Here is a 72,089-nt window from a genome sequence, read left to right as displayed (position 1 = left end):
ACATTCGAGGCCTCCGCTATAAATTCTCTCATCATTCCCTTCTCTATCAACCTCTGGACCAACCATTTCAATGCATAACAATCATTAGTTTCATGATTGCATACCTGGTGGTACACACAATACGGCTTGTTCGACATCTCGGCAGGGACGGTTCGCAGTCCCTCGTACCCCTGCATGTTATTGATCAATGACAATATCTCACTCAGCGGCCTATTTAAAGGTGTATGTTCTAGCTCGCGGTATGGCTTCCTTTCCCTCTGTTCTCTTCGCGGTATCTCTCTACTCCTTTCCGGATACGATGGCTGTCCGCGATATCGTTCATTACCTCTATCCGCCGACTCTGTCTTTCTGCGATCCCCTTCTTTCTCTACCGATGACACTGCCATTGCTACCCTCTTAGAATCCTTATGCATTATGTCCTCGTATCTAATATACTTCTCTACCCGCAGATATAACTCGTGCAAGGTCGCAATCTCATTCTTTGCGACGGACTGATGGACCCCTATTCCAAGCTGCAGACCTCTTTAAAATGTTATCACTGCCGTCCTTTCGTCCAAATTCTCTACCTTCAAGGTCTCGGCCTTGAAGCAACACATATACTCCCTGACAGATTTCGCAGACCTCTGTCTAACATTGAACAAGGCTGCGATGTCCACAACCCGCCTCTTCTGATGTATAAAATTATCTATAAACGCCTGCTCCAACTCTTGGAAATTGGTTATACTCTTCGAAGGCAACTGATAATTAATACCAGTCCGAAGCTCCCCATTTCAAGCTGGCCGGGAACATCATACACCACAACCCATCATACCGCGACTCTTGCCAGAGTGGCATCTGTTGCCTAAAATGATGAATGTGTTCTGCTGGGTCTCCTGTTCCATCATATCTTTCAAACCTTGGTTGATTGAACCATTTCGGCACCTCTGAAGTCCATATCGCATCCGCCAGCGGGTTACGGTTCAACCCAGCCACCACCTGATTGGCCGCGACCCGTTTGATTCTTCGTCTGTTGAAGATTCGCCTCCCGGTCATTGTTTATCATTTCTTGGACTTGCTCCATTGTTAATCCAACTACTGGGTTTTCCACAAGATTCGGTCCGGGCTCCTCCTCGTCCTCAGATCTCTCATTCTCAGACCCCTTACTTAGCTCTTCCCCGACCTCTTCCTCCGCCCTCTCTCTTTCTCTTCTCAGCTCCTCGTTCTCCTATCTCAGCCTTTCAATCTCTTCTCACATCAGTCATGTTTCTTCCGCTGCTCGCCCCTCTTCTCGTTCTTCCCCTTCCTCAATCACTGCTTTCGGCATCGGTTCCTAAACCCTCACCTTCTTTGGTCTACCCACTGCTCTCTTTGGTGCCATTTCTACGCTACTTGTATCTGTCCCCATAGACGATGCCAAATGTTGTATCCCAATTACTATTACAAACACTATTCACTAGATCTTCAGCAATATTACAACCTCCAGCACTATTTCCTCACTTCTCTTCTCTTACAGTCGCTCTCTTTTCTCTAGGTCTTGACTCACTTCGCGAAAATGAATCCCCCCCTCTTAGCCCTCCATCTGTCCCCCCATCTTGCAACCCTCTTCATTCCACGCATTTATTCTGATCTTGTGCACCGCGGCTATGTACCATAAGATGACATGGGCGCATCCGCCCGCTGATATCCTTGGTCCCCTATCCTACCACCACAGTACCAAATTTCAAAAAAATTAGGAAGTAGTACCACTTCTATCAGTTGACCGAAGTCAAACTGTTTCAATCTATTCAGATTTTCATAATGTCCATAATACCCCCAGGGTTTTTTAGACTTTAGTACCACTTTGTAGACCGATATTAGGAAATAGTACTAAATTTCAAAAAAATTAGGAAATAGTACCACTTCTGTCAGTTGACCGAGTTGACCGAAGTCACAGCAGTTCTGAGTCAATGGAATATCCTTCCTCACAGCAATTTTCACATCTCATTAATTTGGTGAGGCAAAACCAACAATCTAGCCCCGTCTCTGCCTTTGGGCCAGAGGCCCAAGTAGTTGATGGAGATACATCTAGCAGGGTGTTGCAGCCGACAAGTTTACGCACCACACCTAATGGATCTAGAAGATGGTGGAGGCCTATGTCTGATAATGAAAGCGAGGGTTTTGATAACTTGGATTCTGTGTTTGGGGAGAGTGAATCCATTGCTAGGTTTGGTGGATATGGGGCCTTTCATGGTGAGGGTGATGTTGTTTCTTATAGTGTTTATGGCGGTGAGTCAGATGTTTCTGTTGATGTTCATAGCTTTCTGGACGGGGAAGTGTTCATCCAACCGCACGATAGAAGCGATTTTGGCGGTGATACCGATATTGATCAAATGCATGCGGGCCTTGACCGGTGGAACTCTCAAGACCAAGATGAGGAAGACGAAGATTGGGGAGAAAGCAATGCTGAAGATAGTACAGTTGGAAATATTGAAGGAGAGCATTGAATTCAACGTGTTCTATCTAGGAGGCCCAAATGAAAATAGTGGGTCTCCCAATTGGTTGTATGGGTTGCAGTCTCCTGAAAATGAGAGTATTGTACACGAGAGTTCGAGAAATTAGACTCCCTAACATCTTTGCTACCCTACAGGAATCGAAGGTACCGTCTATGTTGAAAACCCTGATGACTATCTTGATGCTGTAGGCTTTGAAGTACTGCTTGAGCAACTTGCAAAGGCTGACGACACTAGACGAGGGGCACCACCGGCAGCTGCATCTTTCGTAGATAATCTTCCTTGTGTAATCATTGATGAGACACATATGAAGCATGGTGATTTGATTTGGCAGTTTGTAAGGATTCTCTATCGATTGGGACTGCAGGGAACCAGCTACCATGCATGCATCTCTATCAGCCTTCTTGTATTTTGCCCTGGTTAAGTGCAAGGAACTCATGCCCTCTTTGTCGATATGAGCTAGCTTCCATCTGATGATAAAGAATATGAAGAAGGGAAAAGGAACTCGGAAATCAGAAATGAGATTCAGGAGATCCAACAGAGTGAACCAAGCAGGAATAGTTCAGATGACATATCTGATGCTGAGGCAGATTAAGTTTGTGAATTGACCAATGAGGGAACAGGGCAAGGAGAGTTGGTCACTGTGGATTGTGACACTAATCAGGGCCGGCTCTGAGATTGTTGGGGCCCAAGGCGAATTCTTAAAAAGTGGCTTAAGTAATATGCTACAAAAGTATTTTAAATGCCTAATAAGCATCCAAAATTAATTAGTGTAGTTGGTTGTTATTCTAATTTCTCTGCAATTACCCCAGGTTTGACTCTCTTTATGAACATTTTTGTATCCAGATCATTTGATAATAGTAGACAAACTCCAGACCCAAACATTGAATGGGGGCCTTATTATTGGGCTTTGACTCGAGGCCTTAGGCGGCCGCCTAGTTGGCCTTGCCCCAAAGCCGGCCCTGACACTAATACCACTGACAGAGAGCGTACACATGGAGGGTGGCTTTTTCTTGCAGCTACTCCAATTGTTAGTCTTGTTGGCATTGTTCTAGTGTTTTGTTTCTGTAACCATCTTGCTAATACGCTAGGGACAATTGGACAGTGTGGCATTCAATTACAGGGTCAGCAACATGTTCGTATGTCACCTGGAAATTTAAGAAATGGCCAGGGAGAAACAGGAACAGGAGATGGTGGTCCTTCTGAGTGGAACTTGTTTAGTTTTGAACTTGTTTGGTTTTGAACAATTTAAGAAATTTGAACTTGTTTGTAACAAAGCTAGCAGGCCAGCGACTGTCTTTCAATCTGTTCAGGTTTCATGGTTTTGTGAACTATGAGACTTCGGTCAACTCGGTCAACTGACAGAAGTGGTACTATTTCCTAATCTTTTTGAAATTTGGTACTATTTCTTAATATCGGTCTAAAAATTGGTACCAAAGTCTAAAAAACCATGAAGGTATTGTTGACATTATGAAAATCTGAACAGATTGAAACAGTATCATATATTTAAAGTATAGATATAGGAACAAGGTCTGCATCTAACATACACTTCCAAAGATTTTGCATAGCCAGCTGGTGGTTAGCCCAACCAGCTAACTAATGTGCATCCGCATTATAAAGTCTGCTAATCCATTTAAAACTACTAAAAGCAAAAGCATTAAGCTGGTTCATTACAGTCGTATCTAATAAAGGTGCAAGTGACCAAGTACTTCCAGATCCACTGAGGGACTTAATCACACTGCCACTGTCACCTTCAAATATAAAGCTCCTCCCTCCTCAGGTTGCGTGCCATCAAAACTGCCACCTCTGCTGCCGTCTTGGGAATATGTAAAGCAAGTGGTCCTTTGTTACCAAAAAGATTCATCTGGGTTCGTTAGATTATCTGAACTATTTTGTCATAATGTGCAGTATTTGTGTAACTCTATTATAATACGAAACACTGGAACAGACACATGCTAAATACTTGTCAAGTGTATCAACTAACAAGAACATAAACAATGGCTTGTTTGGAGTGGTAATTGTTGGCGGAGATGTGGGATAGGACAGGCAATAACATACTAATTTTTTGGTTAATGCTTAAGTACTTATTTGCGTGGTTCCACTTATTATATAAATTTCTTTTGAGTATTATATAGATTGCCCTTAGCTATTATGTTGTCTCTATAGTTAGCACTTCCGAGAAAGTAATGTATGTGGTAGATATTGTAAGGGGGATTTCTCGTCAATAACTAATTGACACGTGGGCGGGAAATAACCTAAAGCTATAAATACCTAGAATGAGACGAGGACCATCGGATTAGTTCTGGGAATAAGTAATCTCATGTTTATCATGAGTGTTTCATAAACATGTGCTATTCACGTGACAAACTGCTTCTGAACATAACAGTTCTCCAAGTCGTTAGGAACTGATATAGACAGTTCCTGAACATAAGGAAACTGAAGAGGGCGGCCTTGATGATAAGGAAGGAATCATAACGACATATCTTTAAGAGTTACCTTTTGAGCCTAATCTTCCTATATTCGATGGGATATTATAATCTAAAAAGAAACTTACCTCTGATAAGATTTTGTCCAAATTCAGACTTCCAAATAGAGAGGATTCCTAATATGAAGGCAGAGTCCAAAGATGGAAGGGAACTCACAAGCGGTAAGGTTAACCCTAACCCTAGGACTCCCGAATCCCCTCCTATATAAGCAATAGGAATTCGCTCTTAGGAACTACGTGAATAGGGTTTGATTCTTCTAAACAGACAAGAAGATACGTAGGCAGCCGCATAGCGGTTCAACCTTGAGAATTAAATCATCTCATCCCTTCTCCATCATCATCCTAAAAAGTTCATAACACAAGGGACAGAGAAGGATCGGAGGATACTCAGAAAATCCCCTACATCTTTTGGCGCGGTATGTGGGGAGGCCAAGCAAGTAACATTCGGTCGGTCGACCAAGTTAATTTAAAGGCTTCTAATGTTATGATAGTAGGAACTAAGAAAGGAAAAGGTGGCGCTACCACTCGCAGCATCGATGTCAGAGAAGAGGAACACGAGATACCAAATCAAGGAGAGAATATCGAGCATTACGATGCGAATATTCCCCTTCAAGGCGCTGACAATGACGCTCAAGGAGAGCGTCAGAATGGTGAGAATGCTACTCTTATAAACCCAGGGTCTGTTCAGGCAAGCTAGGCGGTACAGACTCTGGAACAGCAAGGATGAAACCTTGAGCAAGAAGTACAGTTGCTAAGGTAGTTGTATCAATCCGACCTAGGGAAGGAGCCGCACATCAATCTCGATGGTGACGGCCTTCTGGAAGACAGTTGAGTCTGGAACCCAACGAAAGGATCTAGTTCGGCGTGAGCCATCAGAATCAGAGTACAGTAGTTTGGATGAACACTCCGACTTGGCTGAAGACTCAGAGTCAACTGATCAGGAGCACGACGTCAACCCTCAACACCGAAAAAGAACTCAGAACAAAAGAGTTTCTAGCAAAGAAAGCGCATGGGAAACTGAGAAAAATGACCTGATCTGTCAGATGCATAGGATGACAGGTAAAGGAAGAAAAATGCAAGACTCCCTTGTTCAATCCGCTATAATGGGGGAAGGCCGATGTCCTTTCTCATCACAAGTAATGAGAAAACCCTATCCCCACGGTTATAGATAACCAAAGTTTAGTATCTTCAATGGCAAATCAGATCTAATGGATCATGTGTTCAGATATAGAGCCACCATGGGACAATTGAAAGGTATGACCACGTCATGTGTCAAGAGTTCAAAGCTTCCCTGTCGAGATCCACACTCTAGTGGTACCATAGGCTACCAGAGCGACAAATTAGGTCCTCAGAGGAACTGTTTAGAACCTTCATCGATAGATACTCGTCCAATAAGCACCAACCAAAACGGATCAATTCCCTATTCAACATTAAGAAAAAGGATGGTGAGACATTGAGATCCTATATGCAACGCTTTATGGAAATTTTGATACAGATAGAGTCCTGTGATGAACAGGCTGCTATAATAGCTTTCAAACAAGGGTTGGATGAAAACAACGCCTTATTCGAGTCCCTCTCCAGAAAACTACCTCGCGATTTGGAGGAACTCCTTGACAGAGTCGAAACTCATGCAAGGTGGGAGGATGATGTCCTGAATAGGTGTAAAAAAGCAAAGAAGACCAATCGAACAACCCCCTCAGTCCCACGAGAGGGGCAAGGAAACTCCTCGCCTCCAAAACATAAGAGATAACTCCATCAGGGTCGTTAGAGGTCAGATTCCCCATCAAAAAGGTGAATGCCAAGAGGGTAGTACCAGAATTTAGCCAGCAATAAAGATGGAAAACCACAGAAGAAGCCACGGGTGGAAGGAGTTGAAGAAACTCTTCCCTTGATGGACATAATCTTTGCTCCACTGAACAAAATGTCGAACGAAATCCTGGACTCAATCAAGAACCAGAGCTACCTCAAATGGCCACCCCCACTCAGGCCAGGTTCTTTAGGTACCAGAGATCAATTAACCTACTGCAAGTTCCACAAGAGTAAGGGCCACAACACCAGAGCCTGTAAGACCCTAAAAAATAAACTCCAGGATCTAACTGAAAGGGGGTACTTGAAACAATTCATAGCACATGAGTAGGCGAATGCAGTGCAACCCGAGGAGATCAGCACATTCGTCCAGGATCCCCTAAAAATTGGACCACTCAATGGTTGTGTTCAGATCAACATGATCTCAAGAAATGCAAGAAAGTGAAGTGGACAGGTCACAGAGAAAGGTGTGAGATACCAAATGCGCGTATCAAAGTAAATGAGAATCATGAACAGTGAATTGACTGTGGATTGCAAGCAGGTTAACATGTGCCCCACAAAGATCCACCCATCCTATTCACTTAAGCTTACTGTCTTAGCATCCAGAGTCAACATAAGGATGCATTGGTTCTTACACTCCCTTTTGGTGATTACGATCTACATCGCATATTGGTCGATCCAGGAAGTTCGGCAGATGTCTTATACTATGACGCATTCAAGAAATTGCAAATCCCTGACTCAGAAATGGTCGCCACTCACTCCAACTTGTATGGGTTCAGCAGAGACAAAGCCTTAACAGTTGGAGAGGTCCAACTACCCGTACCTACCGGTCCAGTAACTCTCATCATAAATTTTGTTGTGGTAAAAGCTAACACACCTTATCACATTATCATGGGCAGGACTTAGCTCCATAGACTCCACGCTGTTCCCAACACCTATCACCAATGTCTTAAATTCCCATATAATGGAAAAATCAAGAAAATTAAAGGAGATCTAGTGGATTCCAAAACATGCTACGCCCTTGCGACAAAACATTCCCCACTCCCTTTCGAGCCAATGGATGTGGGACAACTTGCCAAATAGCAATTACAGTTGGATCCCCCTCTCCTGGACCTAGTCCCAAGAGATAGGGAGGATCCTTAGAGGAAGTGGAAATTGTGAGAGGAAGCATGCCTAGAACCACTTTCATTAGCACCTTGTTGAGTTTAGAAGAGCACCATCTCTAATACACTTCCTCCAAGAACACAAGGATGTATTTGCATGGTTAATTGATGAAATGCCAGGAATTGACCCCATGTGGCATGCCACAAACTGAATGTCCGCAGCGACACAGTAGTAACCAAGCAGAAGCCAAGGAAAATAGGTGCTGACAGATCCAAAGCAGTGAAAGCTGAGGTCCAAAAGTTGAAGGCAACTAATTTTATCAAGGAAATCAACTTCCCCACCTGGATTTCTAACATTGTCCCCATACGGAAGAAAAATGGGTCATAGAGGATCTGTATTGACTTTACAAACCTGAACCGTGCATATCCAAAAGACAGTTACCCTCTGCCACGAATTGGCAAATTGGTAGATGCAACAGCTGGGCATAAGTTGTTATCTTTCACAGATGGGCCATCCGGCTACAACCAAATCCCATTGTATGAAGAAGACCACAAGCATACTAGTTTCACAACCGAGGATGACCTGTTCTGTTATCAAGTCATGTTATTCGGTCTGAAAAATGCGGGTGCCACATACCAACGTTTGGTGAACAAGATGTTTGTAGGACTAATAGGTGACATTGTGGAGGTGTATGTCGATGACCTCTTAATCAATAGTTTAAGAGGTGGAGACCATCTCTCCCTCCTTAAACGAGCATTTAAGGTTCTGCGAGAGTATCGTATGAAACTAAACCCAGTGAAATGTCCTTTTGTTGTCTCATCAGGGAAATTTTTAGGTTGTCTAGTTACTAAGAGAGGAATAGAAGCAAACCCAGATCAGATCCGGTGCTTATAGAAATGCATTCATCTAAAAACATGAAAGAGGTCCAAAAACTTACAAGCAGGTTACCAGCTTTGAACAGGTTTATTTCCAAGAGTTCAGATAAGTGCAGGCCTATGTTCCAATTACTGCGAAAGAACATCACGTTTTCTTGGACGGAAGACTGCCAAAAAGAATTCGACCAACTCAAAACGTACCTGGGGTCACCACCAATCCTTTCCAAGCCAGCAGATGGAGAGATTATGGGTCTTTATCTCTTCGTCTGACCATAGAATCAATTCTGTATTGATATGCATGGATGAAAAGAAGGTTGAAAAACATGTCTATTTCTTGAGCCGAACGCTCCTACCAGCAGAAATAACGTATCCTAAACTCGAAAGAGTTGCGTTAGCTCTCGTTTTTGCGATAGAGAAACTACGACCATATTTCCAGTCTCATACTATCAGAATGATCTTAGAATACCAGCTACAGTCAGTTCTGGAAAGACCAAACAAGTTAGGAAGGTTAGCTAAATGGTCTGTGCAATTGTCAGAGTATGATATAATCTACGACCCACGAATCTCGGAGAAGGGTCAGGCTCTGGCAGAATTCTTGGGAGACTTCCCAATGATTTACACTGGGTACAATTCAATACTCCTGAGTTCAGATGATAGTACCCTGTCGGAATCCCGAGTTGAGCTCCCAGACCTTTGGGAGCCATGCTCCGGATGTCGACTGTTTGTGGATGGATCTTCAAATGACAGAGGCATAAGAATTGGAGCTATTTTAGTTACTCCTGACAACATGTGACTGGAGAAATCCATTCGGCTAGGTTGGAATGCCTCTAACAACGAAGCAGAGTATGAGGCGACCCTAGCAGGCCTCTCAATGACTCTCGACCTTGGTATAACACACCTAATAGTTTTTAGTGACTCCCAGCTGGTTGTGTTTCAAGTTGATGGAGGCTATGAGGCCAGAGATGAACGGTTGGGAAAATACCTAGAACTGATAAGGGGTTTTCAGAGTAAGTTCGACAATATTCAATTTTATCAGCTACCCTACTTCGACAATCAACACATAGATGCGTTGGCATAAGTTGCCTCAATGTTGGGCAACAGCGAGTCTCGCTCCATACCTATAGATTTCCAGGACCGACCAAGTATCCATGCACCCAGTGATAGCACAGTTTATGTTATTCCGGCCACCATACCAAACTGGATGGATAAGTATAGGTCTTACCTTAAGGACGGGGCACTTCCAGATGATAAGAATGCGGCAAGGCGCTTGCTGGCAAAGGTGCCAAGATTCACCCTTATTGGGGATGATCTCTTTAAGAAGTCATTCTTGGGGCCTCATCTACGTTGCCTCTCTCCCGACCTTGCTAAACAAGTTATGCGAGAGGTACACGAAGGAGTTTGTGGCAACCACACTGGGGGCAGAACACTCACTTTCAAGATTCTAAGGCAGGGTACTTTTGGCCATATATGCAAAAGGATGCCCCAGTTTTTGCCCACAAATGGGATAAGTGTCATCGACATGCTTTGCTCATTCATGCTCCCACAACAGAACTACACACATTGGCTAGCCCATGGCCATTTGCGCAATAGGGAACTGACATTGTAGGACCCTTGCCACCCGCCCCTGGTGTAGGGGGGATTTCCCGTCACTAACTAAATGACACGTGGGAGGGAAATGACCTAGGACTATAGATGTCTAGAATGAGACGAGAGCCATCGGATCAACTCTGTGAATAAGTAATCTCGTATTTATCACGAGTGTTTAGTAAGCATGTGCCAGACACGTGACTAACCGCCTCTAAGCATAACAGTTTTCCAGGTCGTTAGGAATTGATATGGACAGTTCCTGAACATAAAGAAATTGAAGAGGGCGGCTCCTAATGATAAGGAAGGAATCAGATTGACATATCTTTGAGAGTTACCTTTTAGGCCTAATCTTCCTATGTAAGATGGGTTACTATGACCTAAAAGGAAACATATCCTTGACATGTAGGGAGGATTCCTAATAGGAAGGCAGAGTCCAAAAATGGAAAAGAACTCACAAGCTGTGAGGTTAACCCTAACCCTAAGACTCCCAAGGCTCTTCCTATATAAGTGATAGGAATTCGCTCTTAGGAACTACGCAAAATAGGGTTTGATTCTTCTAAATAAACAAGGAGATACGTAGGTAGCCGCCAGGCAGTTCAACCCTGAATGCTAAATCATCTAATCCTATCTCTGCAGCGACAGATAACCAAAGGTCAGTATCTTTAATGGCAAGTCAGATCCGGTGGATCACGTATTCAGATATCGTGCCATTATGGGACAGTATGAAAGGTATGACCACATCATGCACCAAGAGTTCAAAGCTTCCCTGTCAGGATCCACACTCCAGTGGTACCACAGGCTACCTGAGTGGTAGATTAGGTCCTCAGAAGAGCTGTTTCGGACTTTCATAGACAGGTACTCGTGTAACAAGCACCAACCAAAACGGATCGATGCACTGCTAAACATCAAGAAAAAGGACGGAGCAGCATTGAGGTCCTACATGCAACGGTTTATGAAAATTTCAATCCAGATAGTCATGTGACGAACAGACTGCTAAAATAGCTTCCAAACAAGGGTTTGGACAAAAACAACACCTTATTCGGGTCACTCTCTAGAAAACCACCCCATGATTTGGAAGAACTCATAGACAGGGTTGAAACTCATGCAGGATGGGAGGAGGATGTCCTGAACAAATGTCAGGAAGCAAAGAAGACTAATCGGATAACCCCTGTGGTCCCACGAGAGGGGAACAGGAACTCTCCACCTCAAAAGCCAAAGAGAGACCATCATCGGGGTCGCCAAAGGTCTGAATCCTCATCAAAGGGATGAATGCATAGAGGGCAGTACCAAAATATAGCAAGCAATGGAGATGTAAAACCACGAAAGAAGCCACAGATGGAAGGAGCTGAAGAAGTTCTTCCCTCGATGGACAGAAACTTCGCCCTTCTGAACAAATGCTAGACGAGGTCCTAGACTTGATCAAGAACCAGAGCTACCTCAAATGGCCAGCTCTACTCAAGCCAGGCTCCCTGGGTAGCAGAGACCAGAGGCCTACTGCAAGTTCCACAAGAGTAAGGGTCACAATACGAGGGCCTGTAGGACCCTGAAAAATGAACTACAAGATCTAATTGAAAGGGAGTATTTGAAGCAGTTCATAGCACATGAGCAGGCGAACGCAGTATAACCTAAAGAGATCGGCACGTCAGTTCAGGATCCCCCAGGTACTGGACCACTCAATGGTCGGGTCTAGATAAACATGATTGCAGGAAAGGCAAGAAAGCGAAGTGGGCAAGTCATAGAAAAGGGTGCGCAATACCAAATGTGCATCACCAAGCAAATAAGGATCATGAACAGCAAATTGACTGTGGATTGTGCTCAAGTCAACGCATTAGAGGCCGACTGTCTTAGCATCTAGAGTCCACATGAGGATGCACTGGTTCTTACACTTCCTTTTGGAGACTACAATTTCCATCGCATATTAGTTGATCCATGAAGTTCAGCAGATGTGTTATACTATGACGCATACAAAAAACTGTAGATTCCTAACTCTGAGATGGTCGCCACCAACTCTAACATATGGATTCAGCGGAGATAAAGCTCTAATAGTTGGGGAGGTGCAGCTACCCATAGCTACTGGTCCGGTAACCCTCATCATAAATTTTATTGTGGTAAAAGCTAACACACCCTATCATATGATCTTGGGCAGGACCTGGCTACACAGACTCTACACTGTTCCCAGCACCTATCACCAATGTCTAAAATTCCCACATAATGGGAAAATTGAGACAATCAGAAGGGATCAGGTGGCTGCCAAAACATGCTATGCTCTGGCGATAAAGCATTCTTCACTCCCTTTTGAACCAATGGAGGTGGGGCAACCCACTAAATTGCAATTACAATTAGATCCCCCTCTCCCAGACCTGGTCCCAAGAGAGAGGGAGGATCCCCCTCACTGGATCCGTTAGAGGAAGTGGAAATTATGGGCGGAAGCCCGCCCAAAACCACTTTCATTGGCACCTTATTGAGTTCTAAAGAGCGCCAAGCTCTAATACCCTTCCTCCGAGAACACAAAGACATTTTCTTGGTCATTCAAAGAAATGCCATGAATTGACCCCCATGTGGCATGCCACCAGCTCAATGTCCGCAGTGATGCAGTAGTAGTCAAATAGAAACCGAGAAAAATAGGTACTGACAGATCCAAAGCAGTGAAAGCCGAAGTTGAAAAGCTGAAAGCAGCTAATTTTTTCAGGGAAATCAATTTCCCCACCTGGATTTCTAACATTGTCCTAATACTTAAGAAGAATGGGTCATGGAGAATCTATATTGACTTTACAGATCTGAACCGCGTGTGTCCAAAAGACTGTTACCTTCTGCTATGGATTAACATGAATAGTTATCCTTCACAGATGGGTTGTCTGGCTACAGCCAGATCTCATTGCATGAGGAAGACCACAAGCATGCTAGTTTCACAATCGAGGATGGCCTGTACTATTATCAGGTCATGCCATTCGAACTGAAAAATACGGGAGCCACGTACCAGCGTTTGGTAAACAAAATGTTCGAGGGATTGATAGGCGACATTGTAGTGGTGTATGTAGACGATCTCTTGATCAAAATCCTAAGACGTGGAGATCACCTCTCCCACCTGAAACGTGTATTTTACATTCTCCGAGAGTATCACATGAAACTTAACTCAGCGAAATGTACTTTCACTGTCTCATCAGGGAAATTTTAGGGTATCTGGTTACTAAGCAAGGAATCGAGGCAAACCCAGATCAGATCCAGGCACTATTAGAAATGCTTTCACCTAAAAACATGAAAGAGGTTCAAAAAGTCACAGGTAGGTTAGCAGCTCTGAACAGGTTCATCTCCAAGAGTTCAGATAAGTGCAAACCTCTGTTTCAATTACTGCGAAAAAAATACTTCATTTGCGTGGACAGAAAATGGCCAAAAAGCATTCGATCAACTCAAAACATACCTAGGGGCACCACCGATCCTTTCCAAACCAGTTGAGGGAGAAGTTCTGGGTCTTTACCTCTCTTCATCTGACTACGGTATCAGTTTTCTACTGATACGTGTGGACGAAAAGAAGGTTAAAAAACATATCTATTTCTTCCGTCGAACGCTCTTACCGGCAAAAACAAGGTACCCTAAACTCGAAAGAGTCACTTTAGCCCTTGCTTTTAAGGCAGAGAAATTACGACCATACTTCCAGTCCCACACTATCAGAGTAATCACAAAATACCAATTACAATCAATTCTAGAAAGACCGAACAGGTCAAGAAGGTTAGCTAAATGGTCCGTGCAACTGTCAGAGTATGATATAATCTATGTCCCACGAATCTCAAAGAGGAACTAGCAGAATTCTTGGGAGATTTCCCAATGACATACACTGGGTACGACTCAAGAATCCCCAGTTCAGATGATAGCATCCTGCCTGAATCTCCAAATACGCATCCAAACCCTTAGGAGCCACGCTCCGAATGGCAACTGTTTATGGATGGATCTTCAAATGATAGAGGCACAGGAGTTGGAGCTGTGTTAGTTACTCTTGACAACATGTAACTGGAGAAATCCATCCGGTTAGGTTGTAATGCCTCTAACAATAAAGCAGAGTATGAAGCGATACTTGTTGGCCTCACAATAGATCTCAACCTGGGCTTAACACACCTCACAATTTTTAGTGAATCACAACTGGTTGTGTTTCAAGTTGATAGAGGTTACAAGGACAGAGATGAACGAATGGCTAAATACCTGGAACTGGTAAGGGGTCTTTAGAGCAAGTTCAAGAATGTTCAGTTTTATCAGCTGCCTCAATCAGAAAATCGACACGCAGATGCTTTGGCATATTTTTTCTCAATGTTGCGTAACAGCGGGTCTCGCTCCATCCCTATAGAGATCCAGGACAAACCTAGCATCCAGGCACCCACTATTACAATAGTTTGTGTTATTCCATCAACCACACCAAACTGGATGGATTCATACAAGTCTTACCTCAAGGATGGGACACTCCCAGAGGATAAGAACACAGCAAGGCATCTACTTGCAAAGGTACCAAGATTCACCCTCATTGGAGATGATCTTTACAAGAAGTCCTTCCTGGGACCTCACCTCCAATGTCTCTCCCCAGACCTTGCTGAACAGGTAATGCGAAAGGTTCATGAAGGAATTTGTGGCAACCACGCTGGGGGTAGAACACTCGCTTTGAAGATCCTAAGGCAAGGATACTTTTGGCCTTACATGCAAAAGGATGCATAAGTTTTTGCCTGCAAATGTGAAAAGTGTTAGCGACATGCTCTGCTTATCTATGCTCCCGCAACAGAGTTTCACCCATTAGCAAGCACATAGTTATTTGCACAATGGGAACTGACATTGTAGGACCCTTGCCACTTGCCCCCGGCAATCTCAGATTCTTACTGGTTGTGATGGATTACTTCACCAAGTGGATAGAGGTAGTTCCTCTTGTCTTTATTCGAGAACAAGACGTCAGAGTGTTCATTTGGAACAACATTGTCTGTAGGTTTGGCATACCCAAGGTCATCATCTTAGATAATGGGTAACAGTTTGCTAGCGGATTAGTAGTTGAACTCTGTGAAGAACACATCACCCAAGGTATCCACAAGGCAATGGTCAGGCTGAGGCCTTCAATAAGGTTATTTTTTATAACATGAAGTACAAACTAGATGACGCAAAGGGTTTATGGGTCGAGGAACTACCTAAGGTCCTATGGGTATACCGAACTACACACAGACGATCGACTGGTGAGTCTCCATTTTCACTGACCTACGAAACTGAAGCTATCATACCTCCCGAACAGGTAGCTCCCACTCAGAAGTCGGATGTCGTGCACACACTAGACAATGAGGAATTGATATGCAAAGAAATGGATCTCCTGGATGAAAAGCGGGAAGGCGCCGCCTTGTGCTTGGCTGCCAACTAGTAGATTCTGAAAAAATCATACGACAAGATATTCTGAATTTGAGCTTTCAAATCTGGCGATCTCGTTCTGCGTGAGATCCCAGAGCACAACGGCAAGCTTGGGCACAACTGGGAGGGACGAAACAACATCGACAAGGTCGGCCAAACTGGTTTTTACTACATACGTACTATTAAAGGGGACGTTCTTGTCAAACCATGAAACAAAGAGCACCTCCGCAAATACTATCAGTAAATTGTTATTTCATGCTTCTTTATACATTGTTTATTCTCTCCAGTTATCAATAAAGCTCCTCACCTTGCAGTCGAATTTATTCCTTGTGTCAGCTCTTTATTTATTATCCACATGAATGGACTAAGCCTTTCGGGAATTAACTTCTCACTATCTGTTCAAGAATATTATATGCCAATTTGCTTTGGAACCGGGGATTGAGTTTGGGAAAGCTGAACTGTATGCCAGTTCCTTTCTCATCCCTGATCATCCACCTGAGAAATGTACCTAGTAGTCTCAATAGCCTCCTTAAACTTAACTTGTTTGGCTGCATTGAAGGAGTCTTCAAAAACATCAAGTACTCTTAAGGCAAAATGAATAGCATTATCAGAAGACCTTCTCTTCACCTCTTTCACCACCTTGGAATAAAACTCAGAGGTCTCTTCCAAGAGATCATCAACATTCTTTACAGAATGAAGGCGCTTCTCTCGGAGATCCCTCCCATAACCAGTCATAACCTCATTAACATGAGTAATGGCCTAGCCAAGTGTCCTCATCCCGGCATTCCTACGGTTAAGCTCGCCCTGGACTTGGTCACATTTTGCTTGCAGTGTGGTAAATTAGGAGCGCATCTCCAAGAACTTCACTTTCCAAGCGGCAGCTTCAGCAGCTCCTTTTTGGGCTTTATCTAGAGAGTTTTGGAGGTGGGAGATCGTATCTATCATGTTCCTGAAACCAGCATCAAATTTCTTCTCTTTTGACAAAAGCTGGTCAACCTGGGTCTACAACTTCTCAGCAGCTTCTTTTGGCCCAGTTCAGCTCAGCAGTAGCCATGTCATCAATGGTTATATTGGCTGAGGCCGCAAAGATTGGTTCTCTTATGGCCAAAAAGTTATTCACTAACTGAAAAGGAATATAGAACGTGTAAGCAACATAATGAGATAAACAGGACATTATTCTTTCCTAGGCTAGATAAACAGTAGATCCATGTTTCTTTGACCAAACACCCAACGATACAGAACGAATCCATGTTTCTTTGCTATGGCAGAGTACATGACATTTCTATAGAACAAGGGCGCTGCTTGACCAAGAGCAAGATTGAAGTGGATCAGACATTCTCTCAACAGTGGGTGGAGGGGAAAGGTGAGTCTAGCCCTAAGTTGACCGATTGTGATGAGCGCTACTTCCTTGTAGGCCAACTCATCAGACAATCTCCCCCACTCAAGACCAATATCAGCAGGGATGTGAAATTTCTCTCAGATCAGTTCCAGGGAAGAGAGATCCCCTAAGTTTATAAGTGACCAATTGGGATTCATGATCAGAAAAGAGAGAAAGTTTGAAGTTTTAGTTAAACCCTAACGGGAGATCAAAGGGTTTAGTATGCAGGGAAAAGATAGCAAAAGAGATAATAGGGGATCTCTCACCAGATCCTTTATATACAAATAAGATGGACGGTTATGATTATTCCTAGCATTGCGTCTTTTCAGGATGGAACTACCATCATTACCTTTTTCGGGAAACGGCGTGTCTGTTCGAGCCGTCTTTTCATAAGCCTTAATTAGTTGAGCCCTTAAGCACTTCCGACAATTGTTTAAGAAAAAGATTCTTGTGCCAAAAACAGTGTCGCTCCAAGCGCCCACGTGCTAGATGGCACAAGAGGGGAATCTGTAGGGGGATTTCCCGTCACTAACTAAATGACACGTGGGAGGGAAATGACCCAGGACTATAGATGTCCAGAATGAGACGAGAGCCATCAGATCATTTTTGTGAATAAGTAATCTCGTGTTTATCACGAGGGTTTAGTAAGCATGTGCCAGACACGTGACTAACCGCCTCTAAGCATAACAGTTCTCCAAGTCGTTAGGAACTGATATGGACAATTCCTGAACAGAAAGCAACTGAAGAGGGCGGCTCCTGATGATAAGGAAGAAATCAAATTGACATATCTTTGAGAGTTACCTTTTAGGCATAATCTTCCTATGTGCGATGGGTTATTATGACCTAAAAGGAAACGTATCCCTAACAAGATATGGTCCAGATTCAGACTTCCATGTATGGAGGATTCCTAATAGGAAGGCAGAGTCCAAAGATGGAAAGGAACTCACAAGCGGTAAGGTTAACCCTAACCTTATGACTCCCAAGGCTCTTCTTTTATAAGTGATAGGAATTCGCTCTTAGGAACTATGCAAAATAGGGTTTGATTCTTCTAAATAAACAAGGAGATACGTAGACAACTGCCAGGTGGTTTAACCCTGAACACTAAATCATCTCATCCCTTCTCTATCAAGAAAAAGATTCTGAATCACAAGGCATAAAGGAGGATCAGGGGATACTCAAAAAATCCCTTACACCTGGCAATGTCATATTCCTACTAGTCGCGATAGACTACTTCACCAAGTGGATAGAAGCAGTTTCCCTCGTCTTTATTTGAGAGCAGGACCTCAGAAAGTTCATTTGGAACAACATTGTATGCAGGTTTGGCATACCCAAGGTCATAGTCTCAGATAATGGGCAGCAGTTCGCTGGAGGATTGGTAGCCGAGCTCTATGAAGAGTTATACATCACCCATCTTTTTCCACCCCAAGGTATCTGCAAGGCAATGGCCAAGCTAATGCCTCAAATAGGGTTTTCCTAGATAACCAGAAGCGCAAGCTAGATGATGCAAAGGGGTTGTGGGTCGAAGAATTACCTAAGGTCTTGTGGGCGTACCGAACTACACCCAGGCGATCCACTGGTGAGTCTCCATTTTCACTGACTTACGGAACTGAGGCTGTCATACCTCCCAAACTAGTAGCTCCCACCCAGAAGTCGGACGTGGTGCACACACTAGACAATGAGGAGTTGTTATGCAAAGAAATGGATCTCCTAGATGAAAAGTGGAAAGGAGTCGCATTGCGTTTGGCTGCTAACCAGCAGACTCTGAAAAGATCATACGATAAGAAAGTTCGAGTTCGGGTGTTCAAATCTGGAGACCTAGTCTTTCGTGAGATCCCAAAGCATAACGGCAAGCTTGGCCCCAACTGGGAAGGACCCTACATCGTCGATAAGGTTGGGTGAACTAGTTTTTACTATTTATGCTCTATGACGGAGAAGTTTTTGTCAAACCATGGAACGCATAACACCTCCTCAAGTATTATCAGTAAATTGTGATTTCATGATTTATTATGATTAGTTATTTCCTTCCAGTTATCAATAAAATTCCTCTCCTTGCAATCGATTCTTTTCCTTGCATAGTTCTTTATTTTAAATCCACAATGGACTTAACCTTTGGGCAATTCAACAATCATTATATATTCAAGTACATTGTATGCCAATTTGACTTGGAACCAGAGATACTATATTTAGGGACGCCAAACTGTATGCCAGTTCTATTTCGTTCCTAAGAAGCCTGAACTATACATCGGTTCTTTAAGGCTTTATAATCTCACCACTGAGATCATCCTCAATAGGTTAAGCCTTTAGGGAATATGACCACACTATATGTTCAGTAAACTGTATGCCAGTTTGACTTGGAACTAGAGATAGTGTTCTTAGGAACCTGAACTGTATGCCAATTCCTTACGTTAAGTTCCCATGACATCACTACCGAGGTTGCTGGGAAGATTTGGGTTGGATCCAGATCCTAACACACAGTCACTAGCCTAGAATTATGTCAGCATGATTGCACTGAGGAAGACTCCCTCACTGTGGTTCTAACGATAACCTATTTATTTTCTAAATAAATAGGACTTATCGTTATTGAATACAGTGTCGTGCTTAAGGCACCAAGTTACTTTCGCATAAGACATTCAGCTCACCTGGGATGTTGTTTCTCTACTAAGATTGTCCTCTGTTACGGTTAAATATGAGTGGTTCCCATGATATCCTGATTAGATTCTGGTTATACCTCTGTTTAACCTGTTTAGCCTATTAAGGCCACCTATTGTTGTTCCAAATGAACTTTGGGGGCATCAAGGGTAGAATATGCATAGTAGTTTATGTCATGATATGTTATAGAATGTTTTAATTGCATGCATAAGTTAGACGAGCTGTAGAGCTTAGTTCATGACATGATATGATGTATAACACAGAGTGTTTTAAATGCATGCGTAAATTAGAAGAGCTGCCAAGCTCAATAAGTAAATAGTATATGAGCAACATAGCTCAATATTACAGACCCATTGAAATATTGTTTCAAAATAAACATTTTCTAATCATGAACTGAATAGCTAAGTCTTTACTTAGCTTGTTGAGTAGGGGTAGAATCAAATTTTGGTTCAATATAACTACTTGCAACTGCGCCAATATCGAGATCTCCTGGGCCACTCACATCAACTGACTGTGCAGTTGGATTGATTGGGATTGTTGAGGGCTGAACAGAACATTCACCTGAAATGGGCACAAGCAAAAAAGAAAGCTATACGGCAGGCATGTCATCGTCAGTGTCCTCGTCAAAAGATAAGGTAGCATTGGGCATGAGCTCATTCTAAATTGTTGAGATACTAGTAGATAGGGTCAGGCAATAGGATGAAAGGGTTAGTCACTTGCCACTGATCATCCACCTGAGAAATGTATCCAGTAGCCTCAACAACCTCATCAAACTTAACCTATTTGGCCGCATTAAAAGAGTCTTCAAAAACATCAAGAACTCTAAAGGCAAAGCAAACAGCATTGTCAGCAGACCTCCTCTTCACCTCTTTCACCACTTGGGAGTAAAACTCAGAGGTCTCTTCCAAAAGATCATCAGCCTTCTTTACAGAACGTAGACACTTCGCTATGAGATCCCTCTTATAACTTGCCATAGTTTCATTAGCCTGGGTAATGGCCTAACCAAGTGTCCTCATCTCGGCATTCCTACGGTCAAGCTCGCCTTAGACCTGGTCATTCTTTGCTTGAAGCATGATGAATTGGGAGCGCAGCTCCAAGAACTTCACTTTCCAAGAGGCAACATCAGCAGCTTCTTTTTGGGCCTTATCCAGATAGTTTCGGAGGTTGGCAACCATCTCTCTCATGTTCTTGAAACCAGCATCTGACTTCTTCTCTTTAGCCAAAAGATAGTCAACCTGTGTCTGCAGTTCCTCAGCAGCTTCTTTCGCCCAATTCAGCTCACCAGTAGCCATGGCATCAGCGGCTATACTGGCTTAGTTCGCAATGATTGGCTCTTTCATGGCTAAGAAGTTATTCACTAACTAAAGATGAATATAGAGTGCATAAGCAACACAATGAGATAAGCAGAACATTGTACAGAGAAAGAAGTCCTACCTTGGCAAGATAAATGGTAGATCTGTGGAATGACAGATCCGGACTACCAGCCATACTGGCCTCAGATTTATCAATAGGAAGTCGCGCAGCTTCCAGAACTCCAAGTGCGATGTCAACATCGTTAACTAAGTATTTATTAGTAACAGGAAGCTCATCAGGCCGGCCCCAACACCTCATCTCCACGACCATCTCCTTTTCAGGAGAATTAGGGGATTGCGGTGAGAAGGGCATATCATCTCTCCTCCTCCTCCTATGTCCATCCCCAGATCGAGGAGGACAGAGAGCAGTAGTTACAACGGTTCAACGACACCTTTCCCCTTCCGGTCATCAGGGAGGGAAGGATTAATAGTCAATGGTGCATGGTCACCAGCCTGGTCAAAACCTATGGGAGGGTCTGGAACTGGTAAGGGTGCAGCTACTTTCTCAAAAAACTTACCATAACTGGGAATAGTCACAGGAACCTTGAAAGATGTTTCTTCATCCACAAATAGAGGGCGAAATTTAGTTCTCTTACTTGAAGGAGCAGCACCAAAAGGAAGAGCATAATCAGTTCTCTTCAACTTTGAACGGTTAGACTCGTGTACTTCCCTTTTAAAATTACTAGCAGCCAGAAGTTCGTGAGGCAGTTCAGGGCCCCTCCCGCCAGTGATCACACAATCATCACCGACATCAGGCTCCTGAACTGTACCTGATATGGCAACATCAATAGAAGTCATGATACAACCCTTCTCTTTGTGGCTACCTTTCCTTCTAGTACTGAGAGAAGATTCATCCTAAACTGGAAGAGGAAGAAGACCAGCATCTTGATCCACAGGAGGAGGGAGTATTGTGCGCCAGGAGTTCACAATATTAATCCCGAAAGGAGAAAAGCCGAGGGCAAGTGCCAGCAGTTTCTCGGTAGACATGTTAAAGTACTCAAGGAGACGAGTGGGATCAGGAACTACCACCCAGGGCATTCTCTGATCCTTGGAGATCTTGTTGATGAAATCCACAGTTGCCATTAGTTAGTTCCAAGGGGAAGAGTCATCTAAGGAGTAATAACAAAAGAGCTCAGTCGAAAGCACGCACTTATGGATGATTTGTGAAATTCATGAGAAAATATACTTACTGGTCGGGGCATGAGTATGTTTTATGGGGACAGGAATCCCCACTAGCTCGCCATCAACATCTTGAGGACGAACATCCCACTCATCGCCTAACACCCGAATGTGGTGATCTACCCAACCGTCGTCACTATGTTTCCCCTCAAAGAAGATGATCAGAGAATTCTTGTCTCTGGTCATAAGGTAATAGTAAGATTGGTCCCGAATGCGGTAGACCTCATAAAAATACCCAAACACCTAACGGTTCAAAATGAATCCATGTTTCTTTGCCAATATGGCATAGTACATGACAGTTTTGTAGAACATGGGTGTTGCTTGACCAAGAGCAAGATTGATGTGAATCAGACACTCTCTCAATACTGGGTGGAGAGGAAGAGTGAGACCAGCCCTAAGTTGACCGATTGTAATGAGGGCAACCTCCTTGTAGGCCAACTCATCAAATAATCTCCCCCACTCAAGCCCGATGTTAGCAGGGATGTGAAATTTCTCTCTGATCAGTTCCAAGGAAGAGAGATCCCTGAAGTTTATAAGTGATCAATTTAGGTTCGTCATGATCAGAAAAGAGAAAAAGTTTGAATTTTTGGTTTAAACTAACCCTAGCGGGAGAACAAAAGGTTCAGTATACAGAGAGGGCTAGCTGAAGAGATAATGAAATCTCTCTCCCCAAACCCTTTATATACTTATCGTTGCGTCTTCTCGAGATGGAACTGCTATCATTACCTTTTTTTCAGGAAACGACATGTCTACTTGAGCCGTCTTTTCAGAGCCTTAATTAGGTAAGTCCATAAGCAATTCCAACAACTGTTCATGAGAAAGATTCTCGCGCCAAAAGTTGTGTCGCTTCAAGCTCCCACGTGCTAGATAGCACGAGAGGGGGGCATCTATAAGGGGGATTTCCCGTCAATAACTAAATGACACGTGGGCAGGAAATGACCTAGAGCTATAAATACCCAGAATGAGACGAGGACTATCGGATTAGTTCTTGGAATAAGTAATCTCGTGTTTATTACAAGTGTTTCATAAACATGTGCTAGTCACGCGACAAACCGCCTCTAAACATAACAGTTCTCCAAGTCGTTAGGAACTGATATAGATAGTTCCTGAACATAAAGAAACTGAAGAGGGCGGCCCTTGATGATAGATAAGGAAGGAATCAGAATGACATATCTTTAAGAGTTACCTTTTGAGCCTAATCTTTCCATATTCGATAGGATATTATGACCTAAAAGGAAACTTACCTCTGATAAGATATGGTCCAGATTCAGACTTCCAAATAGAGAGGATTCCTAATAGGAAGGCAGAGTCCAAAGATGGAAGGGAACTCGCTAGCGGTGATGTTAACCCTAACCCTAGGACTCCCGATTCCCCTCCTATATAAGCAATAGAAATTCGCTCTTAGGAACTACGTGAATAGGGTTTAATTCTTCTAAACAGACAAGAAGATATGTAGGCAGCCGCATAGCAGTTCAACCCTGATAATTAAATCTTCTCATCCCTTCTCCATCATCATCTCAAAAAGTTCATCATCACAAGGCACAGAGAAGGATCGGAGAATGCTCAGAAAATTCCCTACAGATGCCATTTCATTCTCTAGGAGACTGTTAAAGTGGCCATCTCAATACACATGAACGCAGTCTGATAATTCGTAATTTAATATTAAATGACTATTTATCAAAGTCTTTGAAATTCTTGGAGTAGTATTAGGTTTTACATATCTTCTTGAAGAGTCTATGTGTTGACGAGAGAGGAGTATTTTGTATCTCGTAGGAATATTTATCTGTGTTCAATTGCTCAATTTGTCCAAACAACAGTTTCTAGTTGCCGTCTGCTTGGTTGTTTGGACTATTGTGCTTGGTTGTTTGGACTATTGTGCGGCCTATGTGCAGACATGATTCCAGCATCTTCATGGACTATTTGGAACCAAGCTTTGTGCAATATTTCTATGAACTCTAGTAGCTTTAATTCCATGTTATCGAGATTCACTCCTCGAACATGCAACATGTCAGCTCACAAACGGGCAAAATGGGCAAGGGCGAGGGAATCATTATTTGTACTAGATGTAATAACTTTTTGAACCAGTTTGTGAATTATTCACGGGTCTCAACTATCAAAAAAGAGGGAAAAGGGAGAGTTAACCTCCTCATCTCTAGTAACATGCAGGTATCTTAAACGCTAACTAAGAGCAGCTGGTCAATTCTTACCGAGTCTCTGATTCACAAGAGATTAGGAATTTATTTTGCTGAAGATGAAAATTTATCTCTAGGTTTATTGGCAGGAGATGACTAGATAAGGCATTTCCTTAAAAATGTTCAGTATTGTCTATGTTAGTAAGGTTATTCTGACATACAAGTTAAGTAAATTCAATGGAAAAAGATTTTGTCCACAATTTTAAGGCTCAGACTTCCGCAATGTTCATAACAGAACTACTTGCAGTTAACTGCCGAAATAAAACGGAAAAACCTAAAACAGAAACACCAAAATCACCAAATTCTGATTTCTGGAATTTATTTCTCTCAACTGCATAGTTATCGCAAAAATAGCTCCAACCACAGCGACGATTACTCCAGATATTATAGTTGTTGACTTGAGTTTCTGTTGCACCTTTCCTTTCCTGGTGTTGCTTCTCTTTCTAGGTGTTGCTTGTACAATTTCCATCTGGGGTCTGATGTCCCAAGGTAGTTGATCTGTACCAAATGCCGTGATAGCATCTGCAGGTAGACCTAACAGCTAAGTACGAATAGTTTTACCCCAATGCCTTACATTATATGAAGAAGTGAATCTTGACTTGGTTTCCCTAAACACAAAACGCAAGATGCTCAACCATTTCTAAGATCCTTGAAACGATTACTCACCTGAAAAGTAAGAGGAACTTCGACAGCCATCTTGCAATATGTTCGAATAGAAATATAGCAGCCTCTTTATAGTGGCTAAACACAAGGGAACCGCCATTCTTCCTCTTCTTATCTATTTTTACACACTAACTCCAGATTACAGTGGGAGAATCCTTCAAACACTACTGAATTATCATGATACATCATGCAATGAATAAATTTCTCAAAGAACACGTGAAGCACCAAAGAACCTACAACTATGAGAGTTAATTCCCAATATGCACCGACTTCGAGACACTCTAGACCAGCACTGCGCCCACATACATACCATAATACCATGTTCCCTCCACCCTCCTAAAACCTAATTATTCTCCAAAAGTCAATGCAACTAAAAATCTCTGAATTTCAAGAACCAACATAAACTGTTGACAACTCCCACTGGGATCTGGGAGGAGATCTTCTGTCCAACAACTCTATACCCCTTGTCAGGGATGGACATTTTGGTTGTAAGACTTTTCAACCTTTTACATCTGTAAAGATGTCTAAATAAAGGACCACTTGTTTTTCTATCAAATAATCTTCTGCTAGAAGATAGGAAACCTATGAAGGAATACTAGTAAATTAAGAGTGTACAAATGCAATAAGTCTGAAACCCCATCAAACAGGCAAACAGTAATAGATGCACTTCTACTAAAAATCAGAACTAGCTTGATTACCCTTTTGATACTGTCGGTTGAGTACCCGAGTCAACTAAACTGAGGATTTGCACTTCCTTTCATCCAATGGATGTTTTCCGTTAGAGACTTAGAGCTTATATTTCCTTTCACTTCATAATGTGAACCTATACACTCGTAAATAATTTGACACTATCAATAACCACAGCCAAACTCCCAGTAAACGCACAATTCAATCAAATAATACTCATCACTCGTTACATGCACATTCATAAAAACCAGTTAGGGATGCCCTTTGTTATTAAACTAACTACACATTATATGAATGGACTCATCAATGAATCTATGTCCTTGTCTAAGCAAATTCAGTATCGTTTTTTAAACAAAGTTTGTAATTTCCATAATGTTCAGTTACTACTCAGTCATATAGCTTGTAACAACACCCAACACGCAAGTCAGACTCAAAACTAGTGCAATTAACATTACTAATTGAAAACCAAACTAATACCAGCTCAAAATCAAACAAGAGCAAGAAAGTAATAAAAACAAAATGAAACATGGATAAACAAAACCCTTAAAATTCAATTCCATCAAGGTTCAAACCATTTCTACAGGTAAAAAATGAATTCAAAAAACAACACGAAACTGGGGCGGGTTGGAACCGGAAGCGGGTAAAATCTCCCAACGACACGGTTCGAGTTCTTCGGAAACGGGGCAGTATCCAGCAAGAGTAACCTTATCAGCAGAAACTTTAGCCGACCCGAATTCAAAAACTGTTACGTCAGCGGGTCGACGAGGAACTTCCATGGCTCCATTTAGACCGGAAAGTTGGGGCTTTTGGGTGGAGTTTTGAGGTGTTGAGTCGGTGGTTTGTTTGCCTGTCAACCAAGAGAGAATGCCCATGTTATGTTATCTCCTTCTTGTTAGGGCTTTCAGAAAGTGTCGACTGCTAAATAATTTGGGATAAAGATACCAACATGCTATTTTGCACTGCCAAGTAGGCTCCAAATAAGGCTGTTGTCCATACTGAAGATGCAACGTGCTATTTTGTGCGGAGCTATGCCAACTTAGGCCAGGCAAGTAGACAACTACACAATTAGTCAATTAACTAGCCATTTGGCCCGGCCTATAGCTGGACTTGCTACATAGATAGCTAATGACTCAAAACCCTAAAGTCCACTTGAATAAATAATATATGTATACTTTGTTTGAAGGGTTTATATTTTTCTAATTTTTTTTGAAGAGTTTTGACAAAAGGTTTTATTTCTACTTTTGGGTTATTATTGTCCAAGATAACAATTCTTATCATTCTCACCTATATAAATTATATCAAAATATAACGCAACAATCAAAGAATATAACACGTACTTAAAATATACCATATGTTTAAGCGATAACCGAATTATATTTCATCTCCTTCAATTAAAGTTGCAACTTCATTGCCAGTTGGCTAGTTGTATTGTCTTCCATCACTCTGCCAAGAATTAATAAGTCTTAGGCGGACATCAATCATTTCATCTTCTTTAAATCTGTCTTTTGCCATCCTAAAAGATTGTACAACTTTACTGTGTTGATCAAACATTTTGATCAATCCATCAACAATTACAGGATCAGCAACTTCATTATCTTCTTCATTGAATATTTGCATCCTATTCTTCAGTTCATTTTGAGTATCGTATACATATAACTGGCCAAATTGAGGAGGCTTATTTTCAAATGGAAGAAGAGACCAGATTTTATGATGATTTTGCCCACTTATTCTGAAAACGAAAGGACCTCCTCCATTATTGATAGTCTTATCTATCTTGCCTCCTGTAGAAGTAAATTGAAACATGGAGTTGTATGTCCGTATATATCTTCTAAATTTAGTAGATCTTGTTCCTCCTTTCAAGTCCAAGAGTTATTAAGAAACTCAGGGGCATCCTCAAATAGTGGAAGTTGAACTTTTCCTTGTCCACAACATAGAGAGAACGTTGGAACAGATGATCTTTCTTTGTTGTTTCTTTCTTCTTCCCAAAGAATTGCTCCACAGTACATACACTCTTCAGTTGGCGGTCCAAAGTCATAAACGCCTAAAATATAAAAATTATTAGTGAACTTGGCAAACATTATGAATAAAATATTATAACTGAAGAAAAAAACACATACCATCAATGTTAGTATATTTGCTTTCACTGATATTTGAGATTTGAGATATTTAAGTCATTATGCGACGCATAGCATCTATAAGATTCAAAGTACTTGTTTGGTCTGCGTAATAAAAATTATCAAATTTCGTAAACTTTAATTTTGAAATGACTATAGAATACAATTTTACCTTTGGTTAAATGATTGATCTGTTGCTCATTTAATTCCTGTGTGTGTATCGATTCCTCCATAACAGAATTTGTCTCTGTATTTTCTTCCTCTGTAATAAATGCATAAAGGAAAGTATAAGTATCAGTTTCCTACATCTACAGAATATCTTAAAATCAAATGAGAATAAAAAACAGTATATTTTGATTTGGAAAGTTACATACTAATGCGACTTTGATATTCCATTAGCTGTGGATGTCTTCTTCTATGTTCTTTTAGCACTTCTTCTCTATGGCTGTTGTTTGTACTTGCAGACATCATAATTCTTCTATAACGCTTAAGGTTAGACCCTTCAATATATTCCCATAAGGTTAGACCCTTCAATATTTTATTTTGTTAGAATATTTATCATGTGTGTATAATAAAAATGAAAATTCGTACCATTATTGTTTTTCAGTGCAAGAATACATCGTCTATTGAACCGAACAATTATGGAGGTATATCTTTTTTCGTCATCCATAAGGTAAACTTGAACAACCCTTCCTCTCTTTGGCTAAAGCTTTAACTCCTCTTATAGCTGCTGCTTATCTCTGAAGGATAGGAATCACCCACCATCTCTGTTGGTTCAACTCGAGACGAATATCAAACTTATTCATCAGAATTGATAATGATTTAGAAATTGTCTTCTTGGGACAAAGACACTTACTTGATCAGACAAGAACTTTTGGGGATTTCTTAGCAACTGTGTAATCTCAAACTATAAAACAGTTTGTTTACCGTAAGATATGTGACACTGAAGAGGATCTTGAGTGACAGAAAAAACAGTTTGCTTACCGCTTTTGTTGAGAGATTTTGTTTGGTATGAACTGATGAGGAGAAGATTTATAAACACTCAAATATCTGTCAGTTATAGTAGTAATAGAATTCTAAGACTTCTGCTTTAGACTTTTAATTGTATAAGATTTCTAATTGTGTAAAAACTGAGTTAGCTTTAGACTTTTAATTGTATAAGACTTCTTAAATTTATCCTTGGACATTCGAGTTGAATTTCTATGCAAGTAAGATAACGCTATTTAATTTGTATTTTTTGGATAGTAAAAAAGGTTATTTAATCTTAACATTTGTACTAATTTATTGGGTTATCTACTTATCTGAATAAAGAGTGTGAAACAAAATCAACATGAATATTAACATAAATAGATCCTATATAATAGGAAACTTTTTATTTGTCATTAATTTTTTTGCACGATGTTCTTGACAATGTATGGTGAAATTAATAGCAAGACCCTTACATGAACTGCGAAAAACAACAACTGATGGTTCTTTGGCCTATCTCGCGCATAAGCGGGGACAAGCGGGCTGCGACTATGGCTTCCAGATGACAACTAAGGCTGGCTAGCTAAAGGAATAGCAAGTGTATGCGTTTGTGATATTGGTCGGTAGTGAGTTGAAGCATTAATGTAAATTGGAGCTCACCATAAGAAGATGGTGCAAACTACATGAGTCTAATGACAATAAATGAAAGATTAGAATTCATCCAACACTCTTAAGTAAACAACATCTGATACATACACATAAACACAAACTCATACATCAGTATATCTAAGATCTAAAGATCCTTATTTATTCGATTGTCAGAGTTAGACTGCTTTTCCCCTTTCCGGTTAGGTACTTTCTAACCCGGGCCTTTCAACTCGTACTGCTCACACTCCTAGATCTTTACGACACCTCCTCCACCATAGTGTGAGCTCCGAGCAGCTCCGAAAAGCTAGGCCTACTTAAAAATTAGCTTTCAACAACATCAACAACACCACGAAAAAAGTAGACTATGGTTGCCCACTAATCTGATCACAGGTGAAATCCCTTCGCGGCGCTTTGGGGCTTGGAAGCCGAAGTCGCTCCTTTCGCCTTATCTCTTTGAGTCGACAGAAGTAGTAGCAGCTAACAGGAACACTTTGTTGAAACTTCTCTTCAAACAATAGAATGTAACCGGAAGAACAACCCTTAACTGAAAATGGCCAACCAAGGATGACACCGGCACTGCCATGAAGTAGCCATAGCGAGGTTTAAGCAAGAAGAAACAATCGATGATAAGGTAACCGCGATACATAGAGAATGATCGCGCACATGAGTCAGCAAACTAACATTTGTAATAATAGCAAAAGAGTAAAGCAAAAATCACAATCTCGCAGCTCATGAAGCTATAGAAAACATAAGGTAATTATTAAACCATGAAACATGAAAAAGATAATTATGTAAAAGTGAGCCAATTACCTGGAATTCCTCAAAAGTAAGTTTGGGAATGACATTTGGATCACCACCACTATCAACCACATATGTATTGTCTGGGAATAAGGCCTGCAATTAATTGCAACATAAAAGAAAAGAAATAAGGGATATATTCTGACAAACTCCACATTTAAAGTGTCAAAGAGAATCCAAAGAGTCGGGTCTAGTAGAACCATAGGAACAGAATTATCAGACTAAATCCTAAAAGTTTATTTTCACCACAAACTTAAGACAAGTGTAAGAAAATATAGCAAGCCAAGAAAACTTGATTAAATCGTGCAGTTAAAGCAAGTTCAAGCATTTATTAAGTGAAATCACTTTTCATCTTAGAAACTTTTCACCGGCGATGGCGGATGCCTAAACTTATTAATTTATTGGTTCAAGATATCAATATTGACCGATAAAACAATGTCCGCAAGGGCTCACATTGTAAAATAAATAAATTACATTATAGTCACCATCTTTGAAATATCTCCGGCTCACATTAGCGGTGTATTTTTCGCTTACTGTTGAGTGGTGTATTTCTAAAGATGACCAAGTTAGCGGTGTATTTCTAGCTTACCTATTGAGCTGATGCGACCCAAGATGTTATCAGCCGGGAATATACCCTTTCATTTCATTGAAAACTACACCTAAAATTGACAAAAGAAAAGAGTTTAAAAAGTAAGAAAATGATGAAAGAATAACTGTTTAATCATTCAAAACTCGTGTCACCCGAAAGACAAAATACAAAGTTTTTTTTTTCTAAATCAAGATAAGATTGAAACCTTTAAAAGATATATCTTTCAAGGATTGTTAAGTTAAGTAATGCCAACCCTCTTGCTGAAATGTCTGAAAGTCCTCCACACATTTGGGGAAGAAAACAACATCAAGGTACACATCGACTAAATTGTAGAAATCCTGAAGTAGAAACACAAAATCCTTGAGTTAATACGAAGATACATTTAAGACTAAGCATAAACAGATATAACATTTTCTTCACCTTAGTGTTTGTGGAAGCAACTGGGTAGCAAGTCCTATCGGGATACGTAAATGCATTCAAAAATGTGTTTAGACTCCCTTTCAATAACTCAATGAACGGTTCCTTCAAAGGATATTTCCTTGACCCACACAACACACTATGTTCTAGTATGTGAGGAATTCCAGTTGAGTCCTTTCTGCATTTAAATTGCTATCACCATTTAATTGGGCCTAATGCACTTACAAAAAAACCAAAGAGATGAATAATTAAATTAAAAACTTACGGAGGAGTGCGAAAAACGATACCAAAGACTTTATTCTCATCATCATTAGAAACGGACATGACTTCACAACCAGTCTTCTTATGTCTAAAGAGAACAGCTTTAGATTTACATTCATTAATAACTTGTTCAGACATTTTCTCAAAACCCAACTTCTCAACTGCCTCATCTTCAACCCCACCACCAATATCTAAAAAAAAACAAACAAATTAGTTTTTTAATATATATATAATAAAGAAAAAGAAAATGAGGATTGATATATAAAAGAAAATGAACTTGGAGAGATGTTAGGAGAAGTGGAGATAGCATTAACTGAAAGAGAAGAGAAGTTGTGTTTTTTAAAGTGGAAAGAAGGTGACGTGGAGGAGAGAAAAGTGAGTTGCAGCCGCTGTGGTGGTGGCCATGGCTTGAGGCTAATGTGTACCAAGTGTGGTGGTAATGGCGGTGAATAAGAAGTGGTAGGTTTTGTTTTGTTTGTTTGTTTGTTTGTTTGTTTTTTTTTTTTGTTGTTTTTTTCTAGATGTCTGGTGAAGAGTTTTGTTTTTTTTATCTTTGTTTGGGTTACGAACAATTGAAATCTGCAAAAAAGGGCGTAGCTTTACTTTTTTTAAGCCGAATTATGGTAAAATCTGATGTGTCAGTCTCAGAGAAAAAAGGGGGGATGACGTAGGTCACTGGGAGCATTTTCCACAACTCAGTATTAATGGTCTTTGATTACACATTTAAGGGGTCGTTTGTTTTTTTTGAGCCTATGCTAAATGCTAAATTGCCCACCCTCTAATTGCTAAACTCTGAAAAACATATTTGTTTTCTGTCAGAATGACCGAGCTCTGAATGCTGAATATAAATTATTTGGACAATTTTACCCCTATTATCAATTTTGAACACAAACTTATAGTTTATAAAATCAAACTATCTGATTTTTTTTTTTTTTTAACAGAGTTTCGTTTGTTTATTCAACATTTTGAGCACCTGTATCACCTGTATGACATCTAAAACATTGCATATAGTAATATAGGATAAAACTAAAACTAAAAAGACAAATAGAAATAGTTTTACAACCATAACTCCAAAGTACATTCCAAATAACTCAAAAATGCAAGTACTTTAAACCTGATCAAATGTTTCCACTCCACAATTGTTCTGCAATTTGGTCAACAAGTTAACCATGTACTCATGTGCCTCGGGTCCAAATGTATGACTCAAACTCGGTGGTGCTTCGGGTCTGTCAGAGTTAATTGATAGCCCCAATGGAATAATCACTTCTTCATCTTCATATCGCTTGAACAACTGATTATCAATTGAGACGCGATGGAGAAAGTTGTGTAATCCTATGCTTGCTACAAAAATTTGAACTTGTATGCGGAATGCATATTGTCACACCCCGAATTTCGATAGAATTCAGAAAAACAATATTTGTTCCCGACTCTTTGATTTTCGAGGTGTGATATACTCTCAACTCCCAAAAACCCATAATCAGTTTAAATACACTGATAATTAAAAACCAATAAAAATTTAAGATAAACAAAAGTCCTCTTCATTTCCCAAGAACTCAAAAATATGATTAAATTACAAATCTCCTTTCAATCCTCTTTAATTATAATTATAACTGAAAATACAAAACAAAATTTGTCTCAAATAAAATCTATTATACTTTAAGGGAGAACAAAACATATCTTGAATGTGACGCTAATGCAAACCACAAGCAGCAACTAACCTTCTTCAACACTAAACCTGTCAAGACTTATCAACTATGTTCATTTAATGAACACACCCGATAAGCAAACATGTAAATTGGGTCAACATTATAAACAATGCTGGTGTGAGTAGCCCTAAAATACAAATCATACTAGTACATATATATACCCAATAAATAAGGCAGTTGGTTCCTCCACCGAGGCGCCTTAACTTCCAACAACTAATACAACATTCTTAATTACAATAATTAAGGCAGGTAGTTCTTCCACTGAGGCGCCTTAGCTTCCAACTCAATAATAATAAGACATTTAGTTCCTCCACGGAGGCGCCTTAACTTTAAACCGTACTAGATCAACTGTATCTAATAATAGAATAACCAAACTAAAACTTACTCTAAACTACCTGCATATATAACCAATTCAACCCACCCTTCTGCAAAACCTTTGTGAATGCAACATAAATTATAATAAAACAAACATATCATATACCTAATTCCAATCATCTCATTGAACCAAATTTCATAACCACCATCAATCATTTATTATAGATTTAATGTACATTTTAATATATAATCACAATTATTGGTTAGAGTTTCTTTAAGTGTCCCTAGAATCACGTCGTCTCTATGTCTTACCTAGTTTCTCTGGCTACCACAATCACTATCCACCGCCGAACATGTACATCCACATGCCTCCCCTCACATAATGAACCACTCCATGCGTAGCTACTCTAAGCGGGATATCGCATACCAGGTAACCCTCACACGAAAGCCATTATGTGAGTACTGCCACTATTTGGCATAAAATATCGTGCGCCTCGTTCTAATTTTGCGAACGGAATAATCAAACCACTATTCGACTACACCAAAAGGGCCATTCAGATTCATTGAAATGCCAGAAGGGCCAATCAAATTACTTCTGCTAGGAGGGCCATTCAGATTCACTGAAATGCCAGAAGGGCCAATCATATCACATACGCCCATCACAAGGGCCAAATCACATGAGCTGTGGTAGCTAGGTTCTAGGATTTTCGTTATGTAATTTGTTCAAGTGTCATACATATATATCTCATAATCATTTCACTCTATCACGTGCCAAATAAATTATTGCACTAAGCCACAATATTTAGAAATGTCTCAATACATCTCACAACAACTTTCATTCTTTCACGTGCCAATATATTATTGCACTAAGCCACAATCCCGTAGGAAATATCCACAAATACTATACTACCTCATAGTAGCATCTCACAGATAAAATAATGGAGCATTTATACATTTATTTCTCCAAAAATATTGCATTTAATATATATATCCCAACCTATCATAAAATGTCACGATTGCTCCAAACGTATCGCATAACATTTTTATAGTGTTTTAGTAATATTATATCTCCTAAAATTTCACTCTTGTCACGTGTCAAAAATTACACAATATCGACGTCAAATCTTTCTTAGATAATGACGAACCAATTTATGCAGGCTTCCGCATCATTTTAGTATTTGATTTGTCCATACAATTTACAATATAAACATAGCACAATTATACAATCAAAAGTCAACAATCAAAGCCCAAAAGTCTAAATATTTAAACCCAATTGGATCTATTTTAAGTTATATGGACCGGCCCCAAAACAAACTTGAAACTGGCTCAAAACACAAATAGGTTCGGCCCAAAGGATTAAACTGAAACCGGTCCAAAACTTAAACTAAAACTGGTCCAAAACTTAAACTAAGCTAGTCCGGCCCACAACTAAAAACTAAAGCCCAAAAACTGAAACCAGCCAAACACTAATAAATAGAACTGGCCCAAAACCAAACTAACTTAGCTCTAGCCCAACTAACAAAACTAAAGGCTTTGACCCAAAGCCCAAGCCCAACCGAAACCAGGTCGTCTTCCTCAGCTGCTCCCTCCACTGCACCAGCTCGCACACCGGCCACCACTCCTCACCTCCTCCTTCTAGCGATTTGACTCCTGAGCAAAAACCCTATAACTTTAATGAAAGCTCCAACTCGATTTCCTCTCACATCCAAACTCGACCCCGATCGAATCGCGCCGCCATTAACGAGTCTTGGGAACTTCCAACAGCACTTCTGCCAACCGCCAACCACCCCCAAACGGTTGGGTTTCGATCCCCATCGAAAACCAAACCTTTAGAGTGTAAACAAACCCCAAACAAAACCTCACTGCTCACAAATGTCGACGCCCTTATAGCCTTTTTCAAAGGTTCAACAGCCCAACCACACCACAAACTCAAATCGATATCCGACCAATCAGATATTCTCGTCCAACAACAACACACACGACCAAATCGTGACCACCTTCCACCCACAATCAATAGCCACCACCAATTCTACCCCGACAACCAACAAAACAGTCCAACCCAAAACTAATAAAAATCGATAACACCAACAACAATACTCACAATAACAGTTTATTATATATGGATAAATAATTTTAATTAATTAATAGTCAAACCCATTTTATCAGTATAACTTGGTTTCAACAGCAGGCAGGAAAAATAAACAGGAACTTATATATTTTGACAGTAAATTCATAAATTTTAAATAGAAGATAATCATAATTTTTTTTTTCTAGTTAGTGAAAGAAAAAATCTACTCATATTAATCCAAAGCTCCACGAATCCTTCATAGTCCGAATCGTTGCACTCCAACGCTCTAGCAAGTGAGCCGCCTCCATTTTATTTTATTTTTATCTAAAAACCTTATTCTCTAGAAAAATATTAAAATATATATATATAGGTTTGAAACCTAAGCCCAACACAGACTCAGGCCCAGAAATCAAGCCCACATATCCCAAATCCAATCCAACAAATTTTAAATAAAAATAAATTAATAAATAAATAAATAAATGCAAATTACAAATACGGGTGTTACAGCTATACACATCTCAAAAGAATCTCGTCTTGAGATTCAGAAGTAAAGTAAGCTATATGAACAAGTAACGTTGGTTATTAACTTAGAACCTACACAAGAATGTACCGAGATTAAACTTAAGCAAGAAAATGTTGACATTAATTATTTTTAAATAATTCCAGAATATATGTCCTCATGCCACTACAAAAATAGTTTAACTGTCTATATTAAAACAAATTATTACTGTCACTTAAACACAAGATAAACATATCATTTCTTTTTAGCATGTAGTTTCTTGACACGTAGGAACCTCTACAAAAAATAATATTCTACTTAAACTAATCAATAATATGGGGTAAGTTCATCTCTGCATAAAATATTATGGAGTTTTCATTATCATGCACAAAAGAAAATTAGTGTCCTAATACACTTGTTATTGAAACTACAATAAAAATCTCAAACATTTTAATTAAGCGTACTCCCGTATCATATGAGTCAAATCGAAGGGAAACATCTAATTAAAAATACAAACAATAATATGAATCAATAACGTTCACTACTCTAAACACCAAGGTATCGACGTAAATAACGCATTAAAACACTATTATCCCATTTTACATCAATTTCTTCTCATGAATATATCAAAATTTATTTTCTTTTACTAGTAAACTATTTTTTTTTCTTACTAAACAAACAAATCAAGTTCTCTTATTATCATGGATGACAATCTAAGCAACGGACATACTACGTATTTCATGAGAAAAATTGAAACAACAAAATGCATATAATTTGTAGTTTATTTTATGACTGCTCACTATGATAAACCATGGATCTAAAAGCGTAAGAAAACTTCGACACACTAACACAATTTAATCACCCAAGAATAAAATTAATTAGTCAGCAAAAGTTATAAAGAACGGATGAAATACACTAATTATTATGCATGTGAAATCTATTGAAATGCTACATGCCACAGGATAATAATCACCTCAAACAATAAAACTTTATATTTACTTTAGTCATGTTATCAGAAACTCTTTTATTCTATTATTTTATTGTATCTACAAACGTTATTTCTTTGCATTATCAAACAAAGTATTAAGGAACTCTAGTTCAACTTCATGCAACTATAATTCATCAACATGAGAGGAAGATAAACAATCAACCATATAATACTCTCATTCAAGCAAGCAAAAATAAATCATTTAAAACTATATAAATCAGGAACATGAAAACAACCATCGAATCCTAATTCAGGAATGCAACTGGATCAAATATAACTTCAAAAAAAAAAAAAAAAAAAAAAAACATATCCATCCATCAAAATTATATAGACTAAAACAAAACAATTAAGAAGAAATACTCGAATATACAAAGATCAATGTGAAACTAATTTAACAATATTAATCAATCATGTCATAATTTATAGGCACGAAACACACTTATAAGACAAAATAAAAATTTGTTTGTTGTTGAAGTAAGATCATCATTATATTAAGACATCCTCTACAGAAATCCCAATATAGTTTAAGAATAACAATTATCACAATTATTTTAATTAATCCTGAATAACGTGACATTAGGAAAAACAACTTTACACATGTCATGTTGGTGGAACAATATTATCATCATGTACACACAGTAATAGTTCATCTATATACAAGAATATAAGAAAGCGTGTATACGTAAGTATACACATCTCAAAAGGAATACACATATATTTTATTTTATTTTATCTTTCTATTTATAACTAATCACATCTAACAAATTAATCTCTTATACTTCAAAACATTATTCATCCATTAAAATTGTACGAGTAAGGCGAGATAGTTCCTCCAACACAGAAGCAATTACTTCCTCACTTAGTACGTCATAGAGTCATCAGTTAATGCAGCTCATTCATCAGTTAATACAGCTCATTCAATATAGATTAAAATATCTTATTGTTTCTTGAATAATAACATAACACTTCAAATAAAACGTTCACAAACATGCCACCGCAGTTAATCTATAATCCGTGTGAAAATGATCACCAACAACAAAACAACATTATAGCAGCACACATCATTTTGATCAATCCATTAATAATTAACATATTACATATATAATCACTCTTCATATGAAAATAAAAATGAAAAGCATTTCATATGCACTCCACAAAGTAACTAAGATAAATATACACATTACACATACAAACAAATCAAGAAAAATATTGACTCTCTTTATTTCTGTATCTCTCCTCTTTTCTTTGTAAAAAATAAAACGACTAGTGGAAATAGTTTTGAAACTAATACTTCCTAAACTCTACCCATAAACCACGATCCGAGAATCACTTAGACTTACCTCAGTCTAAGCTAACCAAATGCTCCGATACCAAACTGTCACACCTCGAATTTCGACAGAATTCGGAAAAACAATATTTGTTCCCGACCCTTCGATTTTCGAGGTGTGATATACTCTCAACTCCCAAAAACCCATAATCAGTTTAAATACGCGGATAATTAAAAACCAATAAAAATTTAAGATAAACAAAAGTCCTCTTCATTTCCCAAGAACTCAAAAATATGATTAAATTACAAATCTCCTTTCAACCCTCTTTAATTATAATTACAACTGAAAATACAAAACAACATTTGTCTCAACTAAAATCTATTACACCTTAAAGGAAAACAAAACATATCTTAAATGTGACGCTAATGCAAACCACAAGTAGCAACTAACCTTCTTCAACATTAAATCTGTCAAGACTTATCAACTATGTTCATTTAATGAACACACCCGATATGCAAACATGCAAATCAGGTCAGCATTATAAACAATGCTGGTGTGAGTAGCCCTAAAATACAAATAATACTAGTACATATATATACCCAATAAATAAGGCAGTTAGTTCCTCCACCGAGGCACCTTAACTTCCAACAACTAATATGACATTCTTAATTACAATAATTAAGGCAGGTAGTTCCTCCACTGAGGTGCCTTAGCTTCCAACTCAATAATAATAAGACATTTAGTTCCTCAATGGAGGCGCCTTAACTTCAAACCGTACTAGATCAACTGTATCTAATAATAGAATAACCAAACTAAAACTTACTCTATACTTACCCTGGTGTAAGTCAAATCACAGAGTGGGTCACACCTGCATATATCATCAATTCAACCCACCCTTCTGCAAAATCTTTGTGAATGCAATATAAATTATAATAAAACAAACATATCATATACCTAATTCCAATCATCTCATTGAACCAAATTTCACAACCACCATCAATCATTTATTATAAATTTAATGTACACTTTGATATATAATCACAATTACTGTTTAGAGTTTCTTTAAGTGTCTCTAGAATCACGTCGTCTCTATGTCTTACTTAGTTTCCCTGGCTACCACAATCGCTACCCAACACCGAACATGTACATCCACATGCCTCCCCTCACATAATGAACCACTCCGTGTGTAGCTACCCTAAGCGGGATATCGCATACTATGTAACCCTCACACGAAAGCCATTATGTGAGTACTACCACTATTTGGCATAAAATATCGTGTGTCTCGTTCTAATTTTGCGAACGGAATAATCAAACCACTATTCGGCTACGCCAGAAGGGCCATTCTGATTCACTGAAATGCCAAAGGGCCAATCAAATTACTTATGCCGGGAGGGCCATTCAGATTCACTGAAACGCCAGAAGGGCCAATCATATTATATATGCCCATCACAAGGGCCAAATCACATGAGATGTGGTAGCTAGGTTCTAGGATTTTCGTTATGTAATTTGTTCAAGTGTCATACATATATATCTCATAATCATTTCACTCTATCACGTGCCAAATAAATTATTGCACTAAGCCACAATATTTAGAAATGTCTCAATACATCTCATAAGAACTTTCATTCTTTTACGTGCCAATATATTATTGCACTAAGCCACAATTCCGTGGGAAATATCCACAAATACTATACTACCTCATAGTAGCATCTCACAGATAAAATAATGGAGCGTTTATACATTTATTTCTCTAAAAGTATTGCATTTGATATATATATCCCAACATGTCATAAAATGTCACGATTGCTCCAAACGTATCGCATAACATTTTTATAGTGTTTTAGGAATATTATATCTCCTAAAATTTCACTCTTGTCACGTGTCAAAAATTACACAATATCAACGTCAAATCTTTCTTAGATAATGACGAACCAATTTATGCAGGCTTCCGCATCATTTTAGCATTTGATTTGTCCATACAATTTACAACATAAACATAGCACAATTATACAGTCAAAAGTCCACAATCAAAGCCCAAAAGTCTAAATATTTAAACCCAATTGGATCTATTTTAAGTTATATCCAAAACAAACTTGAAACTGGCTCAAAACACAAATGGGTTCCGCCCAAAGGATTAAACTGAAACCAGCCCAAAACTTAAACTAAAACTAGTCCAAAACTTAAACTAAACTGGTCTGGCCCACAACTAAAAACTAAAGCCCAAAAATTGAAACCGGCCTAACACTAATAAATAGAACTGGCCCAAAACCAAACTAACTTAGCTCCGGCCCAACTAACAAAACTAAAGGCTTTGGCCCAAAGCCCAAGCCTAACCAAAACCAGGTCATCTTCCTCAGTTGCTCCCTCCACCGCACCAGCTCGCACACCAGCCACCACTCCTCACCTCCTCCTTCCAGCGGTTTGACTCCTGAGCAAAAACCCTATAACTTTAATGAAAGCTCCAACTCGATTTCCTCTCACATCCAAACTTGACCCCGACCGAATTACGCCGCCATTAACAAGTCTTGGGAGCTTCCAACAGCACATCTGCCAACCCCCAACCGGCCCCAAACGTTTGGGTTTCGATCCCCATCAAAAACCAAACCTTTGGAGTGTAAACAAAACCCAAACAAAACCTCACTGCTCACAAATGTCGACGCCCTTACAGCCTTTTTCAAAGCTTCAACAGCCCAACCACACCACAAACTCAAATCGATAGCCCGACCACCGTATTCCGTCCAACAAGAACACACAACCAAATCGACAGCCACCTTCCACCCACAATCAATAGCCACCACCGATTCTACCCCGACAACCAACAAAACAGTCCAACCCAAAACTAATAAAAACCGATAACACCAACAACAATACTCACAATAACAGTTTATTATATATGGATAAATAATTTTAATTAATTAATAGTCAAACCCATTTTATCAGTATAACTTGGTTTCAACATCAGGCAAGAAAAATAAACGGGAACTTATATATATTTTGACAGCAAATTCGTAAATTTTAAATAGACGAAAATCATAATTTTTTTTTTTTTTCTAATCAGTGAAAGATAAAATCTACTCATATTAATCCAAAGCTCCACGAATCCCTCATAGTCCGAATCGTTGCACTCCAACGCTCTAGCAAGCGAACCGCCTCCATTTTATTTTATTTTATCTAAACACCCTATTCTCTGGAAAAATATTAATATATATATATATCTGGGTTTGAAACCTAAGCCCAACACATACTCAGGCCTAGAAATCAGGCCCACATATCCCAAATCCAATCCAACAAATTTTAAATAAAAATAAATAAATTAATAAATAAATAAATGCAGATTACAAATATGGGCATTACACATATGGAAGCATTCTCTTCAATATCTTGAATCTTGCCTTCAAGACACCAAAGGTTCTCTCATTTACATTTCTTAATGAGGAATGTATCTAATTAAATTTCTCCTCTTTGTTTCTAGGAAGACCACAAGCTAACCAATACCTAACATTCCTATAAGGACACATGAAACCCTTGGTGTGTGTGTATGTAGCATCACACAAGTAATACATACCTACAATACAATAATGAATTCATATAAGCATATATAAACAGGCTAAATAGAAAAGTTATTCATTAGGTGATGTTTTGAAAGACACCTTCCGGAGGAAATGGGAATCCGTGTTTTTCTGGCCACCGTAATGTCTCGTTCAATACACGAGCATCATGGGTAATCATTTCCTATCCAGCCATCACATAAGTAAATCTTATATCATAATCACACACAGCTAAAACATTTTGGAAACAATCCTTACCCCTTCTTCCTTGAAAAGGAATTTGCTTCTCAAGTATAACATTTGCGTCTATTAGTGTACCATCCAAAGCTCCAACAACTCCTTTGAATGGCCCTTTCTTAAGGCGACATTGGTAAAAAGTTCCACCTTTATGAATGACCCCGTCAAATGGTGGATCAAGGAGCATCTCTTTTGAGAAATTGAGCATTGCCACTAGCACCTCATGAAAACATTTGCTAATGGTTTGTGTTGAATGTTGAAATCGATCTATTATGGTTCGATTTCGCTTATTGTGACCAATAGTCATTAAAAACATTGCCATTTTTTCCTCTACATCAATATGTTTACTATCATGAAGCCACTCCCTTTGTCGAAAGTGATCACATATCATAACGAAGGAAGGCCTCCTCAACCTTAACATGTTAAACATATTTGTATCATCTCCATGAAGAAGCTCTTGTACATACATTCTCCCAGTAAGTGTAGATATGCATATCTTCTACCTCACTCAACTAGGATTCGTAGCATGCTTAATCCATGTAAATATTATAATGTAATAAACCAATAACCATTGTTGTGGTGTCATCTTCGCTAAATGAAAGTAAAAATAAAAAATGTTAACTACGTAATCATCCAAGTAAACAAAATCGATCATAATAACTATAATCACTAGCAGTCTTGTAACACCCCAAATCTCAAATAATTATATACCTAAGATACGTGACTTTTCTAGAAAAATTTCGATATAATCTCCTCTGTATTTTCAACATTCCATAAACATAAATCCTGTCATAACCTAAAAATCAAAGCAATATATTTCTCATTGGTCAACCTAGCTACTTAACCGTCTTGATCAATGCCAGAGCAGTTAAGTAACTTGATTGTTTATAAAAACAAACGATATAACAACAAATGATATAGAAAAATTTCTACAGAATCTCCTCTGTATTTTCAACATTCCATAAACATAAATCCTGTCATAACCTAAAAATCAAAGCAATATATTTCTTATTGATCAACCTAGCTACTTAACCGTCTTGACTAATGCCAGAGCAGTTAAGTAACTTGATTGTTTATAAAAACAAACAATCTAGAAAACAAACAATAGTTAGTTAAGTAACCTGAACATTGCATACATAGGATAAAAAGAAAACTAAAAACTAAATACGCCAATCATCCAAGTCAGCTACAACCTTCAACATCAACAAAAACTAAATACGGCAATTATCCAAGTCAACTATAACCTTTTACATTAACAAAATATAAATACTGACAATCTTCCAAGTATCACATCCTTAGGCTAGCTAGACTAGGACATAGATCGAGTAATGTTCTTTAGGAATTGAATTTTAAGCCTATTTTCTTGTAGATTCAGAAGTATCTTGTTATGAGAAGGATGAAGAGAGAGAGCTTCAAATGAGTTAAGGTAGAGAGTATCATCCAGGAAATCCAAGAGGCGTAACTCCTCCACCTGCAAAACACCTTCATACATAAGTTTTCTATCTCCCATGATTTCAGTCTTCACCATCTCTACAAGCTCTCCAATACACTTTACAAGAGGATCTGGTTCAGGAGAATCTCTTTTACATTTTTTCTTTGAGCTTCCAACATCACTCTTTGCTCTTGAAGTAGTTGGAACTTGTGTTTGTTTAGGTGGTACTGGTGTAGTACCACTATGTGCACAACTAGTAGGTACATTATCACTTGGAACATGGGAAAAATGATCATTTTGTGATATATAAGGGTTGTACTCCTCACAGTAGGTGACATTTGGGAAGTGATCATCAAGATAATCAATTCCATGAATCTAGTTATCCTCGCTAGCACTATCAACATTCTCAACCTCTGTAGTATGAACGTTATGGGGAGCCACCACAGGAATTGGATGTTTGTGGTTAAACCCTTCATCACCACAAGATATAGTGAGTTCAAACAATAATTCGAGCAACTCGCTATTTGCTAACAGAGCATTCCTAAAATGGCTCGCCAAAGGATACTTCTGTTTGTAACAATAAATAGCAAAACAAAAACGAGGTTAAACAACTAACAAAGTACTTATATACTAATAACTCGTATAAACTAAAAAGTTGTTGATTTCTGCCTTGATTATATCATCCAAAAAATCTAAAACCCCTCCAACAAAATCGACACCTTGTCACGTCCTATTTGATAGAACTCTCCATGTTTGATATTGTTTTCAGAGGTAGTCCCATTTGTTCTTGAGTTGTCTTTGTATGTATGGAACATCGTAGGCCTTGCTCATTTTTTCATTAATCCTAGTCCATGACTCTAATTTGAGTGAAGTTCCAATATAGCCATAATTATTAACCTCTTCTAAACACATTTCAATGAAATATTTTTTTCACACATCATCGGTCTCTATCCTAGGAGTTGGAGCGGATTTCTCAACCACATCCGGAGTTGCCTTGTTTTTTTCCCTTAACCCATGGAGTTAACTTCTCCTTCCGAGGACCCATGCCTAAAGTCACTCAATAGGAATGAATCAATTAAGGAATTGTACACAAACAAAGCAATGGTATGCAAAGAAAAGTATATATACAAATATCACTATAGACTCACAACATCGTCAGTTAGTCACTCGGGGCAAAATCTATAATTCTCATTACATATTCTATAGTCCATTTGTTAAGTTTTAACTCTTAAGACTTGTTAAGAAATTATCCATGACCCCAGTACATTATAATCATCATCTTGCTTGAACCAGAACATGATATATCTTCTCCAGATCTTGTACCACTTAAGTTTGATATTTTTTTTTGTGTTATGTTTTTTATTATTTCCAATATTTGTATTCTTTCATCACACCATCTCTCTTTGCTTTAGATTTGTAATAGCATAACCTCTCAACAGTGCTTAAGGTTACCACTTAAGTTAATGAACCTACTAGATAAAATAGAGAAACAAACATCACCCCTAGATTGTTATAACTTACAAGGTCTCAAAACGTACCATCATGAAAGTATTGTACTGTCAATTGCCCTAACCATGAAATGAGGAGGAAGAAAAAACACATTTTAAAACTTTGGAAAATCCCCAACCAGAAAATTTTAAGGGTGATTTAGCTTTTAGTCCTTGTTATAATAGCTATATTTGTGTTTGATCCACAATTGTTCGTTTATTAGCGTTTGGGCCAAAATTGACAATTATTTGCATTGTAATGTGTTTCTTAGCGTTTGGTCCACAATTGTTATTATAGTGCATATAACTATCAATTTTGGCCCAAACACTAATAAATGAACAATTGTAGACCAAACACAAATATATCTATTATAACTATGACTAAAAGCTAAATACCCCAAATTATAATGTAGTATTAGATGTTAATTAACTTCACAAGATAATTCAATAAGGTTTGCAGAGAATCAACTAGAAGAACAGAAAATTGAATTATAATCATAAAAGAAAGACACGACCTAGGTGTGAAGGTATATGAGAATAGTATGATATTCATTACCACAAAAAGAAATGCAACGAATTGAAAGGCTCGCTCGGAAAATAAAAGTTCATGCCCATTCATTCATAAGACATACAATTGATAACAAAAAGTATACATATAACAATAAAGATAGAACAAACCTAAAGATTGTTGCTTGAAAACAATAGAAGTGATGATGAGAAGGATCTGTAAAAAGAAGAATATAATTGAAAAAAAAAACATTCAATTTTCGCTGGAAATTGAACAAGAAATTGAAGATTGTTGTTCTTAAACATACCAGATGGAGAGAAGGGAGAGCGTCTAATGAGGGGCAAGAGAGGAATGGAGTCTTTCACGTTTTTTGTTTCAGCATTAAGGAGGAGAGAGACCGCGGAACACTGAAGAGCCAATTGATGTTGAACGCTGAAGAGTACCAAGAAAAACAAACAAGTTTGAGCACCTCTTATTGCTGAAAACTTAAGTTTCAACACCTCTGAATGCTGAAACTTGATAAAACAAACAACCCCTTAGGCTCTGTTTGGCAGTAGAAAAATTCGTAGTAGCCAACCTGGATTAGCTGATCTAATTTTGTAGATGTGAAACTTAAAGTAGGTTAACCTGGAAGCTATTTGGCTGCCACTCGTTCTGTCACAAGTTTAGTGTGTGTTCACACTGTATCTATTACACTGATAACCTGTTACATATTTGAAAAAATAATAGAACATTATAAATCAAAAAGAAAATAATAACTTAAATACAATGTCTATATTCTTGCCAAAAAAAAAGTTCCACAAAATATTTAATTAGAAACAAGTATCACAGGTCATTTCATTCTTAACATGAAACAAATCCAAAGCAAAATCAAAAGTATTACATCAATCTGCATTGTGATAGTCATAATAGTCATTCCACATTGCAATGGCAATAGACTTTCTATAATCTAATACAATTTCTCGTATTCTTCTACTAAGGTTTTCTAGATCTTGTCTTTTCATTCCAGAGCGAGTCCCCTTCAAGTTCTTCTTGCTCTCTCTGATCCTTATCAAAAAATTCATCATTAAGTTTTTCTCTTCGTATGTGATTGTGTAGAATGCAACATGCTATTACTATCTTTACTTGTGTTTCAAACGGATATGGAGGTGGAAGAGCCAAAATAGCAAACCGCTTTTTCAAGATTCCAATGATACGTTCAACAGTATTCCTCAAAAATGAATGATGAAGATTGAATATATAGCTCTTTCGTAATTTGTAGGTTGCAACACTCCAAATTCTTTTAGATGATAACGAGTGCCACGAAGTGGAGTAATAAAATTTGGTGCTATCTTTACTTGTGTTTCAAACGGATATGGAGGTGGAAGAGCCAAAATAGCAAACCGCTTTTTCAAGATTCCAATGATACGTTCAACAGTATTCCTCAAAGATGAATGACGAAAATTGAATATATAGCTCTTTTGTAATTTGTAGGATGTAACACTCCAAATTCTTTTAGATGATAACGAGTGCCACGAAGTGGAGCAATAAAATTTGGTGCATTGGCATAGCCCGCATCAGCCAAATAATATTTACCTACATTTCAAATTAAATAAAATTAAGCATTATGATCATAAACATGCTCAAATAGTATAAAGGGTTTTGAAATATTAAGCATGATAAAAAAATCCACAAGATTTAACATAATAATAAGCATTATGTACCTTCACCTTCAGGTACTTGCAATTTGTCTTCCCTTGTTAGTGTTGAATTTAAAACACGTGAATTTGTAGCCAAACCTTCCCAACCCGCAAGAACATATTGAAACTATAAGTCAAACGAACATGCCACCAAAACATTTTGCGTAACAATGATCCTTTCCTATTTATAAAAGTAACTCTCTCATTTGAACCAATCAATGCAGGGATATGCGTTCTATCTATTGCTCCAACACAATCCTAATAGAAGTATATTTCAAGTAATAAAAACAAACTAATTAAAATGTATGATGCAATTTAAGTTTTAAAAAAATTATAATCATACGTAGTCAATACCTTAAAATATGGATAAAATTAAATCTATAACCACCTTCAAGAATTTCAGGAGGAGTACTAGATCCTGCTAGTTGTAGAAAATCTTCAGATAGTGTTACTATTGCATTCAAGACATTGTTGAAGTGGCAGCTAATAGTTTCTCCAGAATGCTTAAAACATTATTGAATGGTTCAGTTACGTTCGTTATGACCAATTGTACACATAAATATTGGTAGTTGTTCCTCTACTTGTACTGTATCAGAGTGAGTGAGTAGACCTTTCATTTGTAAAATATCACACAATCGCAAGAACACATGTTTTTCCATACGAAAGTTTTCTTGGCATCGCACACCATGTCCAGTAAGTCACTCGTAAAGTCTAAGGGCCACTCTGCGCCACTAAGGACCAAAGTGCGACAAGGAATTTTACTGACATAATATTGATAATAACAAGCCGTTAACATGGTAGTAACACATGTTGCTTGCATGATCATATCTTCTTCATCGGAGTCATCAGATATAGTATAGCCCCTATCCACACATTTAAGCAAATAGTATATTTAAGTTGTATTACATAACACCTAATATACATAATTTTCATAGCAAATAAAAAAAGACTACTTCATTGCATAAATAGAACAAACTTCACGTTCAAACAAGTTTTGCATTCTCATTAAATACATAGAACAAACACATGTTCAATCAAGCAAGTTTTGTATTCCAATAAGTGACCATAATTAACAAAAGAAATATATATCCACCCTTACAAAATATATACTACTAGACTCGTAAAGTCTACGACATCTGGACACCTAATGATCCCCAATAGGCCAACAAACAAAGTATGCATTTTTCCACTTCAAATATATTGGGGATCAACAAAAAAATAAGTCATAAACTTTCTTATCACTTTTCTTCAAACTAATAAGTCTTCATATCCTGTAACAGACTTAGTTCTCCAAATTCCGAAATCCGGGTGCACTTGCATATGGTGGACATAATTTTCTAGTGATGAATTATGGTTCTTTGGAAGACAAAAAGTTCTTAAAGTAAGGTGAGAAATCACCTTGACATAATCATCCCAAACCTGGTCATCATCGGTATACACCATTTCTCTGTCATTATCCCAGCCAAATCCATTTTAATCAATTAAAGTTTTTATAGCACTATGGTTCTTCTTCAATGCTCTATAGTGATTCTTTAAAATTTCCAGATCATAATTGGGACCAAATTTAGCTTTGAACTGCCCCACTATATGCTTCCAAGCGTGTTTATTAAATTGGCCATCAAGGTGTTGTCCATCATGCACTTGCGCCACCATAAGCTTCATAAATTTTTTATCCATTGGAGGCGTCCACACCATCCTTTTACTGTTTTGGCCTTTAACATTCTGTGTCTCTTTCAAAGTTAAAAGCATAATAATTCAGTGGTCGAGTGGTGCAAAGATAATTTAGATGAGCAAACTTCTCTCTTAACAAGATAATAATTCTTTCTTTACTACTAATGTGAGTAAATATATAGCTATAATACAAGACCATATATATAAACCTCAAGAATTCATTCGTACCTACACAAAAGATGACTAGGTTGTCTTTCACGTCTGCATCACCCAAAACAAAATTTCCACTTGAAAAAAAAAATGATATAAATATCATACACTTGATAACACCTTGGACAAACATCAACAAGAAAATTATCCTTAAACTCAATCGTATCTACTTCAAGACACTAATTACTGAAATTGGGAATTTACATTAACACCGATTGTTTTGTTTAACTTATAACAGTCAATGTCCCTAAGTGAGAACCATGGTACATTAATCATGCACAAAAAAAAACAACAACCCACAAACTAAACTTTACAGACTATATTGGCCCCTAGTTTATGTTGCTTTAAGAGGCATGGAAAAGCACAAATAGAATATCATAACAAAGATGGTAGCACAAATATGAAAAATTTCCTTAAATTTTGAATCTTTAAACTCACACTTCCATTACCAATAGCAGAGAGAGATGGTAGCAAGAAGAAATCGAGAGACGCCGAGGTTAAGAGATAAATGGAGAACAATAACGGGAAGCTAGCTGGTATTGTTATTCACTTCTTCGCGGTCATTTTTTTCTTTTTCTTCTCGTGCCTTATTTCTTTTATTTTATGAGGGTCAGGCCTGTGATGGCCAATACTAGAATTATATAGTCCTTGCCCTCACCTCAGCCCCCTTTAGAAAACTGTGGGCCGGGCCTGAGGGTCGGCCTAAACAACTTGTCAATTATTTGAAACTCTTGAATACAACCTGCTTGAACTTCATTAATATATTTCTCTTTAATTAGACTTCATTAACATATTCATTACAAAAATTCTTGAAAACAACCTATCAAACTTCATTAACGTATATGTTAGAATATATGAATATATTCTATAGGATACAAATATATTATAGTTGTATCCTATATTATAGAATATATTCATATATTCATTACAAGACAGAGAACCTCCATCAAGGACATGTTCAAACAAATCCAAAAACAGGTGTGCAAAACAACAAGAGAATTGTTTAAATGCATCATTAAGCTTCATAGTATTCTTTGCACTTGATTCTTGATCACAACTTATGCTTGTTTTAGCCTTCAAATATCTGCAAAGCAAAAGGATAAATATTTACAGTTAGACAAATCCAACTCTTATCATTGGCATACTTAAAATACTTTTCTTTTTTTTTTTAAAAAAAAACTTAGGTTTGGAAGACCCCTACCTGTATTAATTACACTATTTCTTACATACATTTGTCCACTAGCATCATCATTTACAATGCTTTGAAGCATATGATCTAATGGAGGGACAAAATGTGATTCAAAAGTGCTACTATCCTGGCCTAAAGAGGCTAAGGGGTCTGCAGCTCTATTAACTTCTCTATACTGAAAACGAGATAAATCTAAACTGCTGCTTCTTCCTATCAATTGCCTCAGTGACGTCCCAGTAGTACCATGGTGGTTTCTCCCCTTTGTTGATAGTGTTGACTGCCCTTAAAGAATTGGACTCAACCTCCACCTCTTGATAGCCTTCTGATAGGCATCGTTGAAGACATATATCGATAGCTTTGAGTTCCTGGAAAATCACTGAATTCATACCTCCATTTCCAGTGAAGGCAACAACAACCCGACCATCTCTATCTCGCATGACTCCACCATGGCTCGGTCCCTTGGCACTCAATGCTCCATCCGAATTGGCTTTTATTCTCTCCCCTTGAGGCGGGGGCCAACAACACTCAGTAACTCGAGTTACCTTAAATTGTGGAGCTATCGCGAGATAGTGATAAGTTTCTCACTGAACTGCACTCCTTGATTTCTGGCTTAAAAACTTGGATGTAGCGAATTACCTCTCATTCCAGCTTGTCAGAGAAGATCTTCGCTGTTTTGAACGTGTTTTGAAATCTGCGGGAATTTCTTTCCTTCCAAAGGCTATCAACAGTTGCACATATGAATATCTTATACACTTCTTGTAGGAACCGTTATGGTTTCATGTAATGATTGACTAAAAACAGTGAAAACCCATGAGCAGCGGAATAAAGGGTTCTCACGATTTTGGTTAGAATATTACCTTTGATCAGCTGTGATAACTCTGAGAATCCAAGCTCTATGAATCAGCAACCTCTTGATCTTCTGTTGTATTCCTATCTTAGAATGGACGTTGTGTGGGCAACAATCTACCAACCCCTTCTTTCTCTCTTGGCCTCTCTCACTCACAAGATCAGAACCGAATTTGGAACTTATCTTTCTTGAGCAAAACCTGAGTTTTTCTTAGTGTAAAAAACGGCCAAGAAAGAGGGGTTTCTTTTTATAGGCTGCAACAGGGACCATGAGGAGAAATTAGGGTTGGGCCTCCTGACGGGCTTGGGCTTCCCATGTTCGCCCAGAACACACAGACCAAGTCCGTCAACAAATGGCTTATTCCACTAAAGGCCTTTGTTGCACTACCGCCCTAATCCCAAACCGTGTATTACGTTTATGGGCTCCATATTATATGCTTGTTGATCTCCCCGTGTTTAAGATATCGAATGCCCGTTGATTAAGTCAAGTTATTGACAACTACATTAATCAACTTCTTATTTCCTTGAGTAGTACCACTCAACCTTATTGTTATGTCGGATTAAATTCACCTGCAGGGTTTACATGACAATCCTTATGAGCTCCTCAAGGGGACATCATCAACCTGACTTCTTGCGGGGGTCAAGGATTCCTTCTATAATCAACAACACACCTTACATACAATGTCATTACCCAATCCATCAAGTTTATTGATTCACAAATGAATCTCACTCATTGATGATTTAAAGCAATGTACAATGCACATAAGTGCCTGTTATTATATCCGGATTAAGAGGACAAACATCCATAATAACAAAGGTGTTTGTTCTCTTATATAGTCAGTATAAAGAGAAACAACCTCACTTGATCCTGTTCAATACACATAAAGTGTACTAGTGTAATCCTGTAGTTGATAGACTAATATCAGATTATACTACAACCATACCAATGGTTTGTCCAAATCCATCTAGGTTGTGAACGTTTACTAATACTTTTTAAGGTACTGACGATATGATTTTCTGTGTGTCACCACACACCATATCATCTACAACATAAACTATTAGACACATGTATATAACTAATAACATATATAATATGCATAATATTTGCCCATATGATTCTCATTCAAAATATAAAGAATTAGAGTTAATACAAAAGTAATAATTTTAGTATATAACCCTATCACTTCTCCCGCTACTTCATCTCTACATAGTCTCATAATCGAAGTCCATTCCCTATTTGTTGTTCTTGTGTTAGTGGAAATTCCCAGCCTCTACTTCACTCTTGTGATTACTTCTTTTGAGTAAGGACCTTCAAAAAACAAATGTTCTGAGAATTCCCTGCTGTGGTGACATAGACAACATTCTAAAGAGTTCAGAATCTTCCTCTGCACTAGTCTATCTTGTGTGGGGTTACAATTCGCAAACAATTGCCAGGTGGTGAAAGAGTGCTTAGGCAGTACCCATTTACCCCAGACAAGATTATGCCATCTTTTTTTCTCTCTTTCCTGTGATAAGGCTCCATAAGCACTATGATAAGTGAATCGGCCACTTTGATACGGAGTCCAAACAATCTTGTCCTGGACCAAATTTCTATTGATGTCCACTGTCAAGATTGCTTTCTTTAGTGCTTGTACCTGCAACCTGCTTACTTTATCATTCCAACCTGCATTTGTGATAAGTGTTTGGACCTTTGTATCCATAGGGAATGATCACACAGCCCTGGCTTTAGCATCTTCGATCAAAGGCGATTTCGAACACCAGATGTCATGCCAAAGATATGTATCCTCTCCATTCGCAATGGTGTATCTTATGAACTCTTTGGCTGTAAATACTTAAATACTTAGCAATGGTGTATCTCCATTCGCATACTTAAATACTTAATATTAAGTACTATGTAAATATAAAGAACTGACCTCTAGATAAATGGCATCATTCTATAGTTTGTACACATGCAACCATGTCAGAGAAGAATAATCAACAACCAAAATACATGATCAGATAAAGGTTAATATTCATAGTTTAGGTCCAACAACAATTCTAAAATAGTAAACTTACACCTTGGATCCATACATGAAGCTAAACCGAGAAGTAAAAGGATGCGCATCCAGTATTTATCATACTTGTCATTCATGTCTTCATATATAGGTATAAAACCAGGTTCATTGGCATACTTTTTTAATAGCAATGAAATTCTACTCAATTGATAGCAAAAGGCAGAAGAAGTAACATAACTAGTCCCTGAAAATAGCTTAGTTGAGTCAAAGAATATTTGAAAAAAATAGTAAAAACCATTATCAGAAATCTCCAGTATCTATAATAGTAAAACCATGTCTGTCAACGACTTACGGGTAGCAAAATGGCCAAAACATGCATATCCTGCTTAAAACGGCATTGCATATCCCCTACGCGACTTAGGTGACATCCCAGATTTAGTATTATAAATATAAAAGAAACAATAATGTCCTGGGGATAAACACACAGTCTTGTAAACAAGTTACTATTTATAAATCTGGAAAGGAAGAGACAACAATACTTTAGAAAATCAACAAACAATCTTGTGGTCGGAAAACCGACCTTTAACAAGTAGTTTCTCTCGAGTGCAACCCAGCTACTGTGTTTGATAAGAGCCCAAAACTGTAGTTTTAACCCCTTAACAATAATACTTTTAGACCAATTATGCGAGTAATAAATAAGAGTTAATGCTGATTACGTGTTTTTATGTATTTCAGGCATTGGAGTCAATTATGTGTAGAAATGTGTCACTTTGGCGAGCTAAAGGAGCAAGGGTTGGTTGCTAAGAAGTTCTGTGATTATAGGCTAAGATTCAAGGAGAAAAATCATTTTTAAAGACCAGTCAAAGCTGAAAAGTCAAAGTCAACGCGGGTAGAAACAGTGCATAAAAGTTAGCAGAACTTCTGAAGATCGTATCTTTAGACTCAGACCTCAGAATTGGGCCTACCTTATGTCAAAATGACCGGCTTGGAAAGAACTTTCCAATGGTCTAATCTTTGACATAATCAGAGGAGCAAAAGTAGACAAAAAGTCTACTGAAGTCAAATCCAGCTGGAAAGGGCTTTGTGGACTGAAGAGATTGGGTTTTGGGCTCGATTTTCCGGCCCAAAACATGGCTCCTCAACCCATGCACGAAAATATAGATCTTGTCTCCTCCATTTCAACACACAAGACTTAACTTTTAAGCAAGTAGTTTTTTAGGTAGCCATTAGTGAATAATTTTATATCTAGATTTAGACTCCATTAATTAATTAGTCTTATTTACCTTGTTTTAAATTAGTTATTGAATTATTGTTATTGCTATTCATTAGATCAATAAAGTTAATTAGTTTTTCATAATCTAGTTTCATTTGCATTAAATCATTGTAGTTTCAATTCATAGACGTAGTTATTTATCATTGTTAGTTTCAATTAAATCTTGCATGAGTAGATTTTCATTTGAATCCAAATAAGCAAATTTAGAATCTTTATATCATGTCTTGTTTAAATTCAATTGGAAATGATAGTTTAATGAATCTAGGCTAAACCTCCATTAGAGGGGTTGAGGAAGCCTTGATGAAAGCTTGATTTTTGTTAGGGTAGAATAGTCGTAATTTTCCATTCTAATCTGGAGAGTAATTAGTTCACCATGAGAATGGGTTTGATTGCTTCACATGCTAGTTGTTAGTTGGTAGAGATTACCATGAACAATTAGGGATTAGGAACACCCAATTGCTATGTGCAATTCGGATTATGATGAATCTTCGCTAGTTAATTAAGTCAAGTTAAGGTGGAATCAATCCCCCCTAATTCCTTATCATAGTATCAATTTATCATTTCGTAGTTTGAATTATCATATCTTGTTAGTATAATTTGTATCGTAGTATAATTTCCGCAATACTCTTATTGACTTTGGATAGATTGATAATCTTAATAAATGCTAATTCTAAAGAACTAGGAGTGGAACGAATCTTCTACTCCAACTCCATTGCGATAGCATTCGAGAGTAGAAAACTTTGATAAACCCCTTAGTGTAAAACTAGTTTTAGTTTTACTTACGTTTAAGTTTCATCATTTATTCATGAGTAAAACTATCATTTTAAGATTATCAAATGGCGCCGCTGCCATCTTAGTTCCTTTTAGTATTGTTTTCTTTAGTACTGTTTGTCTTCCCAAAGTCCCACCCACCCTTGTTTGTTCTAACAATGATTGTTGGTTTCAGAACTAAGTTTTTCCTCACAGGAATACACGGAGTGTGACCGCGCCCTTAGCAGGCAAAGGTCGAGCGCGACCCGCGTCCAAAACACTGGACATCAGCCAAAGTTCGAGCGCGACACGCGCCCTCCCAAGGCTGAACCAGAGCGCGCCCCACGCCCTCTTCTGAGCCTCCCGATTTCCACAGGTTAGTTCAAATTTCCATTTCTTCAAGTTATTCAGTGTTTCTAACTTGTTAAATACACTGAGCTCATGTATACAAGATGCAATTCATAAGCGAAGCAAGGAGGCATTCAGGTACTTCTTTCTTTCTTCCACACCTCGCATCACATGTTAGAGGTTCATACTAGCATATCAGGATTGTTTGGAGTGTTGTCGTGTTTAGTTAAGATTGGTCTTAGCCTTGCATGAGATTAAGGTTAGGTAGAGAAAAAATGACTAACGTAATCTATCGTGAACGTCAACACACACACCTATCTAGTATACCACACACCGCACTTGAAATAATGGTTGAAGAAAGAGAGTCGCCTCTCTGTGACTTTTACAAAGCCTTGAACAATAGCCTAAAATCTTGCATCATTCAATCAGACCCAGTGGTGGATTTCCGAATCCCCCCAAATATATTTATTTTGTTACTATTTTTTCATGGGTTAAACCATGAAAAACCTTATCAACACATGCGTAGGATTGACCAAGTCCTTACTATATTCCACCATCCTACGGTTGGTGTTGAACAAATTAAACTGAGGGTGTTACCTTTCACTTTAGCCGATAAGACGGCGTCTTGGTTAACTGCCCAAGTGCCTAATTTTGTGGACTCGTGGGCCAAACTTGTTCAACTATTTATGGAACATTTTTACCCACCACTGAAGACCGATGAAATGCTTTCCAAGATTCATTTCTTTCGACAGAATCCTCATGAATCATTTTCAAAGGCTTGGAATCGTTTCACCGATCTTTTTATATAGTGTCCACACCATAACCTCGCGAAAGACACGTTAGTTCGTGCCTTTTTCAAGGGACTGTTACACCACCACAAAGAGGTGCTTGACATAATGAATGGGGATACTTTCCTCAGTAAAGGAGCCTTAGAGGCTTATAAATTTTTAGAAGTTCAAACAAAGTGTAATAATAATTGGGTGGGGTAGTGACGATATCTCCCTCTCCGCTAGTTCTTCTATAATAGTTAAGGTCGCCGGTATGTTTGAGATGAAACCCGATCCTGAACTTAAAAATTTAATCAAATCTCTCACTAAAAAGGTAGAGGCTATTTTTGTTTAACAAAAGCCTATCCCCGTCATGAATGTCAACTCTAATCCATGTAATTTCTGTTTGAGTCCAGAGCATCCCGACTCCTATTGTCCTCTCGCCTATGAACAACAACAATCACAACAAGATAATGTTTGTTCCATTAATAGCGAACCTAACGCACCTTGGCGACAAAACCCCAACTTCGGTTGGCGGAATAATCAACAACCTCCAAGGTTTAATAACCAAAATGTTAGGCTAACAAACAATTACAACCAACTCCACCGAGCAAGGACAAGGACAAGGAAATTATAATAATTATAACAATAATAATTATAATGCTAATAGAGGTATCGTGCCGGTAAATAATAACTATCAAAATCCACCCATTAATAATCAACGTGACATAGTTCCTATCACGCAACCTCTAACAAACACTCCTCCACAACTGGATCGTTTCGACACCTTTATGCAAACCCAACAACAGATTTTACAAGCCATCCAACTTTTCTTATAGAAGTTAGCACAAGAGAAAGTACAACCCAAAGGTGTGTTTCCAGGTCATGCGATACCTAATCCTAAAATAACAAACATAGCCTTTGAGGTAAACGGTAATACTAGTACGTAAAATGCAAATGTAGGTGAGCTAAATGCCATCACCACTCTCCGTTCTGGGAGAGTGGTTGATAACAACGTAACTATGCATATAGTTACTCCACCAGTGGTCCCTACACCAGATATTGTACTAGATATCGACGTAGAAACTGAAGAACCTTCCCCTGTAGTACCAGTTAAACCACAACCTAAGAAACAGAAAGCCAAGGTTAAACATCCTGTTGATCCATATGCTAAATATAGAGAGAAACCACCGTTTCCTCAGAGATTAGCTATATTAAACAAGGATACAAATTTTGATGAGATTAGGGAAGTTTTTAAAAATCTAACGATAAACTTACCTTTTCTTGAAGCAATTAAAAAGTTACCTCACCATGCTAAGTTTCTCAAAGAGTTGTGCACTACTAGGCGTAAGACAAAGATTCCTAAAGACGCATTTTTAACTGAACATGTTCCAACTTTAACGAAACACAACGAAATCGTTAAGTAAAAGGACCCTGGTCGTCTTACTATACAATGTACCTTAGGAGATACTCACATGACCACTACTTTTTAACTTACTCCCTTATTATTTATATAAACAAATAGATTTATAGGAAATGCAACCTACAAAAATAACGTTGCAATTAGCTGATAGGTCTATCAAGTATCCTAAGGGTGTAGTGGAAAACGTCCTTGTTAAGGTTCAGAATTTCTACTATCCTGTTGATTTCGTTATCTTCGATACAGAAGTCGCCAACGACTCTGTTCTGATCATTTTAGGGCATCCTTTCTTGGAAACTGCCAACGCGCTTATAAACTGCCACGATGGTTCGATGTTCTTGTCCTTTGGCATCTTTCTATTGAGGTCAATGTTTTTAAAATGATGAAACAGTTTCCTGATACGAATATCGATGGAGAGGTTAGCATGATCGAGAGCTTATCTCATGATTATTTCAAAACCACGTTTCAAGATGATCAGATGCACAAATTCCTTTCCTTTGGAAGTTCCAACTTTGACGAGAACTCCCTGGAAGTCGAGGAAGATTTCCTTCGTCTCTTTTGCAACTCTTCCTTGCCACCTCGCGAGTCCCACCCTGCCAACATCCCTTCATCCCCTGACACTATGACGGAAGATAAATTTTTCACCCTCTATCCCAGTGATTCTTTTTACCCACCTATTGAGGAATGTCTTGCATATCTCAAGGCTTCTGATGATTTAGACCTGAGAACTCTACCGACACTCATTCATCTTCCATCACCAATTTCACCCACCCTCCACCTTTTCAACGGAACCTTGAGTTTGCGCTTGAACCTCTTGCTTCTTCTGTGCTTAATGATTTTCTAAATCCTCTTAATGCGGAAATAATTCCCAAGGGAAAGGTACTTAACTTCATTTTCCAAATTGAGACAGTTCCCATCTACACCATGAATGAGTTTTGTGCTAAACCCACATTCTCATTTCTTCCATTCTTTTCTTCTAAAACTTATCCATATCCAACATATCTTCCACAAACAACCATTTTCTCACGTTAATTCACTTGGACAGCCTCTCGTTCAAAGGGGAAAAAGAAGGTGCATGTGGTTACATTCTAGATCTATCAGACTTCGCTTTCATTTCACTAAGTCGCGTTGTAGAAAATTTTAGTGCTTGATTTTGTTTGGGCATTCCATGTTATTTATTTATGGAAAGACCCATAACTCTTTAGGTTGTTGATATATGGAAAACTGCAGGGTATATATATAGATATCCAGTTATTTGCTAAAGTCTTGATTATCTGACTATAAACGGCTCATTTTGTTGTTTGGTGTACTTTCTTACACTTCTATATATTGGTTAGTGCACCATTCAGGTAATCGGGCCCTCCCTATTGAGTGTGTGGCTGTAAGTACCGGATCCTAAGTCCACGGTTAACATAATTCACTTATTCCACTCTTGCATGTTTTCTCGGTTTTTGAGTCATGTTCCTTTATGGTGTGAATTATGTCCTTATTGCTTTTTGTTTTTCTTATAGTAAACATCATGCATAAAAATTCTAAAATTCTAAAATCATAAAAATAGTAATTTAGGAAGTCTCGGAAATCTGACTTTAAAAGACCACGTTTAAAACAAATTTTCTAAACTCTGTTATCTAAAATTTGTTTAGGGGTGGGGTGTTCGTTTTTCCGTCCTTGATTGCTTAACTTTCCATTTTTGTTGCTTAGGCTGTTTAATCGTATTTCGATTCGGGTTGACATTATCAATGAATTTAGATTTCATTCGTTCGTATAACTTATGTCACGCACACACTTCGAGGCATTTTTCAACTTTTTATATGTCACCCACGGTTGGAATAGAGTGTTTTATGGATCATTGGATTGAAAATTCTCTCTTGATCATTTCCATATCTCAGTCGCAAAAATAAGACACTTTAAAAGACCACGTTTAAAACAAATTTTCTAAACTCTGTTATCTAAAATTTGTTTAGGGGTGGGGTGTTCGTTTTTCCGTCCTTGATTGCTTAACTTTCCATTTTTGTTGCTTAGGCTGTTTAATCGTATTTCGATTCGGGTTGACATTATCAATGAATTTAGATTTCATTCGTTCGTATAACTTATGTCACGCACACACTTCGAGGCATTTTTCAACTTTTTATATGTCACCCACGGTTGGAATAGAGTGTTTTATGGATCATTGGATTGAAAATTCTCTCTTGATCATTTCCATATCTCAGTCGCAAAAATAAGACCGGTAACGAAGCGGCAATTTTACTTTGAAGTTGCGCAAAAAATCAACACATTTTGAAAAATCGAATTGGGCTTAGGCCTAATCTTGCACACACGTGCGTCCCCTTCATCCAAAACCAAAACAGTCACGAGTTCCTTCTCACTTCTACCATTAACAAAGCTTCAAAACCCTAACCAAAAATTAAAAAGAAAAAAAAAAAAAAAAAAAAAAAAAAAAAAAGAAACCTAAATACAACCACACCCAAATTTCAAACTCACTCCAAATATTCTCCACAACACCCCCACCACCATTTCCAACCTTTCCCACCACCAAAACTTAACAAAATTCACAAAAATTTGAACCACCACCGCCACCACCGCGCCTCTTCCCATTGTTTTTAGTGAGTTTGGTTTCAAACTCTTTCCCCACCTTATTCAAACCCACAAATTCTTTTAAACATCAAATGGCTCTAAGACGACGAATTTTGCCGAAACAAGCATTTAATGCCAGCGACTTTCAGCCGTTTTATAGTGGGGAGATGATTCGTAGGGATTGGAGCCATTTGTGGTATACGACGAACGATTTTTATAACGAAGATTTGGTCAAACAATTTTATAGGACGAGGGAGTTGGTTGGGAATAAGATTTTTGTGAAGGTGAATAAAGTAAGGAGAGAAGTGGATAGAAATTTGTTGGCGCGTATCTTCGGTATGGAGGAAGGACGCACTCTTGTGGCCACATTGCAGGAATCCCAAGTTAGTGGGATCGAGCCTTTGATGAATGAGACGGTTTTGGAGGGTAACTACAATGCGAGTTCGCATTGTGTTCGTCAGTCGTCTCTACGAACCAACCAGCTGGCTGTAGCTCAGTGGATTGGGAGGAATATCATTGGAAATGAGAAAGTCAATGACATCAGCTTGAATTGTCTTCACGCTCTATGGATACTCCAGATGAGGAAGTATGACTTCTGTATCCTCGAGTTTTTGATAGCTATGATTAGAGGAGTTAGGAAGAGTATTGCACCTCTCCCTATTTTGATAACGAAGATTATGATGACCTTGAGAGCAACTCCAAAGTCTGATCGAATTTAATTGAAGAGGCACCAAAATCCTACTATTTATACGGAGTGTATCCAAAAGACGTGGAGGTTGCCTGAAGAGAGGGTAGTGGAAGAGAATGATTCGAAGGACACGACATGTTTTGATGCCAATGCCTTCGAGAGGTGTACGTCTGATGTAGAACGCATGTCAGTACTTCATCGTGGCATGCGTTCTCTTAATACTATTTGTGCAAATCTCCAGACTCGGCAGGCTACCATACATAATAACTTTGAGACTCGTGCCCAGTGTGAGGATGAGCGTTGGGAAGAGATGAAGGCCGAGATGGAAGCTCAGCGAAAGTTCCGAGAAGATATGCTGGAACACTACCCACCCCACGTGGGTTCTTCTACTGAGGAGGCGTCTGTGAGGCACGAGCGTCGTTGTCGAAGGACGGATGGCTCTGACCCATCAGGAACTCAGGCCCAATCTTCATCTCACGTTCCATCCTCTACCAGTAGCGCGTTGTTTAGGGATATTATAAGTTAATGTTTTTTTTTATTTGTTTTTATTAGTTCTGATGCTAAATTTTGAATTCCATAGTTAAATTTAAATTCGATAGTTAATTGTATTTGAATTTGAATTTGAATTTAATTTGGTTCTTTTCAAATTGTGTGTTGATTTTATTGTTAATCCCACCTTCCCAAATTGTTTAGGGGTGGTATTATTTATTCTAGCATGATTTTTATATGATCCTCAATTTTAGAAGTTGTTTTGGAGTGATTGTTGGGAATATTGCCGATATTGGCAGGCTATGAGTAGATATGGTGGTAGGATGAAATCTAAAAGAGTTTAAAAGTTACTATTCTAAATTCAATCTAAAAGATATTAGGTTTGTTTTAGAATCAAGAATATGAGTTGTTTCTATTTTCGATTTTGGACATATTTTGTTTCCGGCAATTGCCTTAAAGCTTTTTGGCAACTTTCCAATTCGTTTTGGAAACTCAAAACCTATATACACTTCATTCATTCTCCACACAAAACTCACATCTCTCACTTTCATCTCTCACCTTTCACTCCCATTTTTTCCCTCTTGTTCTTCTTCACTTCAGCACTCAAGCAGCTCGAAGCGCACCTCCGCCTCAATTGAGTGCTACCTGCGCCCAAAACACTTTAACTCGAAATTCACCTGAGCACGACCCGCGCCCTACCCAGGTATAGGTTGAGCGCACCCCGCGCCCTAACCTCCTTAGGCACGAAAAATTCTAAATTTTTGTGGGTTGTTCCAGGATCGGTTGCAGCTGTTCTAGAGAGTAGTTTGGTGATGACATCCCCTCGTATAATACCGGAACAATCTTTTGAAGACTTGTTCCAAAGTGACACCTATGGTGCGTGGTTTCACGAAATAATCATGCAAGCAGGATGGAAATCTTTAATGGTAAGTTCTAATGAACTTTATTCTCCTGCACTTACCTCGTATTTTTATGACCATTGTAAATTCTTTTATCGGATGGACAGAGAACACGTGTTCTCTATCAACATTGATGACGAACCAATGGAAATAACCAAGTTCTTGTTGGCTTTTGTTGTTGACCTTCCTATGCCTTCTGAGATTCAAGACCCATGGGCCTACATAGTGGATAATTTCTCTGCCTACAACTATGACCTTTTGCATGAGAATTATGGGGCTGGCATTTTCCGTGTAGAGGACCAAGGGACATATAACGTAGCCTTTGGTAGCTTGTCCCTTAACGTGGGCACGATCATGTTCTTTATCATGCTAATCATATTAGGGGAGTGGCGTTTTTCTTCTGCAAATGACGCCACTTGCGATGTTTTCCTTGCTCTAGCTGAGGGACGCCTGCTATACGACCTTCCCAAGACATTAATGTCTAGTTTAGCACGAGCCCAGAGTATGAGGCATAAGTACCTTCTTATGCCTGTTTTAGTTTGACGTATTATGCTATGTTTCTTCCCTGTCTTTTGTGCCCGTTTCACGAATTGGGTTGGGGTCGACATTGTGAGACCCGCCCATTGTATTATTCAATCTTTCTGTGCTATGACTTGGCCGGGATGGCTGGTGCAACCTCATTGGGTTGCCCCTACACCCCATCCGACCAAGTGGCGCTAAACAGGTTAGCGATTGTAGATGATAAATGGCGTGAAGCCTGGCAAATCATCATGGCATGGCAAGATGCAAAGTAACCTCATTTGTTTATAGATGAGGAGGATGACAATTAAAAGCGGGAGATAAGGTAAGTTTTTAGTTTCAGTTAGTGTCTGCTTATGTCCCAAGCAATTTAATTCTTATTAACCCCATAACGGGTGGAATTCCTATAGAGTTGCGTCAGTTTTTATTTTATATATTAGTATGTTTTAACCTTGTTTTGCAGATGTTCCAGAATTTCACGCGTTTCCATGGTATTTTTTTACCTTTTTTATTTAAATAATTTGAGGACTAAGCATGCTTCTTGTTTGGGGGTGGGCATAGAAACACGTGTAATTAAGGCATCTGTTAGGATATAGATATGTATAATATGCACTTTTTTTTCTATTAAAATATCAAAAATTTCAAAAATTCAAAAATATAAATAAAAAGTTTATGTTATACACTTAGGAATATTGGCATTGTTTTCTTTTTTCTATGCTCTTGATAATCTAGAAATCTCACGTAGCGTTGGATTAGAATAGTTTTTAGAAACTTAAATTAATATGTAGATATAATATTTGCATCTTTCTATAAATATATTGCATGAGTATCTATGATTGTTTGGCAGTAAGTTTCTAAAATCTAGGCTAGAGTACTTATTCTACAAATCCTGTGAGAATATAGCCTAAAGCCTTATATAAGTGAAACATTTGAGAAATGACACAAGGGAGAAGTAAAATCCGGATAGAGAAATCACACGTCCACTTGCTTGATCACTATACCATATCCTAAGCGAGAATTTAGGCCCTCTTTGGATCGATATAGTCAGAAATTCAAACCTTATGAAATTATTTTCCGCTAGTCGCTCCTTTGAGCCTTTCTTTAGCCTTTCATAAACCGTAAATCCTTTACCCTGTTACAAAAAAAAAAAAAAAAAAAAAAAAAAAATTCAACCTATCCATTATAGAATGAGTTGAGAATAGGATGAGTGAAGAAAAGAAAAAGACCTTTGAAATCAAGAATTTGTTAGTCACTTCAAATAAGAAAAGAAAGTTTTCATCCAAATAAATAAATAATAATAATAAATAAATAAAATAAAATAAATAGTTAGAACTCCAAAAAATAGAACCAAAAGAGTCAAAAGCCAAAGAAAACGGAAAAAAATGGCTAAGGATGGAAACAGAGTGTAAAAGCAAAAGAACAAGGGTTTCTCTAGTTACGTAATATGAAGACTCTATTATCTTAGACTTGTCCTTTTTGAATATTCATTTTCTTCCTTCTTAAACCATCTCCTAATCCCCGCAACACCTAATAAAGACCTCTAGCTCAATTAGGAATAGGTTAGTGTGATAGTAAGTGGCAGATATATTTGATCGAACCCGGCTTCCTTGTGTGTCATTGAGATTGTAAGGTAAAGTGTGCCCACTGTGCACTGGAGTAGACAAACTTGAGCGGAAATATCAGAGTGGTTTTTGTCTTGACATTTATGTGAAGACCTACTTAAGGACGTTATTCTGAGTTTTCAGAAACGACCCTGCTAATGCATTTTATAGTATTACTCATTGTATATATGTTTATTCATAGATGATTGATTATTATGCATATATTAGCTTAGGTTTCAACTTGATTATTCTGTATTCATTGCTAGTGAGATGTATAGATAGTTGAGGCATAAATAAGGAAACAATAGTTTTATTTCTTAGTCGTTGTAGTATAGATGAAGTTTGTGAGTACCTTCACTGGAAAACTCTCACGAGCCTATAACTCGTTCACTAGGGAATTCCTAGTGGTTTAAGGCTTGGTTGCATATGGTTAATGCAATCGCACTCGGCAAAACGAGAGTAGTTAGAACTCCATTTTTTGGTCACTTATTCTAATTTCTCATATTTGCTTGAGGAGAAGCAAAATGCTATTTGGGGGTGGTTTGATAAGAGCCTAAAACTGTAGTTTTAACCCCCTAACAATAATACTTTTAGACCAATTATGCAAGTAATAAATAAGAGTTAATGCTGATTAAGTGTTTTTATGTATTTCAGGCATTGGAGTCAATTATGTACCGAAATGTGTCACTTTGGCGAGATAAACGAGCAACGGTTGGTTGCTAAGAAGTTCTGTGATTAAAGGCCAAGATTCAAGGAGAAAAAGCCTTTTTAAAGCCTGGTCAAAGCTGAAAAGTCAAAGTCAAAGCGGGCAGAAACAGCGCACGAAAGTTAGAAGAACTTCCGAAGATCGTATCTTTGGACTCTGACCTCAGAATTGGGCCTACCTTATGTCAAAACGACTGTCTCGGAAAGAGCTTTGCAATGGTCCAAGCCTTGATCCAATCAAAGGAGCAGAAGTGGATAAAAAATCTGCTAAAGTCAAATCTAGCTGAAAAGGGCTCTGTAGACTGAAGAGATTGGGTTTTGGGCTCAATTTTCCGGCCCAAAACATGGCTCCTCAGCCCATGCACGAAAATGTGGATCTTGTCTCCTCCATTTCAACACACAAGACTTAACTCTTAAGCAAGTAGTTTTTTAGGTAGCCATTAATGAATAATTTTAGATCTAGATTTAGACTCAATTAATTAATTAGTTTTATTTATCTTGTTTTAAATTAGTTATTGAATTATTGTTATTGTTATTCATTAGATCAATAAAGTTAATTAGTTCTTCATAATCTAGTTTCATTTTCATTAAATCATTGTAGTTTCAATTCATAGACTTAGTTATTTATCATTGTTAGTTTCAATTAGCTTTTGCATGAGTAGATTTCCATTTGAATTCAAATAAGCAAATTTAGAATCTTTATATCATGTCTTATTTAAATTCAATTGGAAATGATAGTTTAATGACTCTAGGCTAAACCTCCATTAGAGAGGTTGAGGAAGCCTTGATGAAAGCTTGATTTTTGTTAGCGTAGAATAGTCGTAATTTTCCATTCCAATCTAGAGAGTAATTAGTTCACCATGAGAATGGGTTTGATTTGCTTCACATGCTAGTTGTTAGTTAGTAGAGATTACCATGAACAATTAGGGATTAGGAACACCCAATTGCCATGCAAAAGCATTGCAATTCGGATTACGACAAATCTTCGCTAGTTAATTAAGTCGAGTTAAGGTGGAATCAATTCCCCCTAATTCCTTATCATAGTATAAAGTTATCATTTCGTAGTTTGAATTATCGTATCTTGTTAGTATAATTTGCATCGTAGTATAATTTCCACAATACTCTCATTGACTTTGGATAGATTGATAATCTTAGTAAACGCTAATTCTAAAGAACTAGGAGTGGAACGAATCTTCTACTCCAACTCTATTGCGATATCATTCGAGAGTAGAAAACTTTGATAAACCCTTAGCGTGAAACTAGTTTTAGTTTTACTTACGTTTAAGTTTCATCATTTATTCGTGATTAAAACTATCATTTTATGATTATCAGTGTTCCTCATACATACTGGGGTTATCCCTTACTTACATATTTAAATGATAAAACAATTAAATATAATTGTAAGACATTTTCTCACCGTTAATTACACTAACCTCAATTTAAGCTGCCAATGCTCTGATAACATCAGAGATGGAATTTGCTTTATAATGGATTATACACCATATGAAACAAATAAATTTTATAAGTTAATAAATGAGAAGTTAAGTAAATATTTTACTCCAACAAAATTGAAGATTGATTTACAAGAATACCGATATTATGGTATAAGTCAATCTCTTGCTAAATGGTTTTGTCTTAAACATCATGACAATTACAATCTTAGATCTCGATTCAAAAGAGCTACTCTGCAATAGGATGTTAAGGATTACTTAAGATCCTAAGGTATGTTATCTAATAATGATCAGTTAATTGATAAGGTAAAACCTACTTTACCTACTCAACAGGTAAAACAAGATAATAATCGTTTACAAGATAAGATTATTACTTTACTTAATCAACCGGTAAAATCTGAGGTTAAAACAGATATTAATCTTAAACCTACAGATAATTTTGTTGGTGTTTTAGAGATTCAACAAAAGAATTGGACTACTTCTGATGATAAGGAGATAACCATAGTTCATCCTCCACCAACACCTTTAAAACTTAAAGATAGTCTTGAAACTGTGACTTATATTTAACCACATGAAGATATTAATAAATCAGTTTGTACTGATAATACTAACAGACTTTGTAAACAAAATAATTATACAAATTTATATTTACAAACTATAGGAGCTCAGTTAATTAGAATTTAGACTAATTCAGAGAATATCATTAAGCATATTCCTAGGATCGAAGTCACTAAGGATAGGGATAACCTCTATAAAGAACCTTTAAAGAATATTTCTTTAAAACAACATCTTCCTTCTAGCCATATTAGGCCAACTGTTCAACCTCCTTTGGAAGTCCCAAATTTTAAGTTGGGACAATTGTCATCCAAGAATGACTTTATTGAAAAATTGTATGATCAATTAAGCAAATTAAATCTTAATATTATATCTCAAGATTCGGATTATGATGGTGAATTTGATAAGTCGATAAAATTGAATAATTCTACTCTGACTAAATAATGAATATCAAACGGAAGTAAAACTAAAATTTTATACGTAACAGATCTTATCAAAGATTTCTACTCTCGATACTATTGAAGTAGAGTTAGAATAGAAGATTCGTTCCACTCCTAGTTCTTTAGCATTCAATGTCTTCTATAATTATCAGTTTATCTAAAGTCTAATGAGATTAATGGTGGGATTATACTACGATGTGAATTCTAAAAACAAGATACTAACTATAATGATTCAACTACGAAATGCTACGGAATACTAAGGTTTGAATCTAGACTAAGAATTGGGAGGGAATTGAATCCACCTTGAATCCAACTTAATAAACTAGCATATATTATTATAATCCAATTCTTACGTTCTTACGGTAAGAATTGGTCGTTATAATCCCTAATTATACATGGCATCTCTACCAATTCATAACTAGCATGTAAAGAAGTCCAACCCATTCTCATGGCGAATCAACAACCTTCTAGAGTGGAATAAACTCTTCCAACGATTCTATACTATACAATCAAGTTTTCATCAAGGCTTCATCAAACCCCTCTAATGGAGGTTTAGCCTTGATTCATCAAACTATCATTTCCAATTGAATTAAAACTAGACATCATATAAAGATTCTAACTTACTAATTTAAGTAATCAATAGATTCAAATCTAAATTAACAACTAAGAAATGAAATTGATAACTAAATAATTAAAACTAGATTATGATTAACTAATTAGCTATTGAAGACAACTAATTTATGAAGTTAACAATACTAAAACTAAACAAGAATTGAATCAATAAACTAAATCGGAATTAAAAATGAATACTTTATTATAAAACTAAATGTGATTCTAAATTAATCATTTACTTGTTCTAACTAATCTATTTCAAAGTAAAAACTAGATCTAAAACAATAATTGAAAACTAATTAATTGAAAATAACTCAAAACTAGATCTAGAATTATCTTTAATGGCTACTTTCTATCCTCAGCTAATTGATACTTAAGAACTAAGTCTTGTGTGTGGAAATGGAGGAGACTAGATCCACATTTTCGTGCATGTGCTAAGGGTCCATGTTTTGGGCCGGAAAATCGAGCCCAAAGCCCAATTTCTTCAGTCCACAGGGCTCTTTTCAGCTAGCTTTAACTTCAATAGGCTTTTCATCCACCTATGCTACTCTGATTAGGTCAAGGTTTGAACCATTTGAAAGCTCTTTACGAGATGGTCGTTTTGACATAAAGGTGCATCCAATTCGGGCCCGAGTCCAAAGATACCGCCTCTTGAAGTTTCTGGCGACTTTTGTGTGTTGTTTACGCCGCGTTGACTCGACTTTTCAGCTTCTGACCGGGCTTTACAAAGGCTTTTTCTCCTTGAATCTTGGCCTTTAATCACAGAACTTCTTAGCAACCAACCCTTGCTCCTTTATATCGCCAAAGTGGCATATTTCTGCACATAATTGACTTCAATACCTGTAATACATAAAAGCACGTAATTAGCATTAACTCTTATTTATTACTCACATAATTGGTCTAAAAGTATTATTGTTAAGGGGTTAAAACTACAGTTTTGGGATCTTATCAAACCACCCCCAAATAGCATTTTGTTTGTCCTCAAGCAAATATGAGAAATTAGCATAAGTGACCAAAAATGAAGTTCTAACTAATCTCGTTTCGCCGAGTACGATTGCATTGACCATATGAAACAAGGTCTTAAACCATTAGGAATTCCCTAGTGGACGAGTTATAGCCTCGTGAGATTTTTCCAGTGAAGGTACTCATTAAACTTCATCTATACTACAACGACTCAGAAATAAAACTATTGTTTCCTTATCTATGTCTCAATTATCTATACTTCTCACTAGCAATGAATACAGAATAATCAAGTCAAAACCTAAGCTAATATATGCATAATAATCAATCATCTACGAATAAACATATATACAGTGAGTAATACTATGAGATGTACTAGATGGTCCGTTTATGAAAACTTGGAATAGTGTCCTTAAGTAGGTCCTCACATAAATGTCAAGACAAAAACCACTCTGATTTTTCCGCTCAAGTTTCGCTACTCCAGTGTGCAAGGGTGGAAGTACACTTTTACCTTACAATCTCAATGACACACAAGGAAGCCAGAGTCGATCAAACACATTTGTCACTTACTATCACACTAACCTATTCCTAATTAAGCTAGAGGTCTTTATTAGGTGTTGTGGGGATTAGGAGATGGTTTAAGAAGGAAGAAAGTGGATATTCAAAAAGGCAAGTCTGAGATAATAGAGGCTTCAAATTATGCAACTAGAGAAACCCTTGCTCTTTACTTTTGCTTCTACACTTTGTTTCCATCCTTAGCCATATTTTTTTCTTTTTCTTTGGCTTTTGACTCCTTGATTCTATTTTTGGAGTTCTAACTCTTTATTTTATTTTATTTCTTTTTTATTTGGATGGAAACTTACTTTTCTCATCTGAAGCGACTAACGAATTCTTGATTACAAAGGTTCTTCTCTTTTCTATTCTTCATCTCTATTCTCAGACTTATTCAAAGAATTGGCTAGGTTGATTTTTTTTATTTTGTTTTGTTTTGTAATAGGGTAAAGGATTTGCGGTTTATGAAAGGCTAAAGAAAGGTTCAGAGGGGCGACTAGCGGAAAATAATTCATAGGTTTGAATTTCTGGCTATATCGATCCAAAGAGGGCCTAAATTCTCACTTAGGATATGGTATAGTGATCAAGCAAGTGGACGTGTGATTTCTCTATCCGGATTTTACTTCTCCCTTGTGTCATTTCTCACATGTTCACTCATATAAGGCTTTAGGCTATATTCTCACAAGATTTGTAGAATAAGTACTCTAGCCTAGATTTCAGAAACTTACTACCAACAATCATAGATACTCATGTAACATATTTATAGATAGATGCAAGGATTATTACCTACATATTAACCTAAGTTTCTAAAAACTATTCTAATGCAAAAGCTACGTGGGGTTTCTAGATTATCAAGGGCCTAGAGAAGGAAATCAATACCAATATTCCTAAGTGTACAGCATAAACTTTTTATTAATATTTTTAAATTTTTTTGATTTTTTTAACTAGAAAACAAGTGCATATTGTACATAACTATATCCTAACATATGCCTTAATTACACGTGTTTCTATGCCCCCCTCCCCCCAAACAAGAAGCATGCTTTGTCCTCAAAGTATTTAAATAAATAGGGTAGAGAAATACCATGGAAACGCGTGAAATTCTGGAACATCTACAAAACAAGGTTAAACATACTAATATAGAAAATAAAAACTGACGCAACTCTATAAGAGTTCCACCCGTTATGGGGTTAATGAGAAATAAATTTCTTGGGACATAAGCAGACATTAACTGAAATAAATACTAACCTTAACTCCCATTTAATCATCATCCTCATTTCCCTCTCCAAGGAGACGAGGTTCCTTCGCATCCTGCCATGCCATGATAACCTGCCAAGCCCGCCGCCGTGTGTTGTCAACTTGTGCTAACCTGTCTTGTGTTACTATGTCTGATGGGGTGTAAGGAGCAACCAAATGAGGTTGCACCTGCCTTCCCGGCCAAGTCATTACTCAAAATAAGCGAACCACCCAATTGGTGGGTCTCATAACTTCAACCCTTTTCCAATCCGTGAACTGGGTACAGAATTCAGGTAGACAACTGAGCATGATGCGGCAAACCAAAATAGGCATAAGAAGATACTTATGTCGCATGCTTTGGGCTCTCTTAAGACTAGCCACTAATACTCGAGGAATGTCATATCAGTGACGTCCCTCAGCTAAAGCAAGGAAAACGTCACCAGCGGTACTATTTGCAGAGGTAAACTGCCAATCCCCTAAAATATTCATCAGGATAAATAACATAGTGGTGCCTACATTTAGGGACAGGCTACCAAGGGCTATATTGTAATGCCCTTGGTCCATTATACGAAATACCCCTCCCCCACAATACTCATGGAAATATGTTTATTCAGAGTAGAGTTATTCAATTTTACGTTTATCAAATGGCGCCGCTGCCATCTTAGTTCCCTTTAGTATTGTTTTCTTTAGAATTGTTAGTTTTCCAAAGTCCCATAACCCACCCACCCTTGTTTGATTCTCACTGTGGTTGTCCGTTTCAGCACTAAAAATTTTCCTCGTAGAATTACATGGAGCGCGACCCGCGCCATGGGCAAGCTAAATTGGAGCGCCCAAATGCCTGGAACTCCACTTTTTGGTTGAGCGCGACCCGCGCCTTGCCAAGGCAAAACACGAGCGCCTCCCGCGCTAAAGTGCCTAGATCTTGAGTTTTTTTTACTGAGAGCGACCTGCACCCTACCAAGGCTAAGTTCGAGCTCAACCCACGCCCAAACGCCTAGAACTCTAGCTTGACCTGAGCGCGGC

General features: G+C 38.0%; 1 protein-coding gene, 2 long non-coding RNA genes and 1 pseudogene across 3 annotated transcripts; 1 reads left to right on the top strand and 3 right to left on the bottom strand.

Annotated features, from left to right (window-relative positions):
* The first annotated feature begins 1,389 nt into the window (after window positions 1–1,389).
* LOC147504459 (uncharacterized) lies at window positions 1,390–3,150 on the top strand (annotated as a pseudogene).
* Window positions 3,151–24,597: 21,447 nt separating this feature from the next.
* Window positions 24,598–25,778, bottom strand: LOC147504458 (uncharacterized). Its single transcript, XR_015220406.1, has 2 exons — window positions 25,109–25,778; window positions 24,598–24,964 (listed from the first exon to the last, which is right to left on the bottom strand). It is a non-coding gene; the product is annotated as an uncharacterized LOC147504458 (long non-coding RNA).
* A 541-nt stretch (window positions 25,779–26,319) lies between these two features.
* On the bottom strand, window positions 26,320–26,733 carry LOC147504457 (allyl alcohol dehydrogenase-like protein). The gene has a single exon (XM_086604062.1). It carries the CDS (start codon window positions 26,662–26,664, stop codon window positions 26,389–26,391), a length of 276 nt encoding a protein of 91 aa, XP_086460188.1. The 5' UTR covers window positions 26,665–26,733; the 3' UTR covers window positions 26,320–26,388.
* Window positions 26,734–31,149: 4,416 nt separating this feature from the next.
* On the bottom strand, window positions 31,150–32,022 carry LOC147504456 (uncharacterized). Its single transcript, XR_015220405.1, has 4 exons — window positions 31,900–32,022; window positions 31,590–31,776; window positions 31,328–31,502; window positions 31,150–31,245 (listed from the first exon to the last, which is right to left on the bottom strand). It is a non-coding gene; the product is annotated as an uncharacterized LOC147504456 (long non-coding RNA).
* Window positions 32,023–72,089: the final 40,067 nt, after the last annotated feature.

The sequence above is a fragment of the Coptis chinensis genome, chromosome 4 (genome assembly GCF_015680905.1).
Source record: "Coptis chinensis isolate HL-2020 chromosome 4, ASM1568090v1, whole genome shotgun sequence".
Classification (NCBI taxonomy): domain Eukaryota; kingdom Viridiplantae; phylum Streptophyta; class Magnoliopsida; order Ranunculales; family Ranunculaceae; genus Coptis; species Coptis chinensis.
This window is presented reverse-complemented; position numbering and strand designations above follow the sequence as displayed.

Bases quoted from the DNA above. Each gene is read 5' to 3' on its own strand.
- LOC147504457 (XM_086604062.1), bottom strand. From the start codon at position 26,664: ATGGGCATTCTCTCTTGGTTGACAGGCAAACAAACCACCGACTCAACA.